Source organism: Myotis daubentonii, chromosome 16 (genome assembly GCF_963259705.1).
Source record: "Myotis daubentonii chromosome 16, mMyoDau2.1, whole genome shotgun sequence".
In the NCBI taxonomy this organism is placed as follows: Eukaryota; Metazoa; Chordata; class Mammalia; order Chiroptera; family Vespertilionidae; genus Myotis; species Myotis daubentonii.
In genome coordinates this window covers 12062371-12134459 of record NC_081855.1, presented here as the reverse complement: position 1 = coordinate 12134459, position 72089 = coordinate 12062371, and the positions used below count along the sequence as shown (strand labels likewise).

The 72089-nt window shown below is 46.1% G+C and overlaps 1 protein-coding gene across 1 annotated transcript; it reads left to right on the top strand.

The window, feature by feature from the left end:
- Nucleotides 1-20812: 20812 nt before the first annotated feature.
- Nucleotides 20813-48531, top strand: CDRT4 (CMT1A duplicated region transcript 4). The gene is made up of 2 exons (XM_059671639.1): nucleotides 20813-20837; nucleotides 48013-48531. The coding sequence occupies exons 1-2, from the start codon at nucleotides 20813-20815 to the stop codon at nucleotides 48453-48455; spliced, it is 468 nt and encodes a 155-aa protein (XP_059527622.1). The 3' UTR covers nucleotides 48456-48531.
- The last annotated feature ends 23558 nt before the right edge of the window (nucleotides 48532-72089 follow it).

Genomic DNA, 72089 nt, shown 5'->3' with positions numbered 1-72089 from the left:
CAAGGAGAGGCCTGCACTGAGCTTGCTGACTCCCACACTGAACTGCCAGCCGATACTGTGTTCCTGCCATCTGAGCCAGCCCTTATAAAAGAGGCCCTGGAGTCCTATTTCGGCCAATATGACTGAGGCTTTCCCGTCCTATTGGAGCTGTGTAGTTATATCTGCATTAGCATTTTCACTGACCAGTTAGGACAGTGCTTTTTGGAGCAATCAAACTGGGAGGATTTGGAGTCCTCATTTGCATGAGCACTGCCCAATCAGGAACCAGGGGTGGGGACTGCTCTCTATATAAATCAGAGTACATCTTCCCTTTTCACCAAAGACTGAAGATTGCATTTTCCCTGCAGGAGCTGGAACGCCAGAGATGCCTAGCAAGAATAGACCAGAGGAGAGGGGGCCTACCAGTGGTCGGAAAACTGTGGCTCACGATCCACATGCGGCTCTTTGGACCCTTGAGTGTGGCTCTTCCACAAAATACCACATGCAGGTGCGCATGTACAGTGCGATTGAAACTTCGTGGCCCATGCGCAGAAGTCGGTATTTTGTGGAAGAGCCACACTCAAGGGGTCTAAGAGCCGCATGTGGCTCGCGAGCCGCAGTTTGCCGACCACTGGTAGACCAAAGGCTGCCTTACCCCTGGGTCACCTTGCTTCTGGGCTGCCTTGTAGTCATGCTGCTCCACAGCCATGCTGTTTTCACAGCTGTGCTCTATCACAATTGGGCTGTTTGAATCAAAAAAAGGTTTCTTCTTCACCAAATCCCAAATTGGGGATTCCTGTTGGCTTTGAATTGGTGCTAACAACCTTCTGTTGACATTACATGGCACCCAACCTGAGGTTCTGAAGTGACAACCTGACGCCATCCTGAAATGAACACACTTGGTTCCTGCAGGACCTGAGGGTCTTGGTTAAGTCCTTTTAGGTCCAAGATCTTCCACACCTGTGGTTGAGGTCCCGGAGATTTTGCTCAGTTTAGGTAGGGGACCCTCATCCAGTGACCTCAGTTTATGTATTTGGATCTAGAGAGCGCCTCCATACCATTTGAGTTTGGTGCCTAGGAGGGGCATCCCTCATTCACATTTAGAACTAGGGAGGGCATCACCCCGGGAGGGCTTTCCTTCATTGCGTTTGGTACCAAGGGGGTATCCTTCAGGTTGGTATTAGGCTTTATCTATAAGGTTTGTGGGGATGCCTACACTAAGGGGCACCAAAAAGGATGCTTTCAAATGGAGGGGTGCATGTGAGAACGCTAATGGGCACTCAGGGGAGATGCTGCCCATGAGGAGTGCAAAATGGGTAACCCATACTCTAAAATTCTCCTGCTCATCAGCACCTCCTGGTGGCGGCAGAGGCATTTTGGCTGACTGCATGTACAATACTGTAGTCCAGAAAATTGTGATTGGCCAGGCCTTTGGATAAAATCACAGAAGATGTTCTCAAGCTCTGTTGGCCAAGATGGGGTTTCTTTGAAACCCCAAAGCTTGTCTATTTGCATGTTCAATTAGAACAAAGAAAATGCTGTAACTTCCAGAAACAATCTGAAGCTTTTTTCTTTTAAATTGGTAACTTGAGAGCTTTAAATGAAATGTAGAGGGTACCACCACCTCCCTCAGGAAAAAAATAGTTCTAAATTGGGCAAATGCCTTAATAATTAAAAAGGAAACTGGTGCTCACGAAGCTGGAACAAAAGGGGGATCATTAGAAAACGTTTCCTCTGACCCTTGTGCTTGGGACTCTAAAGTCAAGCTTATTCAACAACCGGGAAGAGCCCACCTTTATGAGCCCCCTTCCTGCCCTTCTCCCCCATGCACCCTTCTTTCCCCTCCCATCTTTGCCCACAGATGCGCAGCAGCCATCTTACCATCAAACTTCACCTCCGAAGCCATTTTCAATCTTCTTCCCAGGAAAATCTGCCCTTTTATTTTATTTTAAATATATTTTTATTGATTTCAGAGAGGAAGGGAGTGGGAGAGAGAAATAAAAACATCAATGATGAGAATCATTGATCAGCTGCCTCCTGCACACTCCCTACTGGGGATCAAATCATGACCCCTGGTTCATAGGTTGAGGCTCAACCACTGAGCCATGCCGGATGGGCAAAATCTGCCCTTTTAAAACTCAGGCCTTAAGGGCCACTCTCTTCACTTCCTGACCTTTCCAACTTTATTGTGCATATTTTTGTTTGTTTGTATTTTTTGATAAGCCCACCTTCAGAAGAAACTTTAAAGGAGAGGATCTCAAACCTCTGAGACAATGGAATGCATTTTTTGATTTTAAAATCAGCTTTAAAGGAATTCTTACAGCATGCAAAAACTTGGGCCATATGAGCAAAACCTCAGTTTAGTCCATCTGCCAGGAAACATGTTTGAATCCATAATTTTCCTTTTGAGTTTTGTATATTGTGCTGCCTGTGTGCTTATGTATGTATTTGTATGTATGTTATGGTAAGGTATATTTCCCTGCTAGATAGTATTGCCAGAATTGATTTGTAAATTGAAATTGTAAAAGGTCCTTGTTTGGCTTAAAACAAATGAGTGCTCATACAAACTGGAGAAATAACAGAAACTAACACACTTTTCAAGTGCACATAATTTAGAATTAATCTTCAGAAAATAAAAAGCCAGCTTAAGGAAGCTGGTTTAATTAAGAAGGACTTGCAGTTGTCCACTGCTCTGCTAGCTTTGGAATTAACCAACCAGATGGGAAACCAGGAGAATAAGTTTGGAGGCTTTAGGGCAGTGGTTCTCAACCTTCTTAATGCCGCGACCCTTTAATACAGTTCCTCGTGTTGTGGTGACCCCCAACCATAAAATTATTTTCGTTGCCACTTCATAACTGTAATTTTGCTACTGTTATGAATCATAATGTAAATATCTGATATGCAGGATGTATTTTCATTGTTACAAATTGAACATAATCAAAGCATAGTGATTAATCACAAAAACAATATGTAATTATATATGTGTTTTCCGATGGTCTTAGGTGACCCCTGTGAAAGGGTTGTTCAACCCCCAAAGGGGTCGCGACCCAAAAGGTGAGAACCGCTGCTTTAGGGTGTCATTTTAAAAGGCTAGAAGGGTACAAATAGCCTCAAATTAAGATTCAGGTGCTCACTAAGAAGTTTATTAGGATGTGATAGTGACGAAGCTTATTAGAATGTGAAGCTTATTAGGATGTGATAGTGATTCCTATGGAGAGCAAAAAAAAGGAGACATGAGGAATGGAAATATATATACTAATATATATGTGTATATATATATAATGTATATATATTGATATTACATTGATATATATATGAAGGGGGAAAACAGAGAGAGAGAGAGAGAGAGAGAGAGAGAGAGAGAGAGAGAGAGAGACATTGATGTGAGAGAGACACATTGATTGGTTGCCTCCCAATGATGCTCTAAACACTGAGCCACACTGGCCAGGGATTGGAAATACATTTTTTTATATATATTTTATTGATTTTTTACAGAGAGGAAGAGAGAGAGATAGAGAGTTAGAAACATCGATGAGAGAGAAACATCGATCAGCTGCCTCCTGCACATCCCCCACTGGGGAAGTGCCCACAACCCAGGTACATGCCCTTGACCGGAATCAAACCCGGGACCTTTCAGTCCGCAGGCCGACGCTCTATCCACTGAGCCAAACCAGTTTCGGCGGAAATACATTTTTATTGAAGAAAAAGAAAGTAATTTTGACCTAAAATAAAGTGATTGTTCTAGAATAGGAAAGAAAAAAAAAAAGGACAAAAGCTGGAAGTTGTCTATCTAAACCCACCCTATACATTGGTCACGCTTTCCCCAGGTGGGACCCAACTAGCTCCCACAGTTGAATTAGTCACTAGCCACCCATTATCACATCACTACCTATACCTTAAATGTCTTAAATCCAGTTGTACTTATTTTGACCCTGACCACTGCAGAATTCCCTTTGTGAGTAGAAAGAGCCTGCACTGTCAAGGACCTAAATGTTCACCCCACGATGCCCAAATATACCGGGAAGGACTTCTCAAGGGATGTTCAAACCAGACTGACCCTGTTGGGAAATGTTCTGACCTCCCTTCCTATTAATAATTCCATAAGTGAACCAACTCTTGCAGACCCTCTTTGTGCCCCCACAGGTTAGGCTTATGTCTGGGCATTTGATTGATAGCTGGAGGCTGACTGGGCAATACATTTTGGGTCACTCAACACCGTTATTTACTATCCTCAAAATGACAACAGCCACCCCTCCATATTCTCATCCAAAGAAAAAGAGGGCTTTATCAATCAATAGTAGACGACTGCCCTGATGTGGGTCCCTCTGTTTAGAAAGATACCTCTTGTGGACTTTCTGTGGGATGTGAGTTGCCAGTAGTTCTTTAGGAGATGAGGATAATAGCTTTCTCAGAATTGTATTTTCATGAGTGGGCTTGGTACTGCTCAATTAGACATATGATGTGAAACCTAACTAGAACCATCAACTGAATTGCTAGCTCAACCACTAGAGCCATTTCATACCAGCAGACATCTTCAGATTTCTTAGCACAAGTAGTCCTCACAACAGAGTTGCCCTTGATTATGTGCTCAGGGCCCAAGTAGGAGTTTGTTCCACAGCCAGTACCCCCTGCTGTGCCTGGATGAATACTACTTCTCTCCAGATAGAATTAGAAACAACCAAACTCTTTAATCTTGCCAAATCCCTTAAGGGGCATTCCAGTTTTGCTTCTAGTGTCATGGCTAGATAGAATTTAAACTCGGACATTTTCAGTTGGCTCCCAATTGGGCTTGGAGCTATTTTAAGGTCTGGGTTGTAAATTGCTTTGCTTATTGTTATTCTAATTTATTTGACATATTTCATTGCCAAGCTATTGATATTCTGTATAATCACATGTTTAAAACCTACAAAAATTTGAGTAATGGTTGCATAAAGGCTAGAAATGATCCATTAAGCCATTGTATCCCCTTCATGTTTGTAATTCATGATGGGTAAAATCTAACTTGTGGTGCCAAATATCTTTTGTCAATTACCCCTTATTCCTCTTGTGAACTAAGTGTATTTAGTGTTCTTTAAACTTTCCCAACTTGCTTTGGCTGCTTTTATAGGAAACTGTGAATTTTTTGAGTTTGGCAATTGTGTGAGAGACCTGTTGTAAACAAATGCTCTATTGGCTACTGCCTGCCACAGGAGTCCCACCGAGGGACTCAGTGGAACAGAGCAGGTAGCAAGCCCAATAAGGGACTGATAAGGGACAAACTGACCTGATGGGTCACCAATGCTGTTACAGGTTTTGATTGAAAAGGGGAAATGTCAATGCCCAGACAGAGGATACCTACCAAGAAGGGCTCCCTGTGGCTAGCTGGGCTTAAATTTAAAAATAGAGCCTAGCAGCCATTTCTAAACAGGGGCCTCTTGTGCAAACTGTACTTCAGAGAGAAGCCTGCACTAAGCTTCCTGACTCCTGTACTGAACTGCTTTCTGACACTGTGTTCCTGCCATCTCAGCCAGCCCTTATAAAGGAGTTCCAGGAATCCTATTTCAACCAGCAGGACTGAGATTTTTCCTGTCCAATCACAACTGTGCAGCTATATCCTTATTAGCATTTTCACCGGGGATCCAGCTGAAACCAGCAGTCCAACATCCCCCAAGGGGTCCCAGATTGCAGGCCAGGCTGAGGGGCCCCACCTGTGCACGAATTCGTGCACTGGGCCTCTAGTCTCTATATAATTTAGCTCCCTTCTGTGTCCGATAGTACACTTTCCCTTCCCACCAAAGATTGAAGACTGTGTCTTCCCAGCTGGTGCTGAAACACCAAAGATGTCTTGCTGGAGTAGACCAAAGTAGAGCAGAGTTATCTAGCTAGAGAGGGGTCTCACCCAAGAGTCACTTCACACCTGGGTTCCCTAATTTGGGGTGTGGTGAAGTCACTTCACACCTGGGCTCCCTCACTCCTAGCATGCTTTGCAGTCATGCTGTTCCAAAGCCTGCTGTCTCATAATTGAGCTGTAACACTATTGAGCTGTTCCACAGCCATGCTGTTCTCACAGCTGTATTGTATCACAATTGAGCTGTTTGTGCTGAATGAAGTTTCCTCCTTCACCACACCCCAAATTAGGGATTCCTGTTGGTGTTGAATTGGCACCATTGGTTGATATTACATGGGACCCAATGTGGTGCTCTGCAGTGACAACCTATTCCCTGATGCTGCCCTGACATCAACACACCTGGTGCCTGTAGGACCCCCTTGCACTTGAACTGTCTTCCTGGCAGTGCCTGATGGTATCTGGACACTTTCACTTAGCCTACATTTTCCAAGGTTTATCCACAAGTAGCTAATTTTCTTGAGAAAAACTTGTGAATCAGGTGAGACAATAAAAATGACTCTCTTATTTCCTTTATGGAAGTAGGGAAGCAAACTTTGCATGTTATAGTTGCCCAATAAAGCACTGTTAAATTAATTTTGCTTTATTTAAACTAAGGTCCTAGGCACTGAAATTTCTAGTTGGACTGGGACATAAGTTCTGTCATTCAAAATAAAGTTCTGGTTAAGAAAGTAGATTCTGTAGCCACATTGCCTTGGTTCAAATCCTAGCTCTTCCTACCCACTTATTTGCTAAATATATGAGCTTAAACAGCCTATTTAATATGTATTAGACTCAGTTTCCTCATCTAAACTACGGGAATTAAAAATTGTACTCAACATCTATCGTGTCTAATAGGACCAAGTGAGATCACTGACCTAAAGCTCTTGACCTGGTTCCTGGTAGCCCTTAGTAAAGGTTGGCAATGATTTTTATTCATTTTTCAAGAGTGATAGTTCTATAGGCACAAGGAAAAATTATACTACAGTACAAGTGCATTGAAAGATGTATAATCGAAGGGCCATGGGAGACAATGAAAGGGATAATAAGTTCTTTATGGGGTGGGTAGCAGGGGAGAGAAGGCTTTTTATGGCAACTTGGAGCCAAGATCCAGACCTGGTCTGCACATATATATTTTGGGGTTGCAGTCATGTTTTAAAGATTTTAAAATTCAACACCTTTAGGCAGGCAGTCACACCTCCCACTCCTTAATGATGGCCCTTGACCGAGACCTAAAAGTTTGGTTATGAATTAGACAGGAAGCAAAACGGGGCAGGATGAGGGTACTGGGAATTACTTCAGACTATATAAACTTACCACATGATTAGTGTCACTCTTTCTTATACTTCCTTTTAAAAATCAGGTTTTTTTTTATAATGAATAAATCATAAGGGCATATGTTAAAACAAGCTAGACAAAAGCAAAAGTAAGTCTCCGCCCTCTGGCCTGTGCTTTTCCTTTGCCTCCTCCGTTGCAGTTGGAATTTAAGAATGTGTAGTATTCCAGAGACCAGTCTTCTGTGCATATTCAAGCATTTAAATATATATTTGTCTCATTTTTGTTTTTTCAAGGACAGCCTTTGAAAATATTTTTAATGAAACATGAAAACAAAAACCACAAAAAATAAAAACAAGCCTCAGAACCAAGTGGATTTGTTTTTATTTCAATTACAGAATTTTGTCAACGTGCACAGGAATAGAGACAAGTACAATGAACCCTCACATAACCATCACCCAGCTTCAAAAGTCGCCTACTTTTGCCCATTTTTTTTCCCCATTTATAGCCTACTTTAATTAGTTTTGCTTTGTTTCTCTTGGGTTATAGTATTTTAAAGGTCTTGTCATTTTTGCTTAAATTTTATGGTGATCATTGTATATATAGGTTTGCCTCATTCATTTAAATAAAGACATAGGCCTGGTGGGCATGGCTTAGTGGTTGAGTGTTGACCTATGAACTAGAAGGCCATGGTTCAATTTCCAGCTTGGGCATATACCCAGGGTATGGCTCGATCCCCAGTGTGGGGCATGCAAGAGGCAGCTGATGAATGATGCTCTCTCATCATTGATGTCTCTCTCTCTCTCTCTCTCTCTCTCTCTCTCTCTCTCTCTCTCTCTCTCCTACCTTTCTAATCAATAAATATATTTAAATAAAGGCATAGAATTTCCATTATGAACAACATTTGCATCATAGGCGTACCAGAAGGAGGAGGGAGAGAACAAAGGATTGAAACACTACTTGAAAAATAATGATTGAAACCTTCCCTAATCTGGCAAAGGAAATAGACATACAAGTTCAAGAAGTGCAAAGAGTTCCAAAGAAGATGAACCCAAGGAGGCCTACATCAAGACACATTTTAACTAAATAGCCAAAGGTTAAAGACAAAAAGAGAATTCTAAAAGGAGTGCAATAAAGGCAATTAGTTACCTACAAGGAAGCTCCCATAAGGCTGTCAGCTTATTTATCAATAGAAACTTTGCAGGCTAAAGGGATTGGCATGAAATATTCAATGTGATGAAAAGCAAGGATCTATAGCCAAGATTATGCTACCAAGCAAGGCTAGCATTTGGGATTGAAGGACTGATAAAGAGCTCCCAGATAATAAAAATAGTTCATCACCCAAATAAATATTATAAAATAATGTTAAATAAACTTATTCAAAAATAAGAAGAACATAAATATGAATAATAAAATGGCAAGAAAAATACATATATTAACTTTAGTGTAAATGGATTAAATGATTCCATCAAGAGACACAGGGTGTATGAATGAATAAGGAAATAAGATCCATACATATATTGCCTATAGAGGCCCACTTCAGATAGAAAGACACACACAGCCTGAAAAAAAGAGATGGAAAAAGGTATTTCATGCAAATTGAAAAAAAATAAAATCAGACGTAGCAATATTTATAACAGAAAAAAATACTTTAAAACAAAGGTTATAACAAGAGACAAAGAAGGACAATTTATAATGATAAAGAAATCAATCCAAAAAGAGGATATGACCCTTGTAAACATTTATGTACCCATCATAGAAGCACCTAAATATATAAAGCAAATATTGATGGACCTAAAGGGAGAAAAGTAATACAGTCATAGTAGGAGATTTTAACACTCCATTGACATCAATGGATAGATCATCCAGACAGAATATAAACAAGGAAACAATGGCCTTAAATGACACACCATACCAGATATATTTAATTGATATTTTTAGAAGGTTTCACCCCAAAGTAGCAGAATATACATTCTTTTCAAGTGCACATGGAACATTTTCCAGGATAAACCACAATTTAGGTCACAAATAAGTCTCAATAAATTTGGAAGACTGAAAATATATCAAGCATTTTCTCTCATCACATTGGAATGAAACCAGAAATCAATTGCAGTAAGAAAACTAAAAAACACACAAACATGTAGAGGCTAAATAACATGCCACTACAATAAAATCAAGGAAGAAATCAAGATACCTTGAGGCAATTGAAAATGAAATGCAATGACCCCAAAATTTATGGGACACAGCCAAAGCAATTCTAAAAGGAAAATTCATAGCAATACATGCCTACCCAGGAAATAAGCAAAACCTTAAATAATCAATCTAATCTTATACCTCAATGAACTAGAAAATGAAGAACAAACAAAGACCAAGTGAGTAGAAAAATCAGAGCAGAAATAAACGAAAGAGATCAATAAAACCAAGATTAACAAAATTCACAAAACTTTAACCAGACTCATCAATAAGAAAAGAGAGAAGACCCATATATAAAATCAGAAATGAAAGAAGAGTAATGACAACTGACATCACAGAAATCCAAAGGTGTATAAGAAAAATTATGAACAATTATAAGCCAACAAATTGAAGAACCTAGAAGAAATGGATAAATTCCTAGAAACATACAATCTTCAAAGACTGAATCAAGAAGAAAGAGAAAATCTGAACAGACCAATAATTACTAACAATCAAATAAGTAATAAAAAGAAACTCCCAAAAAACCTATGGTCCTGGACTATATCTTAACAGGTGAATTTTACCAACATTCAAAGAAGAATTAACACCTATACTTCTAAAACGATTCCAAAAATTCAAGAGAAGTGAAGAATCCCAAGCTTATTTTATAAGGCCAGTATTACTTTGATTCCAAAATTAGACAAAGACATTATAGAAAATAAATATTATAGGCCAATATCCCTGATGAATATAGACGCTAAAGTCCTCAAAATATTAGTAAACCATACCCAGCAATACATTAAAAAGATTATACACTTTGATCAAGTGGGATTTATTCCAGGGATGCAATGTTGGTATAATATTCACATCACATAAACAATATAAGGAGTAAAAATCATATACTCATATCAATAGATGAAGAAAAAGCATTTGAGAAAATCCAGTATCTTCTTATAATAAAAACTCTCAGCAAAGTGGAAATAGAGAAAACATACCTTAAGATAATAAAGGTATGACAAACCCACAGCTAACATCACACTCAAAGGTGAAAAGCTAAAAGTGTGTTCTTTAAGATAAGGAACAAGAAAGGGATGTCCATTTTCAACGCTCTATTCAACACTAGAGGCCGATGCACAAAATTCGTGCAAGGGACTTGGCCCCCTGCGGCGGCAGCAGCTGCCTCTGCCTCGCCCCTGCAGTGCCACGGCTTAGTCTGGAAGGTTGTCCAGTCTACTTAGCATATTACGTTTTTATTATTATAGATAGTACTACTGGTAGTTTCAGCCACAGCAATCAAAGAAGAAAAAAGAAAAAATAGGCATCCAAATTGGAAAGAAAGAAGTAAAACTGTCATTATTTGCAATGGGCATGATAGAGAACCCTAAAGAGTCTACCAAAAAACTATTAGAATTTATAAATGACTTCAGTAAAGTAGCAATACAAAAATTAATATTCAGAAATTGGTTGCATTTTTATGCACCAATAATGAAATGTCTTAAAGAGAAATTAAGAAAACAATCCTACTTATAATTACATAAAAATACCTAGGAATAAATTTAACCAAGGAGGCAAAAATATCTATATTAGAAAATTATGACATTGAAGGAAGATATTAAAAGAAAATACCAATAAATGGAAGAATATACCATACTCATGGATTGGAAGAATTAACATACATAAAATGTTCATACTACTATCCAAAGCACCCTATAGATTCTATGCAATTCCTGTCACAATACCAATGAAATTTTTTGCAGAACTAGAAAAAAAATTTCTCAAATTTATATGAAACCACAAAAGACCCCAAATAGCCAAATCAATCTAGATAAAGAAGAACAGAGTTGGAGGTATCATGCTACCTGATATCAAACTATACTACAAGACTATAGTAATCAAAACGGTGTGGTATTGGCATAAAAACAGACATAGATAAATGACACAGACTAGAAAGCCTTGAAATAAACCCATGCTCATATGGTCAATTAATCTCTGAGAGAGGAAGCAAGAACATACAATGGGGTAAAGACAGTATCTTCAATAGATATTGGGAAAACTGGGATGATATATGCAAAAAAAATTAACTAGATCATTTCCTTATATCACATACAAGAATAAACTGAAAATGAATTAAAGACTTAAATATAAAACTTAAAACCATAAAACTTTTAGAAGAAAATATAGGTACCAGACTCTTTGACATTGTCCTTAGTAATATATATTTTTTGGATATGTCTCCTCAGGCAAAAGAAAAAATAAAAAGGACTACATGAAACTAAAAAGATGTTTCACAACAAAGGAAACCATCAACAAAATGAAAAGGTAACCTACTGAGAGGTAGAAAATATTCACCAATGATATATATGATAAGGAGTTAATATCCAAAATTTATTTTAAAAACTCATAGAATTTAACACCAACCCCCCCCCCAAATTTTATTAAAAAACTAGAGGCCCAGTGAATGAAAATTTGTGCAATCGGGGGAGTCCCTCAGCCTAGCCTGTGCCCGCTGGCAGTCGGGACCCTTAAGCTGCAGTCAGATATCCTTAGCACTGCTGCGAATGTGGGAAAGGCTCCCGCCACCGCTGTTGCGCTCTCAGCCATCAGCCTGGCTTGTGGCCGAGTGGAGCTCCCCCTGTGGGAATGCATGGACAACCAGGGGGCAGCTCCTGCATTGAGCATCTGCCCCCTGGTGGTCAGTGCATGTCATAGAGACTAGTCATTCCTGGGCATTCTGCCATTAGGGTCAATTTGCATATTACCTTTTTATTATACAGGATGGGTAGAGGGCTTGAATATGCATTTCCCTAAAGAGGGCATACAGATGGCCAATAGACAAAAGAAAAGATGATCAACATCATTAATCATCAGAGCAATGTAAATTAAAATCACAATGAGATATCACCTCACACCTGTCAGATTGGGTATCATGAATAAATCAAGAAGGAAATCCTTGTACGCTGTTGCTGGGGTTGTAAATTGTTGCAGCCACTATGAAAAACAATATGGAGAGTTCTCAAAAATTGAAAGTAGAGCCCGGCCAGTGTGGCTAGGACCTAGCCGCTAGGTGGTTGAGCATTGACCTATGACCAGGAGGTAGAAGTTCCATTTCTTGCCAGGGCACATGCCTGGGCTCAATCCCTATAGAAAGCATGCAGGAGGCAGCCAATTGATGTTTCTCTCTCATCAATGTTTCTATCTAAAATCAATAAAAGTGTATTTTTAAAAACCTGAAACACTAATTTGAAGAGTTATATGCAGCCCTAGCTGGTTTTGCTCAGTGGGTAGAGCATCAGCCCACGGACTGAAAGGTCCCAGGTTCAAATCTGGTCAAGGGCATGCACTTTGGATGTGGCCTCAATCCCTAGTAGAGGGCATTCAGGAGGCAGCTGATCAGTGTTTCTCTCTCATGGATGTTTCTAACTCTCTATACCTCTCCTTTCCTCTCTGTAAAAAAAAAATCAATAAAAATACATTTTTAAAAAAGAAAAGATTATGCATCTCTATGTTCATTGCAGCATTATTTATAGTAACCAAGATATGGAAGCAACATAAAGTGTCCATTGATAGATGATTGGAGAGAGAGAGGTGGTACATATATACAATGGAATATTACTCAGCCATAAAAAGAATAAAATCTTACCATTGTGACAACATGGATGAAACTAGGGTATTATGATAAGTCAATTAATCTCTGAGAACGAAGGCAAGTAATCTCTGCAAAAGACAAGTACCACATGATTGCACTTAGATGTGGGATCTAAAAAAATAAAATAAGTGAACAAACAAAACAGAAACAAACTCATCATACAGAGAACAAACTGATATTTGCCAAACGGGAGGGTGGTTGGTGGGCTGGGTGAAAATGGTGAAGGCATTAAGAAGTGTAAATTGATAATTACAAAGTAGTCATAGGGACATAAAGTACAGCATATAATCAATAATATTGTAATAATTATGTATGGTGTCAGATGGATACTAGATTTACCATGGGGATCACTTTGTAAGTTATATAAATGTTTAATCACTGTGCTGTACACCAGAAACTAATATTATATTGAATGTCAACTATAAATTAAAAAGATTTGAAAAATTAAAAGAATTTTCATTATGTGGCTATTCCATATTTTAATTAGTCTCCTCTTGACCAGCATTTGTTTGTTTCATGATTCTTGGCATCATAAGCAATGTCACTAGATCAGCCGTGGGCAAACTACGGCCCGCGGGCTGGATCTGGCCCATTTGAAATGAATAAAACTAAAAAAAAAAAAAAAAAAAGACCATACCCTTTTATGTAATGATGTTTACTTTGAATTTATATTAGTTCACACAAACACTCCATCCATGCTTTTGTTCTGGCCCTCCGGTCCAGTTTAAGAACCCATTGTGGCCCTCGAGTCAAAAAGTTTGCCCACCCCTGCACTAGATGCATTCAATTTAAGGTCATTATATTACTACTAGAGGCCCGGTGCACAAAAATTTGTGCACTCGGGGGGGGAGGGGGGGTCCCTCAGCCTGGCCTGTGCCCTCTCGCAGTCTGGGACCCCTCGGGAGATAACGACCTGCTGGCTTAGGCCTGCTCCCGGGTGGCAGAGGGCAGGCCCAATCCCTAGGTGCAGCCCCTGGTCGGGCTCAGAGCAGGGCCGATTGGGGAGTTGGGGCGCCACCCCCTGTCACACTCAAGGCAGGGTCGATGGGGAGGTTGTGGAGCAACCCCCTGTCACACACAGAGCAGGGCCCATCAGGGGGGTTGGGGCTCTGTACCCTGTCACGCACAGAGCAGGGTCCATCAGGGGGTTGGGGTGCTGCCCTCTATCACCCACAGAGCAGGGCGGATCAGGGGGTTGGGGCGCCGCCACTCTCACACTCAGGGCAGGGCTGATGGGGAGGTTATGGCTCTACCCCGTCACACACAGAGCAGGGCCCGTGGGGGGGGGGAGCTCCCCCCTATCAGGCACAGAGCAGGGTGGATAGGGAGGTTGTGGCCCCGCCCCCTGTCACACACAGAGCCGCAGGGCGATCAGGGGGTTTGGGTGCTGCCCCCTGTCACGCTGATCCCGGTTCTGGGAGGCATATTACCCTTTTACTATATAGGGTAGAGGCCTGGTGCATGGGTGGGGCCAGCTGGTTTGCCCTGAAGGGTGTCCTGGATCAGGGTGGGGGTCCCCACTGGGGTGCCTGGACAGCCTGGGTGAGGGGCTGAGGGCTGTTTTCAGGCTGGGGGTGACTGAACTCCCAAACGCTCCTTTTTTCCTTTTTTTTTTTTTTTTTTTTAAATTCTGGGCCAGCTTTAGCTTGAGGCTTGGCTCCAGCTCTTAGGCCTCCGGCTGAAAGTAGGTTTCTGGCCTTTGCTTACAATGTTGCGAATCTGCTGGCTGAAGTTGGGCGTATTTGTTACAGAGTTTCTTAAACTGCCCGCTCAGAGGCAGCGGCCTGCGGGGAATGTTGGTTTCCTCCGTCACTGAGGCAACCAAGCCTCATGTTAGTTTCAAGCTGCCTGGCTGCCGGCCGCCATCTTGGCTGACAGTTAATTTGCATATCACCCTGATTAGCCAATGAAAAGGGTATCGGTCGTACGCCAATTACCATGTTTCTCTTTTATTAGATAGGACTAGAGACCCAATGCATGAAATTCATGCAAGGGGCTTGGCCCTTGCAGCCCTGGCTTTATCCAGAAGGATGTCTGGAAGATCATTCAGCTGTCCAGTCTAATTAGCATATTACACTTTTATTATTATAGATTTGAGGTACGTATTTTCCTGCCTGGGGAGTAGAATATGAATTTCAAAATTAGTATCTCCCACCAATAGCTACAAGTTCTCTACTTATTTCAGTGGAGAAGACATTGCATTTTGCGCCTTTTCCCCCCACCCCACAACGTTCCATATGTGTTTTATTTATTTATTTTTTGTTAATCCTCATGTAAGGATACTTTTCTATTGACTTTTAGAGAGAGTAGAAGGGAGGGGGAGAGACAGAGAGAGAGAAACATGCATGCGAGAGAGACACATCGATTGGTTGCCACCTGCACACTTCCCAACCTGGGCTTGGGATTGAGCCTACAACTGAGGCACATGACCTTGATTGGAATCAAACCAGGACCCTTCACTCCATGGGCTGACGCTCTATTCACTGACTCAAACCGGCTAGGGCTCCATATGTGTTTAATCAGCTAGGATTAGGTTCAACTGTGAGGGGCAGGAAATCCCAAACCAGCAGAAGTTCATTTCTCTCTCATGAAAACCCCTGGATATAGAGGGTCTAGAGGTGAGAGTGCCCTCCAAGTGGCAAGGAACTGAGCTCCTTGTTGTCTGCCTGGCTGGCTTCCATTTCCAGTCATCATATAGTACAAAATGACTGATCCAGCACGAGCCACCATGCCTGTATCCAGGCAGCAAGACAGGGAAAGGAAAGGATAAAGGTACACTCCCTCTTTTTAGGAACCTTTCCTGAAAACTGCACTTTCCACTTCCATTTACAATTCATGGGCCAGGACTTAGCCTCATGGCCTCTAGTTATGAGGGTGCCATCTTTATTTGGGACTAGAGGCCTGATGCACGAAATTTATGCAAGAGCAGGCCTTCGCAGCGGCAGCTGCCTGGATCCCTCCCTCACAGCCGTGGCATCTGCCTCGATCCCACGGCTGTAGCCCCAACTTCATCCCAGAAGGATGTCCGTAAGGATGTCCAGTCTAATTAGCATATTACGCTTTTATTATTATAGATGGATGTGGATTCAGCTACACCTAGGATGTATTAATTGCACTCTGGTGTGAACGAGGTGCTGTGGGAGCCAACGAGGTGCTGTGGGTGCCTGAAGAGAGGTCAGGAAAGGCTGCCTAGAGGAGGTGACACTGGTGCTCGCCTAAGATGGGCAAGGTTTGCTTTTTATGAGATTTACAAAAGATAATCTGGGAATTAAAGGTAAATTCAGTTAAAAATTGATATCGTTTCCAAACCTTTCTCATTTTTTCAGATGTTCTGTATAAAGTCCTCAGCAAGAGCTCCTGGCCTGACTCAGGATTATTTTTTGTATCAATGAATGGATGACTGCCAGGACCAAACACACCTCCTACCACACATGCTCTTCTACACATTTTCCTTGTCATTCCTCCACTGCCTTCTTGATGCTGGGAAAATACTGTGACTCTGACCAACAGAATGTGGCAGAAGTGACACTGTGCCAGTTCTAGGAGTAGCCCTTGGCTGGCCCTGTAGTTCATTTCTCACCTCTCGGAGGCTAGAATCCATGTGAGAAGCATGACTACCCTGAGACCACTCTGCTGGAGAAGAGTACAAACCATATGGAGAGGCCTTGAGGATGAGATACCATGGGGAAGAGAGAAGAAAAATGGAGGAAGGAGAAAAAGAGATGCCAGGCATGTAATGAGGATGTCATTTTGGAAATGGACCCTTGAGTCCAGCTGCCCTGGCTGATTCCATGTGTATCAGAGATGAACTACCCAGGTGAGCCCTTCCTGATGTCCAGGCCCACAGAGCTTCAGCGGAATAACCGATTGGCAAAACAGTAATTAATCTCTGGAAATCCACCTGGAGAAGCTGTTATGAAGTGCAGGCTGCTCCCGGGTGGGCTCTGCGTGAAGGTCCTGCGAGACATCTGAGGAGGGCGAGGTTGTGGCCGGAGAGCTGCGGAGCGAGAGCTGTGCAGCCTGCTATAACTTTCCTCACCAAAGGAAGGAAAGTGCTTAGCTCATGTTCCGGATGAGCCCAGAACAACTTGTCATAAGAACAGCAAGGATGCCGAAACCGGTTTGGCTCAGTGGATAGAGCGTCGGCCTGCGAACTGAAAGGTCCCAGGTTCGATTCCGATCAAGGGCATGTACCTTGGTTGCAGGCACATCCCCAGTAGAGGATGTGCAGGAGGCAGCTGATCGATGTTTCTCTCTCATCGATGTTTCTAACTCTCTCTCTCCCTTCCTCTCTGTAAAAAAATCAATAAAGTATATTAAGAAAAAAAAAAAGAACAGCAAGGAAGCTAGCAAAGACTTCTAGAGTCATGTGGAAGACTCAGGAACCAGCTTGAAAAGGCTCTGCCTAGTTAGAGAAAGAACAATGTGAATATTCATGGGAATACGACCTGCTGTGGACCGAATCACTTCCAAATTACTTAAGTCCATTACAAAACCCAGTAATTTTAGTCATGTTTGGAGCATGCAAAGTGTCCCGTTTATTATTTTGAAAATAATAAAGAAGGGGTAAAAATTCAGAATTTTCCTTGGTTTTTCCCCCCATAAACTGCCCCTCAGTGTAACCTTGATAAGAAATGTCTCCTTTTGAAGTGTTTTGGATTTGAAAAAAAAAAAAAATGAAGAAGAAATGATATAGTTAGAATATTGCCAATTTGAAGCTTTTAATAAAATAACTTTTCTAGTCAACCATCATCAACAGCTGCTAACATCACTAAATGAGAAACAAGTGGGCATTGCGTACTTACTACCACATCATCTTGGAAAAGCAAAACTGACCTGGTTAAGGCTCTAGATCAGCCGTGGGCAAACTACGGCCCGCGGGCTGGATCCGGCCCGTTTGAAATGAATAAAACTAAAAAAAAAAAAAAAAAAGACCGTACCCTTTTATGTAATGATGTTTACTTTGAATTTATATTAGTTCACACAAACACTCCATCCGTGCTTTTGTTCTGGCCCTCCGGTCCAGTTTAAGAACCCATTGTGGCCCTTGAGTCAAAAAGTTTGCCCACCCCTGCTCTAGATCTTACGACAGATTTATAGGGAGCAGAGGAATAGTTAAAGGACACCATGGAGATGTAATCAGCACCATCTGGGCTGTGGAAAATTCAGCTTCTTTTACAAACAAGGCAACAAAATAAGAGAGGCAAGGGGAAGCTGTGCATACAAAGAGCTTTAAGAGGCACATCCACCAGGTGCAGCCTGGGGGGCTCATCTGCATTTGCCATGACCCCTCCAGGCCTTTCTGCAACTGGGGATCCTGTCAGCTTTGGCTCCTGCTGCAGAGCACCAGTTCTTTCCTTCCCTCCTGTCTGTGTTCCCAGAGAACTGGTTGGGTCCTGTCCACTTTGGCTGCCAGCCCTGCCAGGTCAGAGACCAGGCAGTAGACTGCCTGGTATGATAACAGGTCCCTCTTTGACTCGCTCAGCTGAAGGTGCAGGGCCATGCGGGCCCTGCTAGGATGGGGTGATGTGTAACGTTGCCTGACACCTGGAAGGCAAACTGGGGACCCCGAGGGAGCACTGATAAACTTCTGGCCCAAAGCCTTGATTTTACCCTGACTTTCTTTTATTTTCATAGAAAATCTGAGTGTGCAGGCCAAAGAGATATGTCTGAGTCCACTTAGCCAGCGGCTTGGGGGAAGGAGGGGGGGAATGGCTCACACAGGGAAGGAGGGAGGGGGCGTGGGCAAGCTCACCATGGAGCTCCAGGGGCACCTCCCACCAGATCGTGCAGAACTTCCTGGGCTTCCCCTTCGTAGTGGCTCATGTTCTGGAGTTTGCACATCTGGTTCTTCCACTTGTGACTGTGTGTCCTTGGGCAAGTCACTCAGCTTCTCTGTGCCTGTTTCTTCTTTTGTAAAATGGGGATTAAAATAGTGGGACCTGCGCGTTAGGTCTGTGTAGAAGACTGGACACAGGGTCAGTGAGTGCATGACAAGTGAGAGCAGATCTGGCACTGGGTGCATGCAGGGGTGACCTTGAGCCAGCTCTGGGACCCCGGGTGCCCTAACTCATCTGCCCTGAATGAAAGAACGGGACATGCTCAGTCCCTGCCTGTTTGGAAGTCACAAGGAGCACCAGTGCTGAGGCTGTGGGGTGCACTGAAGGATCCTGAGGGTGGGGGTGTCTTGGGGCTGGTCAGTTCACCCTTACACAGCCCATCCTTCTCACAGCCTACCATCTGTGCACTGGCAGGTGGCAGGGCTGATGGCCCCCATGTGTCACTCGGGCTCTTTAACCAGTGGGTGCAGGGGTCTGACGCCCCACTGGGCCCTGGCCCGTCCCCTGCAGTGCTGGGTCTGTAAATAGCTCGGAGCCCCTCTCAGCCACACGGGGCTTCAGGCTTGCATCTGTGGAATTGTTGTGAAACCAGGGGGCGGCTCACTGACCATCCCCACACCTCAGATCTCTGCTTGCCCCTGCCCTGTGAACACAGAGGTGTCCACAGTTTCCCCTACTATAGCCCGGAGAGAACTGAGGCCCTCCCAGATCTCCCCTCCCCTGGCCATGCGGTGCCCTCCGGCATCTCCAACAGCTGGGAGTGGGCTCTGTCCCTGCTTGCAGTGTCTTTCATGATGCACAGGAGAGACTAGAGGCTTGGTCCCACTGGGGGACAGTTACAGAGTGAGGAGGGGGATCTGACTGGAGAAGAAGGGGGATGGGGCAGAGGAAGGCTCTGGAGCAGCGATGGGGAGGATCTGAGGGGCTCTGGCTCCTGGGCAGTAAGGGAAGGCAGTAAGGAACCACTGGGGAACATTTGGGTGCATTTTCCTACCATCATGTGATAACAAAGAGAAAGATCTGCCTTCTCGTCCTGGGCCTGCCCCAGTGTGCACCCCTCTCCCCAGTTTCCAGGGGACCCGCAGAAGAGGAGACCACAGGGAGTCGTGGTGATGCTGGGGCGGATGAAGTGCTGGCTTTGGTGGCAGAGCCCGGGGGTGTTGGGGTCCTGGCTGGCAGACTGTGGTGGGGCCTAGCCTGGCGGGGCAGTGAGGCGATGGCACAGGCGACATTTCAGAGGGACTCCCAGCGGGGGCGGGGACTGACAGAGAAGTCTGGCCTGGCTCCGGTGCTGTCCCCAGGCCACCGCGGCAGGGACAAGGCCACACTTCCCGGACTGCTCCGGCCAGGCCTCCTTGGATCCTGGAGGAGTTTTGGAGGTGGGGCTGCAGTGAGGTCAGCTGCACACGAGCCTGTGGCGAACAGGGACAGGCCGCTGGAGGCTGAGGGGCTGATTTCAAACAGCTTCTTGGTGACAGGGATTTTCTGCTGTTGATCCTGAGCGCCTTGCGTCAGGAGGATGCTGAGAGGAGCTTGTTAGAAAGACACATTCTTGAGCCGCACCCCTGATCTACTGAGTCAGAAACTGAGGGGTGGGAACCCGCACGGTGGGTCTTAATCAGCTATACATGATTCTGGCACTGAGTCGACTACCGGTCTCCTACACCTCTGTACCCAGCCAGGCCCGATGCACCGTAAATGTTTGTTAGAATGAAGTGACCTCAATGATCTCACTCCCCGTCAGTGTTAGAGATGTCAAGTGAGTCATGCTCACGCAGCTGGTCTAAGGCCCAGCACGTAAGGTGAGGACGGCGTTTTTGGCTCAGGCTGGGCTCGGGGGAGGAAGAGAACAGGACAGAAGGTTCAAGGGTGGGCGCATGGCAACTGCTGATGTCACAATGCCCCCATTTACGGCAGACTCAGGCTCCTGGACCACCTGTGGTGGCAGAGAGAGCATGGCTGGCAGCAGCAAAGAAACTGACCAACGGGGAAGTGGGATCAAGCACCTGAAGGAACCATCAAGACACTGAAGGAAGCATGGGGAACCTCAGAAAACTCTCAGGTAAGGGAAGCATGGGGACCTCAGAAGCTGTCAAGTAGTGGTCCAGGTGGGAACAAAGGTGAAGTTAAAAATGCAGGAACCCAGGGCCGTGCCCTTCACAGGAGCCTCCTGCTGGTGGAGGAGGGCGGAGCCCGGCATTCTGCGGGCACAGCCCCTGGGGCCCCGAAACATCCCACGGCCAGGCTTCAGCTCCCTGATTCTGATGAGCTGTCTGCAGAAGGCTTGGCTTTGAGGAACAGTCAGGTGAACCCACAGTGCAGTCAGGGTGACAACTCTATTTAAACAGGAACACACACACACGTAACATACCCACGCTTCCTCCTGGATGGTGGGGGTGAGGGAGCGAGTCGAGTCCCCCCTGTGATGCCTGGTGTCCAGAGAGAGTTGAGCACCAGGGAGAAGTGAGCGAGGAGGTAAGGGACTTTTCTGTTCTGTGAGGCAGCTCTTTGGAGGATGGTCAACAGTCACACGAACAGAAGAGTTTAAAAAGTAATAATGAATATTCAAGTTGCTTATTTTAAAATATCTAAGAACAGAATACAAAGTGTCAGTAGCACTAGCTGGTTTGGCTCAGTGGATAGAGCATCAGCGTGAGGACTGGGCGGGGGGGGCGGTCCTGGGTTCGATTCCAGTCAAGGGCATATGCCCGGGTTGCAGGCTCAATCCCCAGTAGGGGGCATATATGTTTGTGTGCACATGTGAACAGCTGATCAATGATTCACTCCAATGATTCTCTCTCATCATTGATATTTCTCTCTCTCTCTCTCTCTCTCTCTCTCTCTCTCTCTCTCTCCCTCTCCCTTCCTTTCTGAAATCAATAAATATATATTTTTAAAAAAAGTCTCAGTAAATAAGAACAATTCATAAACTTTATGATCAATGCAGGCCCTGTGGAGTAAGGATAGGGCAGGAGACTTATTTATGGGTGAGGAGGTGCTCCCCTCTCCGCTCTGCCCAGCCCCAGGTACCACTCAGGGTGGTGTTCCTGGCATCCAGAGACCCAGAGGCCACTCTGTGCTGGCAGCTCTGGTTTGGCACTTGTTTGCGCTTCATTGAGTCAGCATGAGAGAAGCAGAAAGACTAGGAAGGGCAAGCACATGGGAAGCCGGAGTTTCTGGGTTCAGATTCGATCAGCTCCATGCTGACAGGGGCGGTGGCTCCTGTTTCTCTCTGTGTGTGCCTGTGTGTGTATGTGTGTGTGTGTGTGTCTTTTGTTGACCTTCTGGGTTTCAGGGTCACAGTCTCCCTCTAAGCTTCCTGACAAGCACTTCACTCTCTTGACGTCTTCCAAGTGCTCTAGTTGTGGAACTTTCAGGCTCCAGAAACACGATCTGCCCTGTGGGGCAGCTCTAGCACCCTCACTTCATCCTCTGCTGCCAACATCGGAGGTCTGGAGTCTTCAGGCTGGGGTGGGGTGGCCTGCAGCTTCCTCCTCATCTCTAATTGAACTGAGGGCCCCCTGGCTACCATATCAGATGGGTGAGTGTGGGTGTCTGTGTGTATTTCTGATGTGTCTGTATGGGCTTATGTGCTTGTATGTCGGTGCATGTGTATGTCTGTTTCTCTGTGTTTGTCTCTGTGTGTATGTGATTATGTCTCTGTGTGTATTTCCACGTGTGTCCCAGTACATGTATGTTCATGTGCACATGTGAACCTGTGTTTCTGTATATGTCTGTGTCTGTGTGTGCATGTTTGTATGTATGTTCCTGTGTGTATTTGTGTATTTCTATGTGTGCCTGAGTGTATATGTGTGTTTGTGTCTATGTATATTTCTGTGTGTATCTGTGTGTCTCTGTGCATGTGTGTCTGTGTGTATTTCTGTGTGTACACATGTGTTTATGTGTATTTGTGTATGTGCCTTTGTGTTTGTGTGTCTGTGTGTGTCTCTGTTTGTGTGTTCCAGAGGCCCCTGCTGGCTATGCCCTCTGTTCCTCTTGCAGTGACTGTCAGAGTCGAGGATGGACACGAGGCTGCGAGGCCCTGGGGAGTGTGGAAAGGGCAGCAGCTGGCCCAGGCCACTCCCTGGGAGTTTTGGTAGAAAAGGAGAAAAATAGAAGTCAGGAAGCTTGGGGTCAAGGAAAGAATTTTTCAGAGGAGCGGGAGACTTGGGAATATTTGAAAGCAGAAAGGGAGGGGGAAGTGGAGAGGGACACTTGGCAATGCTGGAGAGGAGGCCGGGAGCGAGGCTAGATGGGAGAGGCTGGAGGAGTGTGGACCAAGAGAGGAAAATGGGCATCAGCCCAACTGCTCTCATCAGGATTGGTACCAGGCTTGGAGAGAGCTGAGACCCCAGCACCTGGGGCTGTCACAGTCGGGAATGGACTCCACCAGCAAAGGAGCCGACAGAATAAGCAAGCTTAGAAAAGGCGGACACCCGGGTGAGCTTAGTATTATTGTTCATGCACCCGTGTATGTTCACTTCCTCATGGGACTCATGCCAGGGCTAAGTCTCTGCTTTTCACAGGCTCAGGATCCATTGGGATATGGATGTATCTGTTGTACTTGAAATCTTGCCTAGCACATGAGTCTTCACCCCTGCCCATGCCCATATCCATGCCCATTCCTACTCCCAAACCCGTTTCCTCACCTTCCCCAAGCCCATCCCCATCTCCATCAGCATCCTTGTGCCCATCCCCCTTCTCATCCCCATTCCTATGCCCATCCCCATGCGCATGTCCAACCCCATGTCTATTCCCATCCCCATTCTCATGTCCATCCCCTTTCCTATACCAATCCCCATGCCCATGCCTATCCCCCTGCCCATCCTATCCCCACTTTACCAGAGAAAAATGAGGTGAGGAGAGGTCAGTAACTAGCCCAGAGTTACACAGCTGGCTAATGCCAGAACCAGGACTTGAACATAGCATCATCTGATACCAAGGTCCACGCTTGAACTCCCATGACATATTCTCAGATGGTCCCGGGCTCTGTCTGAGTTCTGACTTTACTGAGTGTTTGACCTTCAATGTTGATTTGTCTGCTCCTGACTTGGCCCTTCACTGTTCAAACTTCAGTCAGCTTATGCATCTCAGCTCAGACTTTTCCATCAGCTACTGGCCACACACTTGACCCTTGCCCTACTTCTTCCCCGGATATCAAGGGACTTCCCCAGCCCCAGTTTCCCTCAGACCACCACATCTCTGATGACAGGACCTACAGGTAGGCAGGCAGGAAGATAGGCTCATAGGAAGGTGTTGAGGAGGTATTTTAAGTTGAATGGGCCAACCTCATGTCCAGTATGTGGCCTGGAGGGGAGTCTGCTGTGGAGGGAGAAGGCAGGCAGTGAATCCACGGCTCACCATGGGCAGCTGTTTGGAATGTGCTAGGGAATCAATGAGAAAGGAAGAAAGGTTTGTCAAGTTACAGTGAGTTGAGACCAGACTCTAGAATGTGTGCTAGGAGGTCAGGCCGGCTGCCTTGGAAATACTTGGCCTACTTTGATTTTCAATTTCCATTGTTTCTTTCTAAAACAAATGTTCCTTTTACCTTTGTAATTCTTAAAGTTTTTAGGAACATGGGAAAGAATGATTTTGTTCTGGGTTTAGAGACTTGCTTTTGGCCTTGGAGAGACAAGGGCCAATTTGCTAATTAGCTAATTACAGCCTAAAGCCACGGGCTGATGGCCAGGCCGCTGAGAGGTGCAGGCTGCCTGCAGTGCATCTCAGACACTGCGTTCATCTCCAGCCAGACCCTGTGGCCCACTGTTCCACTCACACTGGAAGGCTCTAAGCCTCCCCACGCCTATGCCCCTTGTTTTTCCACTACACTGATCTTTTGTCTCTTCTTCCCCCATCTCAATCCAAGTCTCCTCACTGATGCTAAAGAGAATCTCCCTTTCTCTCTCTCACACATACACCCATCTCCACACACCCACCTAAACACACACACTCATACACACCTACACACACTCACCCAACACCCACACACTCACACCCATACCCAATACACCCATACATACCCACATACCCACCCAAACACATACACCACACACCCACACATACATACCCACATCCATTCATACCCAGGCTGAGTTGACTTGGCTTGATGATAAATTGGATTTTGAGGATGAAGGAAAGTTGAAAAAGACTCCTATTTTGTCAAATGGTGTGTTGGTTGTGCTGTTTAATAAAACGTGGGAGACCAATGAAGAAGCAGGTGTGGAGTGTGTGTGTGTGTGTGTGTGTGTGTGTGTAATAGAGTAGTTCTGAGGCACTTTCAATATCCAAGGAGAGCTATCCCGTTGGGGATTTGTTATGTAATCCTGGAGTTCAGATATGAGTCCATGGCTGGAGACATGTGTGGGAGCATGGCACAGTAATAAGGTCACCCTGAGAGGGGGTGCCCTGGGGAAGAGATGGGCACCCAGACTGAAGTGGAGCAGAGGAGAAGGAACCAACAAAGAGCCTGAAAGAACAGGCAGTGAGGTGGTGACCCCAGGCAGAGGGGGAGGGATGGACCTGGGGGAAGAGGGGTTTGGATAGTGGCCGGAGGTTCCATCGCTGCAATAGGCCAGACAAGCTGGGTGGTAAATGCAAAGTAGGTAACTGGGTTTGGCAACATCAGAGACATTTGCTGAATGGACAACTGAGATTTTACTTCATCAGTTGGCACTTTCATTTAAAAATCAACTTAGAAAACCTGGTGGTATAATCTCCTTGATGCCCACCAAGAATTAGGTGAGGAGGACACCCCAAACACAACCATCTTCTCAAAGTAGCCTTCAAATGAAGCCACGAGGCACAAGCTGAAAGACATCCCACTTGTTTGATTGCTCAGAAACCACCAGTAAAAGGTGGCCAACGTGAAGAAGTGTTTCTGAAACTTGAATCAACATTTCCAGTGACATCACAGTTTGGCATAGCTGTTCTGAATCTAGGGGCATATTAACGCACCATTTCTATGACGTGCCTGAAGCAAACCATTAACCTTTCTGCTTTTCTGTTCTCCAGTGAGGAGACCACAGATTAGGTTGGGTGATTCTTAAACTTCTTTCTCAAACTTTCAAAGGCATCAGCATCACCAAGAGGGCATGTTGAAATACAGTCCCTGGGCCCCACCCCAGAGTGTATGATGTAGGCCAGGGTGGAACCAGAGAAAATGCATTTCTCACATGCTTCCATGATGCTGCTGCTGCTGGCCCCTGAGGACCCCTAACCCTGAGGACCCCTAACCCTGAGGACCCCTGTCCAGAACCCATGCTCCCTGAGAGGAGGGATGCTGTCCCCCTGGCTTCCCTGGTTCTTAGGAGGCACTTGATAAATCTGCATAAAAATGAGTGAATTAAAAGCACCTCTGTGGACCCCTAAGGGCTGATGCTGAGGTGAGAGCTGTGCTGAGTCAGAGAAAGGCTGTCCCTGGATTTGCTCCTGGGCAGCCCTGCAAGGGCTCTGCTTGGAGCTCCTGTGGCCAAGCAGCCACCTGTGGACTCTGCGTTCTTGGGGAGCTCTTTCTAACCTGCAGGGTTTTGTTTTGACTGTAGGAATCCTTTAACAATTCAGCTCATGCCTGCAGCTTTCTGTGCGGGGGGCAGGGGGGGTTAGGCAGAGGAACACAATGACACAGCGACTTAAGGGATAACATTTTTCTGGGGCCATCGTGTGGCCCCTGATGATTCAAGTGTTGCTCTCTGCTCTCCAGGCAGAGGAAACCGCTGTGGCCTGGCTCCTGGCTCTGAGAGGTGGAGTGAGTTAGGTCTCCCTCAAGGCACCATGGCCGCTGGTGGCCACAGCCCATCATGCACACCTCTTCTGGTGCAGGCCCTGTGCCCTCCCTGCACCCTCCCTGCGCACAGAGCCCCTTTCTTCCTGCAGGAAAAGTGCTTCCTTCACAGCCTGCCGCAGGCCAAGGAGCCCAGAGTCCCAGACATCCTGACCTGCTCAGCTCTACCGGGAGGTGCCTGCTGTTTTCCCAGGGTTAAGGACCCTGCGGCTGTTGCATACAGGCTGGGTCCTGTGGGCTCCTGTGGGATCGTGGCTGTAAGGGGAAAAGCCCATGTGCTGACCTCCCAGCCTTGACTGTGGCTCAGCCAGAAAGCAGCTCTGGAGTCCCCGGCCTGCCCAGGCCGCAGCCCAGGCAGAGACGCTGCTGATCTCAGCCCTGCTGGCTGCACATTCCTGGGTGATGAGGAGGATTCCAGTGTTTACTTGGAACAATGTTTTCCTGTGTCTGAACCAGCGGGTGTTAAATTCTTCCAGATTTCTGGCTCCACGCTGCAGCTGCACGGACAGACCAGGGTCTATGGCAGCTGGCAGGCAGTAGAAGCCGGCCCGCTGGGCGCCTTCAGTGTCTGGAATTCCATGTGGTGGATGGAGAGACTGTGAGCCTGGCTCCGTGGGCCACTCAGAACTCTCGCTGTGCTTTCGCATTTCTACCCTTCAGAGCAAAAGTCAGCTTTCCTCTTGAAATGCGGTGGGGACCGAAAGCCAGCCCAGTTCTGGCGGTCGGGCTTGCAGTGTTTTCTCTGCAGTATAAACCCAGGAGTTGGGCTCCTGAGGGATTCATTTGATGGGTCCTGGCAATGTGAGTGCATCCAGTTTCTGGGGCCTGCTGTGCCAGGAGGGCGGGGCCTGCTGTGCCAGGAGGGCAGGGCCTGCTGTGCTAGGAGGGCAGAGCCTGATGGAGCTGAGGGTGGCAAACCCAAGTCCTCATTCTACCCAGGAGGAAACTGAGGCCCAGGATGGTCTAATGACATGAGGGATAGAAAGTCAGGCTGGAAAGACCTGTCCCCAGGATGGCTGGTTGAAGCTCTCAGAACCGTGCTGGTTGGAGACTGTGGTCGCCTATACCTACTGCTATGGTTTATTGCTGAGCAAGATCATCAATGATGGCACAACCCATGAGAGACAGTCTTCCCTGTAAGTGTTGATAAATCAATGGCTGTAAAGACACCGAGAACTTCAGGAAACCAATAGAATCATTTCAAAGAGAATGGTGCTCTTTTCTTCCACTTCACATAGCAAACAGCTTCTTCATCCAATGTTCTGGGCTGAGGACCATTCAGGGACACACTGGGACCCACGCTGACTCGCATCTGTGGAGTCTTTGGTGAAGCTCCAGCCTCTGCACAGGTGCTGTTCAGCCTCTTTTTTTTTTTCACCAAAAGACATGTTTTTATTGATTTGAGAGAGAGAGGAAGGGAGAGAAACATTGATCAGTTGCCTTTTTATACATGACCCAACCAGGGATTAAACCTGAAACACAGGTATGTGCCCTGACTGGGATCAAACCCACGACTTTTCAATGTATGGCATGACACTCCAACCCACTGAGCCACACCGGCCAGCACCATTCAGCCAAATGCGAGTATGGCATGGGGTTGACAGTGGCCTTGAAACTCACATCATTCCCCTGTGCTCTCACACCCCAGAGCCCCTTTTATGGTGTTTGTGTGTGTGTGTGTGTGTGTGTGTGCACGCACATATGCATGTGTGAGCTTGTGCAGGCACATCAGGAAGGGAAGATCAGTGGCAACCCTGATCTCAGGCTCTGGGTGGAGCCCATATAGTCCTATCTAATAATAGACAAACATAGTAATTGACTGTACCTTCGCTATGCCTCCCATTGGTTAATCAGCAAGATATGCAAATTAACTGCCAACAAAGATGGTGGTTAATTTGCAAACATAGGTGCGAAGCGGCAGAGCGAAGACTGAAGGTGGCTCCCGCTGGAGCAAAGGCCTGGGTCCTGGGTGCCAGAGGAAAACCGGTGCCGGCAGCCAGGGGAAAGGAAGGACTATTGCACGAATCTTTTCATGCAACAGGCCTCTAGTATTTACATAGTGGGGTTGGATAGAACAGTTCCCCGAGAGAACTTGTCATTTGATCTGGCTGCTTTCACAAAGTCATTTTGATGCCAAGGGTATGTTTACTTGGTTTTAAAACAAACCATTAAAATTTCAACTTCCTGTGCTCCTCAGGTAATGTGCAAAGCAGGCACCCTAGCACCATCTCTGCATCCCCTTCACACTTTGTCCCATCCCTCCCTCCAGTCCCAACCCCTCTGGCAGAGTGAGTAAGTCTGCCGTTTCAAGATGGCTGCTTCAAAATTGACGACGGCTTCATTTTTTGCTATTTTATAACTCTGTGTTCTCCTCTCAATAGCAACGGTTTTGTCCTGTAGAGATGGGGTGAGAGGAGTGGGGAGTGGGGGTGAGAGAGAGGAGTGGTTACTCAGTGGAGTGGCTCCCACAGCTGGCAGAGTGCAAAGCCCTTCGCTGTGCAGCCTCGTGGCAGGAGTTTCCTCTGAATGTCAGGTAAGGGTCTGGTGTAACGAATTACCCCACACTAGTTGCTTGAAGCAAACGTTTGTCCTAGTTTCTCTGTGCCTGGAATTTGGGTGTGACTTGCTCTGTGCCTCTGTCTGCAGGAGAGATGGGCATGGTTCTGGCTGGGGCTGTGGTCTCACCTGGAGGCTCAGCTGTGGGAGGCTCCACTCCACACGCACATAATTATTGGTGAGATCAAGTCCTCACAGCCTGTTCCATGAAGGGCCTCCGTTCTTGGCTGTTGTCTGGCACCCTCCCTCAGTCCCCTGGTATGCTGGCTTCTCCAGAGGGAAGCTCATCGTATAGCTTCCCACAGAATGAATGAAATGGGGGAGAGAGAGTTCAAGATGGGAGCCAAACTTCTGTAACCTAATCTCGGAAGTAGCATCCTGGCACTTTTGCGTATTGTATTTGTTAGAAGTGAGCTGCTGCTCAAGAGGGCATTTCATCAGCATGTGAGCACCAGGAGGTGAACCAATAGGGCCATCTTGGAGGCTGCCTCCTTGAGGCACCGTGAGCCCAGCTGCTGTGGAGCCTGTGCAGCCTGCGGGCTGGCTGCCAAGCAGTTCTGACCAGCCAGTGGCCATGATGGGCAGAGGGAGCGAGTTCAGTGTCCACTCCTTGGAGCTTTGTTGTCCTAGCATCCAGAAGACTTCTCAGAGAAACATTGATCACTTGAGATTGAACCTGCAACCTACGTATGTGCCCTGACCGGGAATCAAACCTACAACCTTTTGGTGCAGGGAATGATGCTCCAACCAACTGAGCCCCCCCAACCAGGGCAGTCATGAAGTGCTTTTATCTGAATCAACAGGATTATCAAAACATCTATTGAGGCAGGGTGTTTCTCATCCTGGATATAAGAAAACTGAAGTTCAGAAAGTTTAAAAATTGCCTCAAGATTAGACATAAATAGGTGAAGCTGGATTTCAAAAGCAATTCTCCTGACTCTAAGTCCCATGCTCCATCCCACATCCCCCTTAACACTGCCTGCATTCCTCAGTCTCCAGATTATTCCCAGTAGGAATTTGGCGAGACTTCTTGGCCCAGTGTCACTCATTAAGTCATTTTAGAGCAGGCTGCAGAGACCTGAGAAGGGACATAGAACTCAGCTAGGAGGGGGGTGTCAGTGCTGGAGGCTGCATGGGAGACATGGCTGCTGACTCGAGTTAGTCACACAGGGTGTGTGTGTGTGTGTGTGTGTGTGTGTGTGTGTGTGTACATGTTTGTGCATGCTGGTGTGTGGTTCATCCCAGAGAACATTCATATGTCCCACTCAGGGCTCTGTGTTACATGTGCATGTGGACACATGTCTACAAGGGAACACAGATGCCTCAAACTGCTCAAGGTCAATAATGCTCTGCAGAGGGTGTGCTTTGTGAGCAGAGGGTATAAGTGGTATACAGAGGGCTGTTCGGATCTGCAAAGTGGGGCGGGCAGGGTCGGGTAGTGAGATGTGGGGGCAGCAGTGTGGTAGTATTTGTGTTTCAGGGTCCCCCGAGTCCATCTCCTGACACCTGCTGTTCCAGTCTCTTTCCCGATCTTCACTTTTTGACCTGTTTTTGGTGGGATGCATTCTGTTACTAATTGCTCCAGCCTGAAAGTTGGACCGGCTGTTTGACATTGTGGAGGATACCACAGTCCTACATACTAATGTTGACAGTAGTTAACCGACGGGCTCTCACCACACACCCAGGCCCTGTGCTCAATGCCTTATGTGAATTATCTCATGACAAAAATCCTCAGAGCAACCCACGGATAGTTCTTGTTATTGTCCCTATTTTACAGATGGGAACAATAAGACTTCAAAAGTTTAAGCATCTCATCTCCACTCACACAGCTAAGAAGCAGTTGGCCTGTACTGAACACACGCTCTTAATTTTACGCTACACTTTCCTCCAAAGTCCAAACAATTATTTAATTTGCAGCTTTTCCTTATCAGGAACTTTGGCTAGTTCTCTTACTAGTTGCCCTCTTGAGATATTGAGCTACATATGTGATAACATCACAGAAACACCACAAGGGCAGCAAGGAGCAAGCTAGGTTTCTGCCATGCTACACATAGGTGGACGCTAAAGGCCAGGCTTTCGCCGGGGTGAGGGCAGCCATGCGATAGGACACACTCTGTGAAGGGCTGTTCCCAGATTTCCAAGGATTCTGTGCATCTCACGGCTGTGCCAATGAGACACATCACAGGCCTTGTTGTTTGATTGGACTTCTGACTCAACAAAAACTCTTTTTATCAGGACTTCAAAATCTCCTGGCATGCTGCCCACACCTATTTCCTACATGGTTAGCAGTTATGTTTCACTGTATACCACCTGAGTATATTTGTGCCTAGAACATACTGAATATCGCTCCTCAATTTCAAAAGGCCTCTTTCTTGGCCTCCAGGGAAATTGATAATTGTTATTTTCTCTTGAAACCATAGGCAATAGTTTCCTATATATGTAATTGTCCATTTCCCACAAAACAATCCATAATAGTGACATTATATTTATAATTTGCCAGTTTACCCCCTTCATTCTGCTTCTCAGAAACATAGTGAAATGAGCTTCACCAGGGACCTACCAAAGCTTCCAGCCAGAAGTGAGCCCTAGAGGAGATCAGAACCAGGCAAGTCAGTCTGGCCTTGGTTTGGACCATAATTAGTCCTGAAAGTAGACAACGAGAAATAGAGAGATAGATGGGCGGTCCTAAGTAGATGACACATGGGGGCCTTGGGGGAGAACGTTGGCTATGGATAAGCCTACCTAGAGGGCTGGCCGGCCTCCCCTAAGGACAGTCATAGGAGCAGTTCTGGAAGGAGAGAGAAAGGGACTGGAGAGCAGGGGCCACACGAGTACATTTACAGTCATTCTGAGGGAAGAAAACAGCAAGTGGCAGGTACCCTGGGTGCTGCATCTGATGGTGGTAAGACCTGGCCAGGTCTGGTGGGAATGGAGCACAGACTGGACCAGTGAGGATGGACATGGAGGTTCAGAAGAAAAGCGGAGTTTGAATTCAGTACATTTAGGCCGCAGGAACTTTCCGTATCAGATAGGGCTGCACTTTACTTGCGATCCTTGACTGCTGTGGCTCTAAGTCCCTATCTGTTGCTCTTCTGGGCACTTCACAGGCAGGGTCTTATTCAGTCATTCAGTCTTTACAGTCTTCCTGCAAAGGAGGCATGTTGTTCCCATGTTACAGATGGGAAAGCTAAATCCTAGAGGGAGGGAGGGAAAGAGAGAGAGAGAGATATTTGCCCACTTAAAAGCAGTAAGTGACAGTGCTAGGATTTGAATCCAGGCCATCCCATTAGTTATATTTATTTTTCATGTTTATTAGGGTAACACCCACCTCTGCCAGTTGACCTTCATCACTAGCAGCTACTGTCAGCCAGCTAGTCTACGGTTCCCTGTGCAAGTGTGTGGCTGCCTAAAGTTTGGATTCCCAGCAATCCTTGGCAATCCCAGGGGAAGTTGCTCTGGCAATTGCAGTAACACCTGTTCATCTAATGGTTCTGATTCAAGTGCCTGAGGACAGAGCAATGAATGTGATCAATGAGATCCCTGTTCTTACCTTCTAGTTGGTTAAGAGGAAATAAACAAATGAGAAAATCGTAAGGAATGCCAGCAGGAACAGTGCTATGCAGAGAATGAAAATAAAAGATGTGGTAGCAACTGGCAGCTACTTTAGGCAGTCATGAAAAGCCTCACTGAAGAGTTCACATTCAGGATGACTTATAAGAAGGAACCATCCATGCGAAGATAAGGGAAACACACATCCAGGCAGAGGGACCTGCTGGAGAAGGTCCCTAACATGGGAACGAACTTGGTGTGTGTGAGAAGGCAAGAAAGACCAAGGAGGCTGGTGTAGTGAATGATGGGAATGGCACCAACTGAGGCTACAAGGACAGAAAGGAGCCACTCAACTCCTTGGCTGGGTTTGTAGGCCAAAGTAAAGAATTTGCATTGCATCCTAAATGGAATGGGAATTCTGTGGAGTGTTGGCAGCAGGAGGATTTAATTTGATTTTTGTTTAAAAGTTATCACTCTGTAGAGAAGGCATTGAAAGGGGAAAAAGTGGAAGTAAGACCACCTAGCAGGTCTTTGGTAGTCCAATGAGTAGATGTTTATATCTTGGATAAGACTGGCGATATAGAGAAGTTAAATAATGGTAGAGGAAGGTGGGGGGAGAATAATGGATTGACTATACTAAGTGAAGAAGCAAGAGAAATCAAAGACAACTCAGATTTTTGAATGAGGCAATTTGCTGAATGATGGCATCTCTCTCTGAAATGGAAAAGACTGGAAAGGAACATATTAGGGAGTAAGGTTAAGAGTTTAAACCATGAAAAGTTTGACATCCTAGATACTATACAAATGAAGATGTATGGATGGCGGTTCGATATATAAGTTTGGTCTTTGGGGAAAGGATCAGGCTAGAATTAAGATTTGCCAAATAGATGAGATGTAAAGCCACAGAACTGACTGATGTCACCCTGGGGGCAGGTGAAAATTAAAAAAAAAAAAGGGAGCTCAGAAATCATCAATAGAGACTGAGAAGAAGGGCGGTGAGTGGCGTGGGAGGAACATAGGTGTAAGTGGTGTCTGGAAACAAGTAGGAAAATGTTTGAAGAACATGAGAGTGATCGACTATATCCAGGGCCATTGCATCTTGGAGGGGCCTGAGTTGCAATGGAGAAACATTTTTTGATAAGAATAAGCACATCATAGTGGGAAGGAGGCAGTGTGGTGGTGGGGAGAGATACAGGAGTTCCTGATGAATTCTTGAGTTTTTCCCCAAGGTGGGCGAGGCAAGGATATCAGCTGAGAGTGAGAGGGAGAAGGAGGTGCTGAGGTGGTTTGGAATAGTTGTTTAGGGAGTGGGAAAGTGAAAAGACTTGGAAAGGGGGATAGTAGGCTGGGCTAGTTGTGTTGACTGACTTTTAGAGAAGCAGGAAGCAAAAGGATTCTGTAGGTAGACAACCTGAGTGAAAACCTTGAGTGATGTTGGATGAGCTATTTAACATCCCTGTGGACTTTAGTCTCCTTTCTTATAAAATTAGGTAATGTAGCATCTAATACATAAGGTTTTGGTGAGGATTAAGTTAGTTAATATAGGTGAGGTGCTTAGACTCTACCCACAGGAACATGTCACAGGAACTGTAGTTATTATCATTCTCTGTGAGACGATAGAGCGGGTGCATTTTTCTCCCAGCATGTTCAGCTGCTGAGGTCACACTCAGGAGAGCCCAACAGTTGGGTTTCACTAGCACTGGGCTTGGTCATGCAAATATGGTAGGGGCAGGATATGTGGGTTTAAGGTCCTTTGCAAGAGATTATAAGGAGAGACCATGGAATTTAAATAGGATAAAGCAGGAAATGAGGACATGAAGGAGTGACTGAGAGAGGAAGGTAGAATTAGTGGGTTGAAATAGAGGAATTGCTAGACTGGGAGCTGCTTGAGGGAGTGAGCTGGAAGGATAGAAGCGGTAACAGAATGGGGTGCTCACAGCTGAGACTGTGGATATATGCAGCTATTGGTGATGATGAGAAAAATGGACTAACTACAGGAATGGGTGGCAAAGACTGAGAGGAAGACACGTATTAGTTGCTATATTGTCCCCATTTTAATGGAAGTGAGTAGGTCAAGAAAGGTTGGGCTAAGGATTTGTATGAGTCATTTATGAGATGGTGACAAAACTACCGATGCTGGTCAGAGTAAAAGTGCCAAGGAAGGCCGTGTCCAGGCGGTCAAATTGTCAGTGACTAAGGGTAAGAACCAGAGGGCAGAAGCTGGCAGCAAAAGGTGGATGAGCTTCAAAGAAGCAGGAAGAAAAATGGTTTGAGAATGGCAGTGAGAAGACGGGGGATAAGTACCCATCTGGGGTCCAGAAACCTGGAAGCTGTGAGGGGGCAAATAGCACTCCCTTGACAGACCTGTGGGGACCAGGGGGAGAGGGTCCCTTTGGTGATGATCTGACAAAGCATTCTTGGCAGAAAGCCTCAGGGTTGTATGGAGGTAGTGGTGTCTCCAAATTGCAGCTTTTTATCCTTAGCTTTTCAGATTTTGGATTCAGTTTAACAGTTTACTCAAAACTCCAAGCAAATCCCACACTTTTTGTTCCCTGACAATTTTCTTAACATAATGTGGAATGATACTTATACTAGAGTTATTTTTGTCTTCCTCTGAGAGCACAGGGAAGAACAGCATCTTTCGGGGGTACATTTAGGAAAGGTTTCCGAGTGGCTGAGTTGAGCTGCACTCTGGGTTTTGGAGGACATGCAGTTCCTTAGAAGTGGGGAGACAGAAGAGAATTGAGGACAAAGGCAACAGGACATGCCAAGAAGTAAAGGCCTGAGAGCTTGGTGAGGGTCGGGTGATGGGCTGTCAGAGTCACTGGGCTGTCGAGTGTACATGTGTGGCTGTGTGTGTGTGTGTATGAAATGTGGTGATAGGGGCCAAGATTGGGAAAGTTTCCTAGGACTACACTTTGAAGGGTCTTGCTAAGGAATGTGCATTTTATTTACAGGCAATAGAGAGTAAGAAAGTTTTGACCAGAAGTGTGACATGATCAGATTTTCCTCAGTTGGTTTTCTGTCCTTAGAATGTATGCCTGGTGTAGCGCTTGGCACAGTATAATCGTTCAGTAAGTACTTATTGAATGAATGGATGAATATATTTATAAATGATAATTCTTGCAGTAGTCATGTGGAGGATAAACTATGGGGAAAGAGAATAGAGGAGTCAGAAGATCCATTTGGGGCATGGACTCTGAACTCGGGGTACAAGAGGGAAGGAGGAGTTAAGTTTCTACTTTGAGGGTCAGGAGGGATGGTGATGCCATTGACAGAAGCAGGTGTGAAGGCAGAGACATTTGTAGAAGTGTGTGTGTGGACAATACTGAGCTTCGTTTTGGACAGATTTAAATTTGATGAAAAGGCAACACTTATTTAATAAGCTGTTGGAAATAAGAATCTCTTAGGAGAAAGATGGTTCCAAGTACTACATTTTGGTTAATTATCCAGATCTCAGTGGTACTGAAGGCACAGAGATAAAGCTTTTGGGAAGTGATTAATTTTGACCAAACTAAAAAGAAAATGATTAATAATTTAGGATGCCAATGTAATCATTTATAATGGGACATATATCTATGTGCTATTTGATATATCAATTTTCAGAAGACTGCTGAGTGAACAGGAACAAAAGGGGCCACTCTCATTGAGTTATATAGCCAATGAGCCCTTCTTTTTATCCATTCACTTCTCAGAGAACAGATATGGACATTCCCAAGCCCATGGCGCCCTGTCCCTTACACAGTGTGGCAGGAAACTTGCAAACATTAGAAGGATCTTTTCCACACTGTCTTGCTTTCTCGATAGAAAATATGAGACACAATTTGACAATTTCTTGATGGCTTGGGGATTTCATTAAGAGCACCGATGATTTTTATTGGGAGCAACGTTATGGGAATGGCTTCATTAGAGTTGGGGACTGGGGTGGGGAATTGAGACCAGTGGCCCCTTCCCTAAGTGGCTCATGCTTCTGTAGGAAATTGGTTTGCTCCTCAGGGTTCTTTGGTCCCCTCAAGCGTCACACACCATGTCTTGACAATTGGCTGGATAATTTTGCCATCTCCTGTTTGGCGAGGTTGTTGGGTGACCTTCACTTGGCTCCTACAGCATGAGTTCTAGGCACCAAACCTTGAAGTTCAGAGAGTATTTTTCATTGATCCCATTGTTAGTTCTTTGCTGGCACATACAATTTTAACAAAGCATCCAAGTGTGTAAGATACTTTTGGGGGCAATTCCCTGTGCGTAGCTGGTCTTGGCCACAGGGAGCTGATTCTTTTTCACTTTTTCCCTGGTCCTCCTATGACTGGAGTGCAATAGGGCTATTGCTCCAGCTTGCCTGCCTGAAGTCTACCTCACACTGGTGCTTAGAGCATTTGTTTACAGATTTCATTTTAGTGTCTGATCTCATCACTACAGGCTGTGCTCTAGTGAATGGTAGGCCTTGGAGCTGGGAGGACCCCTAGGGACCAATGCAGCAAATACCCTCGCTGCTTCTTGTTCATGAAGACAGGGGAACACTGAGGACACTACCCGCCTCTCGGGGGGGAGGGGCAGTGGCTTTGGCAATACTGAATTTTCTGGGAGACTAGCAACCATCGGTGGCCAACATTTGCCAAGCACCTTGCTATACAGAGGTTTATAAATAGGGGAAGAGTGCTGGTCAATTTTCATTTTAAAAGACACAGCTTATTACTTATGGAAGCTAAAATTGGAAACACTGTAAAATTCCCCAATGGAGACACAATTAATGTTGGTTATTCACTGGATGGATTATTAAGTAGCCTCTAGAATAATCATGAAAAATCTTTAGGAACATGAGAAAATATAATGATAGAGCAGAAATGATGGATTCAAAAGGATATGTGCATTTGGTGACCATGGCTGTGTAAGAGCCAGGAGAGTACACAGGCACCGACTGAGCAATACTTAACAAGGTTACAAGATCAAAAAACAACCTTTTCCAAACTTTCTACCATACTGACATATAACTTCAATTATGAGAACACGTACAAATAAATACAGCAAAATGCACCTGGCCCTCGCTGACATAGCACTCACAGGAACTGCTCTTCTAGAAGGGGAGATAGTTTCTTCTGGCTTCTCCCCCTGGTCTGCCAGGGGCACAGGTGGAGGAGGGTAGGGCTCTGCTCATTGGGAGAGTTGTCCATGGACAGCATTGAGATCATCTCCTTCACCCCATTTTCTATTTCAACAGGTTGAGTACCATCTTCAGAGCTTTCCATGCTTTGATTCATCCCCAAATGATGTACTTTTTTTTTGTTTTTAAAAAAATTCAGGGCAAAGTGCAAACCCTTGATTTTCAGGAAGTGATTTATTTGGATTGTGGTTCATCTCAGGAACACTCATCTCTAATCATTAGAAGTTTTTTATTTAATCACTAGAAGCCCAAAATTCATGCACTGGATGGGGTTAGGGCAGGGGTGGGCAAACTTTTTGACTCGAGGGCCACAATGGGTTCTTAAACTGGACCGGAGGGCCGGAACTAAAGCATGGATGGAGTGTTTGTGTGAACTAATATAAATTCAAAAGTAAACATCATTACATAAAAGGGTACGGTTCTTTTTTTTTTTTAGTTTTATTCATTTCAAACGGGCCGGATCCGGCCCGCAGGCCATAGTTTGCCCACGGCTGGGTTAGGGGGTCCTTCAGCCCAGCCTGCCCCTTCTCACAGTCTGGGAGCCCTCAGGGGATGTCCTACTGATGGCTTAGATGTGGGGAGTAGGCCTAAGCCGAAGTCTGGCCTCCCTCTGAGGGAGGCAACTGGGCCAATCAGGGGAAGGCACTGCCCCATTACCCCACTGCTGCTGCCACTGCCAGCCACTGCAGCTGCCTGCCCTTGGCCCTGGCAGCCGCTGCAGCTTTATCCAGAAAGACTTCAGCTGTCTGGCCTAATTAGCATATTATGCTTTTATTATTATAGATTATTATAGATATTTGGAGGATATCTGTTAGCCAAGAGTTGGGTGCAATGTGCAATGCATGGATTTTCTCACAGTTGGGCATCAGCTTGGGTAACTGTATGACACTGAGGACATGGTGTCAATATGCTAATGGAATGACTGAATTCTGTAGAATGCAGCTACTTTAGTTCTTTGCTTCTGGGCAAATCACCTTCTTCAAAACAGACACTGGCCTGAGTTGCTAGTGCTTTTAGCATTTTAAAGGAGGGGGTGGCCTGGTCCATTGGCTGAGGCAAGTCCTGGGAAAATGACTGTCGGTCTCGCCCTGCTTCTCTAGGTGCACAATGCCCCCATTGTTCCAGGGAGCAGGACTTCCTTTTCCTGATGGGTTAGACACGAGAGGCCATGCACTTTCATGGGCTCATTGCTCAGGATCCAGCTGTCAACAGAGGGAAGGCCTCGGAGCAGACATCGCCTAACATCTGTCATGTCCAGTTTTCTGAACATGGGGCTGCAGGGCCACTTCTCAATGCCTGTTTCTCTATATATTTCCTACTTGTTGGCCATTCGAGCAAACTGCCTCCCAAACTGTCTGCAGGAGACAGGCTGAGGGGCTCTCCTACAATTGTGCCTGTTTGGCTTGTTCTGAAATGTTCATTTTAAACTTTGAACTTGATCTATAGATCACCTGGACATATGCTTTATGCCTAATGGATCTTCATATTAGATCTTAAAATGGAAACTTTAATATTTATGATTTAATATTCCTTGGATCAGTATAAAACTAAATTCATATTTGTACTTGATAGGTATACAATGCTCAGTACTTTTTCCTGTGGTGAATTTGTAAAGCATTTATTCAGCCCACTCAACAATATAGTTCAGATGCAGACATATACCGTTGGGAAACAGCCCATGTGAATTGCATACTGGATGAAAATGTGGCCACTGAGCAAAGAAGGACTTCACTCAGGACCTGAAAACACTGAGGCTGGCTGACATTTAACACCCACTGCCCATCATGGTCTTGTGCTTCAAGATTCACCAGCACCACTTTCTCTTCTTGAACCTGTTTCTTGACATCCTCCCCATACAGGCTGAGTCTGTCCCTTACTGGGGCTGCAAGCTCCTTGAACCAAGGCTCTGCCTCCTCTTGCTCTATGTTCCCAGTACCTACTGCATTGGCTAGCACATGGGAACACCAACACCCATCTGAAGAGTGACTAATATGACTTGTTTTGACCTATGTACAAGGATGTGTCTCCTTTATTCTGATGACAAGGAAGACATGGATTATGCTTATTTGAATTGTTGGTATGGGAAACAAACCTGCTTTGTGGAATCTTGACATTGAGAAGCACCTCTTGCTTGGGGTCAAAGCAAGAGGTTAGTGTGGAGAATTCATGATGTGTTTTGTGTGGGAGCAGGGCCCCCACCAATATAGATTTGTTGAATGCATGCATGGATGGATGAATGAATTGATGCTGCATGGTCATAGACACTTGAACTCTCTCCACTGTTGTGTCTCTCAAGGTATACACATAATTCTCCAAGAAAATACATAGCATACAGAAGCATTTCCACAAGGAGGGTGTGCCCCTCCCACCCACCATAAGTGGTGAATTGATGAGGCCAGATCTCTATGAGAAAGAAGATGGCACTTCTGACTAGATTCCCCACCTCCCTGCCCCAGATGTGGTTAGAGACAATTGCTCCCCCAGAAAGAGACATGGTCTGTATTAGAACATGCTCACAACTACTAAAGATGCCCTTCATGTGCAACTTGACTTTTTAACAGAGTGCAAGAATGGGCTTGTTCCTCCTCTCCTTGGAGTGTGTGTGCGTTTAGGGAAGGATAGCAATGAGGATGAGAAGAGGGCAGCATAAGGAGGGGCCAGAGAACTCTGCTTTTCTGAAAGACCAACTTACCCCTCTACATCCCCATTTCCCTCTGTCTAAACAGTTCTAAGGTTCCCAGTGCTTTCCAACATCAGTGCTGCTAAAGGCACATCAAACCATTGTCTGTGGGCACCCTCAGAGCCTTCAGGTGGAGGTGGGACCATGGCAAGAGTTTCCATAGCTTCCATGGGATTGGGGGCAAGATAAAGAGGTGAAGACAACTGTGATACGGTGGGGCTAATGGGGAGTCTGTGGTGAGCACTGTGCTTTCCTAGGTCTAATTGCAGGGGTCAGAGCCTATGGGTAGCCTGTAAGGTGGGGGGCACTGGGGATGAAGACCCCTAAGAAGAACACACTGACCCTGTGCCAGGCTGGTTCATACCAGGAACATTGCTCTGCATCATAGAGAAAAGTCTTCTGGCCTAAGTGGCAGCTTCCTCTTCAGCCAAAAATAAATGAGGAGCAGCCAGAGGTCAGACAAAGAAATAGGGAAGGGGAGGAAATGAGAGGTTGAAGGGATGTGTCAGGGTGAAACAAACTGCATCAGCTTCCTGTTTCAGATAATGTGATTGTCCTTCTGGGCCAAGACAAGACTCTTAAGTATGGCTGAGGAAAAAGTGAGAGCTGAGACACAGCAAGACAAGGCAGCTGAAGACTGGAGTAGAGAAGAGAGGAGAGAGGCCAACAGAGGGAAATAAGTCTGGTTTCTGATGGAGCACTAGGCCCTCATGCTGGATTGTTCTTCTGGGTATAGACACTTTTGAGGAACCAACCTTCTGAGATGGATTTCAGAGGAAGTGAGCCATCAAAGACTCAGCTACTCCCTGAGCAAGTTCATCCTTCCATCCTCCTATATTATAACATTCTCTGATGCTCACAGTTTGGAAACAAGGGCTGGAGAAAGACCTCAGAATCCACACATACATTTTTCCGGTTACTTGTTCCATGAATGAGTGCATGACTGAATGAAGGATCCTCTGGTCAAATGAGATTAGGGATGCTACATTTCATCTGCTACAAATCAATCTACCTTTGGAGATTACAGAGCAAGTCAACATAGTAACAGCTCTGAGAAACCCTGCACTAAAGGAATTTGTTTAACATGTCAGTTTTTAAACTTACCTGACTGAGGACAGATCTGCTAAACTTATAGCCCACCACCCCATAGACTATGTCGATAGTGCCCCGGATTAAACAACTAATGCGGCCATATAGGGTAATCCCCACCATGGATAGTTTTCCCCCTTTATCTAACACTTATTAGTATCCTGAGATATTCTTGCATTCTATGGGACAAGCTTAGGAAACACTGGGTTAAGATAATGTCTTGCCTATCATGAGATTGCAAATGGCACTACTTCCATAGCATTATTGGGGCTAACGGTTTGAGTGGGGTTGACTTATGCTGGTGCATTCATCCATCAGACCTGCTTGGAAACCACAAAGTCCTTTTGTAAGATGGTTCCTGAGATAAGGAGGCAGCTTGTGGCCACAGAGGGTGAGATGAGCTTTGCATGAGAATATCATTCACAGCCACAGTTTTCTTAGCTTAGTGCTTTAAGGTACTGGCTTTTTTTTTTTTTTTTTTAATCTAAGTCAATTCCAGAACAGGCAGGTGGTGATAGAAATGCTCCATGGTCCTTAAATATTTAAAGGTCACTGATATGCAGTACTGACTATATATAACAAAGCATTCTTGAATGAAAATGTATTTTAGAATTGCCAGAGGAATGGAATGACCTGGATCTGCTTCCCATTTCTTAAATAGCAAATATCCTATAAATCTTCAGTGTTTTTTGGTTTAGATTTTAAACAGCAGTTCCCAAGTTGTGTTGCACATTAGCATTAAGAATTTAATTCTGATGCCTGTGTTGCATCCCGTTCCAGTGAAATCACAATATTGTGGGTGGGAATCAGGCATTTGAATTTTTAAAGGTTCCCTAGTAATTCCAATGTGCAGCAAAGTTGAGGTATCACTGGTTTAGAGCACTTTTATTTCCAGATATTTAATTATAACAGCAGTGCCTCTGTGAGAGAAGCAGGACAGGAATTTCTCCTCATCCTCACCTTTTTTGATAACAGAAGTCCCAAGAAGTTAAGGATCATAATCAAGGTCACACATTCATGTTAGGTTCCAGGCAAGTGCCACTCCTTTGAATTTATTTAGGTCACACCCAGCATATCAGGCTGGATGCTGGAAATGGTGGGATAAGAGATTGGATGGGGTAGGGATGGGGAGGAGCTGGGGTTGAAAACCCAGTGGATGGATCATGGGCCTTGTGTCTGAGAGAGAAACACGGAAACCACATCAGTGTTGTGTCTTCTGCCCTCCAATCAGGGTTGTTTCTATCTGAAGACTGCTGGTCTACATTTCATTTACAGAGAGAATGGAATCTTTGTCACAGCCTAAAGCTTGTCATCAGACTTAATGTCAATTATTTCTCTCCTCTTATTTTCCAACAAGTCCTCCCCATGCATTCTAAGGCCGTCTCAAACATTCCCTCCTTTGGTTTTCTAGTTTCCTCATTCCTGGATCAGCAGGTAGGAGACAAACTTGCCATTTTCTAGAATTGTGCTACTGGCCAGAGGGCTACTGTAGGGTCCAGAAATATATGGTGAAAGGTTTTGAGCAAGATGGTGACTTATACAATTGTAGATTACTATTGAAACAAACAGTTTACTAATAACTGGACTTCATTGAGGCTTCAGGGTTCATTAACTAGAAACTTAGCAGGAAGGATAAAGGGAATTATCCAAAATTCCCTAAATACCATCAACTCAAGACAGTTTTCTTTTCACCATCTGGCATGATTGAGTAATCCTACTGAACATATGAGATGAAGTAAAAACACATTCCTACCAGCTCTACAAATATGGAAAATAAGCCAAGCATTCTCTTCCATTGTAGATAGACAAGTGTGGGCTGGGAGACCCTGGAGGTCATACTCTATACTACTGGGAACTTGGAATGATGCACTGAAATTCTGAGATCCCATGGTAGGTCTTAGAAGAAGTAAGATGCTTTCACTTCCAATTTTTTTTTTTTTAATGACTATGTGAAACTCTCAAGTTTAGAGGACTATTTGAGCATTACTTCTTCCCTAGCCTCAGAAAAATGACACTGAATTCTCCTATGAATGTATTGTCATAAAAGATTTTCACTAAGGCAATAAAAGGGACTCTGTCAGGCCTGGATCAGAGGTTTGACAAAGGCTAGCTTAAAAAAAAGAGTATGGGAAGAAACCAAGATGGCAGCATAGGTAAATACCGGAGTTTGCTGCCTCGCACAACCACTTCAAAAATACAACTAAAAGACGGAACGGACATCATCCAGAACCACAGCAAGGCTGGCTGAGTGGAAATTCTACAACTAGAAGGAAAGAGAAAAGCATACTGAGACTCAGAGGAAGGGCAGTGCGGAAATAAAATACTAAGGTATGGAGGCGCACACGGAGCAGGCTGGTGGCTGAAGGTGCGGTTGTTGTTTTCAATCGGGAGGGAGTCTCAGGCTCGCTCAGTTCTGGGTGAGTCTCTGGAGACCCAGACTCATACGGGAGAGGCGGGACTGTCTGGCATCGGTCAGAACTCGAAGGCAGCTTTCTCTCAGATGGGCTTGCAGCAATTACTGGGACACTGAGAAGTGGGGCCTCTGAGAGCAGCCATAACTGCTAGCCCCACCCTGTTGATCCAGTGGGACCTGCCCCACCCAAGCCCTGCAGGGAGGCTTTTGCTGGATAGTCTCAGGCAAAGGCTAGATTAGCACCTCCCTAGAGATCCAGAGCCATTGTACCCAGAGGTCAGAGTGGGACCATCCAGTTTGCAGCTCCGGGGAACCATAAAGGACGCACTCAGGGGTCAGACTCAGTGAGCACCAAAGCCCCATTGAAGCAAGTCTTGCCCTGGAGGGGTGTGTCCAGCACAGAAGTTCTCCCACTGCAGACACAGCTGATTCTCACAGCCAATTGGCTTGGAGGTCAATTCCTCCCAGTGATACCAAAAACAATCAAGGCTTAACTACAACAAGACTGTGCGCAAAGACCACAGGGGGGTGCACCAAAAGTGTCCTCCTCAGGTAATTGGGGAGGCTGAACCACTGGGTCCTAGAGGACACTTAGCACAGAAAACCACTTTATCAACACAGGGAAGCATAAAAAATGCGTAGACAAAGAAAAAGGACACAAATGACAGAAATGGAGGAAAGCAAACTACTGGACATAGAGTTCAAAACCACACTTTTAAGGTTTTTCAAGAATTTTCTAGAAACTGCCGATAAACTTAATGAGACCTACAAGAAATCTAATGAGACCCTCGATGTTGTGATAAAGGACCAACTAGAAATTAAGCATACACTGACTGAAATAAAGAATATTATACAGACTCCCAACAGCAGACTAGAGGATCGCAAGAATCAAGTCAATGATTTGAAATACGAAGAAGCAAAAAACACCCAACCGGAAAAGCAAAATGAAAAAAGAATCCAAAAACATGAAGATAGTGTAAGGAGCCTCTGGGACAGCTTCAAGCATACCAACATCCGAATTATAGGGGTGCCAGAAGATGAGAGAGAGCAAGATATTGAAAACCTATTTGAAGAAATAATGACAGAGAACTTCCCCCACCTGGTGAAAGAAATAGACTTACAAGTCCAGGAAGTGCAGAGAACCCCAAACAAAAGGAATCCAAAGAGGATCACACTAAGACACATCATAATTAAAATGCCAAGAGCAAAAGTCAAAGAGAGAATCTTAAAAGCAGCAAGAGAAAGACAGTCAGTTAACTACAAGGGAGTATCCATAAGACTGTCAGCTGATTTCTCAACAGAAACTTTGCAGGCCAGAAGGGAGTGGCAAGAAATATTCAAAGTGATGAATGCTAAGAACCTACAACCAAGATTACTTTATCCAGCAAAGCTATCATTCAGAATTGAAGGTCAGATAAAGAGCTTCACAGATAAGAAAAAGCTAAAGGAGTTCATCACTATCAAACCAGTATTATAAGAAATGCTGAAAGGTATCCTTTAAGAAGAGGAAGAAGAAGAAAAAGGTAAAGATACAAATTATGAACAACAAATGTGATAGATGTGATAGATTCACATCTATCAACAAGTGAATCTGAAAATCAAGTGAATAATCTGATGAACAGAATGAACTGGTGATTATAATAGAATCAGGAGCATAGAAAGGTAGTGGACTGACTATTCTTGCGGCGGAAAGGAGTGAGGGAGATGCGGGAAGGGACTGGACAAAAATCATGTACCTATGCATGAGAACAGTGGGTGGGGAGTGAGGGAGGAGGGTGAGGTGGGAACTGGGTGGAGGGGAGTTATGGGGGGTAAAAAGAGGAACAAATGTAATAATCTGAATAATAAAGATTTAATTAATCAAAAAAAAGAGTAAGAATGAATATCTAAAATTCTATCTTTTGTTATAATAACAGGCTAACATTTGTAAATAATTCACTTTATAAAGATAGTGAAATTTGAGCCTGCTCCTGTTACAACACTCACTTGTATTCCACAAAGCTTCCTTGAGTAGAAGGATAAAGGTTGGAACACCTGGGAATTGCTTATTTCAGGGGAGTGTTTCATACATGAACAAGTCAGCTAAAGAAAGTTTAGAATCATTATTCAGTCTAAACTAGGCATTCTCAGATTATGGTCCTCAGACCAGCTAAATTACCTGGGAGTTAGTGAGAAATGCAAATTCTCAGATCCCCAAAGCAGACCTAATGAATCAGATCCACTGGGGTAGGACCCAGCCTTCTGTGCTTTAGCTAGCTTTCTGGGTAATTCTAGTGCTCATGAAAGTTTGAGCATTTCCCCAGAGTGTTGGTTCTCAAAGTGTGGTCTCCTGACCAACATCATCAGCATTTCCTGGGAAACTTCTTATAAGTCACCTGAGACTTGTTCAATGGGCATTGGCAGGTGGGAACAAAAATGCTCCATGGTACTTTTAACTGTTCAGAGGCCACAGAGGTGGCAAAATTGAACATATAAACTAATGAATTCTAGAAAACCAGAAGTTCTCTGGACAGGTATGGTGCTAAAGCTTTACATAAATTCTTTCTTTTAATCCATAGAAATCCCTAAATTGATCTTATGCTAATCATCATTTTACATGCAGCAAATAAGGTTTAGAAAGGTTTAAAACACTTGGTTGAACCCAACCAGCATGGCTTAGTGGTTGAGCATTGACTTATGAACCGGGAGGTCACAATTCGATTCCTGGTCAGGGCACATGCCCGGGGTTGCAGGCTGGGTCACTGGTGGAAGATGTGCGGGAGGCAGCTGATCAGTGGTTCTCTCTCATCATTGATGTTTCTGTCTCTCTGTCCCTCCCACTTCATCTCTGAAATAAAAGCCCCACTCAAGCAAGTCCTACTCCATAGGGGTGTCTCCTGCAAAGAAGATCTTCTACTGTATTTGAAGCTGGTCCTCCCAGACATTTGGCCTAGAGGTCAATTCCTTCCAGTGACACCAACAGTAATCAAGGCTCAACTACAGCAAAACTGTGCACACAGCCCACACAGGGGTGCACCTGGAGTTCTCAGCTCAGGTGACTGAGGAGGCTGAGCCACTGGGCCCTACAGGACACCTACTACATAAGGCCACTCTACCAATTCCAGGAGACATAGCAGCTCTACCTAATACATAGAACTAAATACAGGGAAGCAGACAAAATGCAGACACAAAGAAATGTCACAAATGAAAGAACAGAAGGAATCTCCAGAAAAAGAACTAAATGAAATGGAAGCAACGAAATTACTAGACAAAGTTTAAAACAATTGTTATAAGTTTGCTCATGGATTTTAATGAAAGCTTCAAGGGACTTAGTGAGACTTTCAAGGATCTTAGTGAGAATTTCAAAGACATAAAAAAGGACCAGTCAGAAATTAAGCATACACTAACTGAAATAAAAAATACTTTATAGGGATTCAACAGTAAAGGATTCTGAGAATCAAATCAACAAATTGGTATATGAGGGGGAATCTGTAATACTCTCAACAATAAAGATTTTTTAAAATTAAAATATATTTTTAAAATATACTTTTTAAAAAAGAGACAAAATAAAGACACTTATTGGAGGTTCACAGCTGTTAAGGTGGGAGAGAAGCAGTTGAAGTGAGAAGCCCGTATGTTCATACCCTGAATTGCACTGTTCCAAGCCCTTAAATACATCATGTTATTTAATCCTTACAGTAGCCTATGGTAACCATTTTTATTGTCCAACAATAGAAGTTCAGAGCTAAACAAGTTGATATTATATAAAGATCTGAAACCCAGCCTGGGTGATCCAAGCTCCCTACTCTCCACTACCATGCTGTTCTTTACTTAGTATGCTCTATGGAATGTCATTGTGTTTCCCAATTTTGGATTAGATTTTATTCCCCCTAACAAAGGTGTGGGACAGCTATTATTGGATTGAAAGACATTCAAAATTTAATTCCTATACCCTCCCCTTCTTTGAAGAATTGAATTATTTTCTGTGAGAGCCTCTAAATTACCTAATTTTTTTTGTTGTTGTTGTTGGTAGAACTCACAGAAAACATTGGGCTTCCCCTGGAACTGCTGGAAAAACAAGACCCCTGGCCGGCCTATGTCACATATACCTCCCCGATGGTGAAAAGACTCATTGAGAAAAGCAAAGCTAGAGAACTGGAATTCACGCAGGCTCTGGAGGAAAGCCGATGGACTCACAGGCAGAGCAGGACACCCAGTATCATCCATCTGAAAAGAAAAATGTCATCCAAGACCTCTGGCAAAATGGTGTTCAAGGACACGAAGTCAGAGACCATGTTGTCAGTGTGGAGTGATTTTTCAGCATCGGCTGCAGGTCCCACCATCATCCCAGAGCCCTTTCAAATGGATTCCAGAGAAAGTCCCACTGCAAACTTTAACAAGATCATCTTCTCTCGAAAACCTCTGATGAGGATGCTTCCATCAGCTCACTTCTGGCCAGCAAAGAGAAACATTTAAATGTTTAGCAAGCAGTCCCTGCAACCCTCCAAGACTGTACAGCAATTAAGCTTCATTTGCCACAAGTTTCACTATGTCCTTCAAGGCTGAACTTGTCCCTGCTCAGGCTGGGAAGCCAAGCTCTAGTTTCCACTATCAATGCTTGGGACCTAACTGTGGGTAAATTAGGCTGGGTCCAGACAAGAGACAGAAGTCATACCAGTTATTTTATTAGAGATAATTGAATAGAATTATTAACTTGGTAACTGAAGAGACAGGAAGTATGTATCACCTCCAAGGCTGGAGGGGACAAAGGGAAGCTATTGGACTACCTAAAAGTGAGACAGTTGGAGGGGGTGTGGGCTGAATCCCAGGTTTCCGAGGTGAGGGAGTGGGGTGCTCCTTAGCTGGTGCTGGTGCCTGATCTCAGCAGAGAGCCCCTGTGGGGATGGCAATCCTGCAGTGAGGAGGGGGCTGTTTTGGCTGAGGTTGATTCTGTGAGTGTTGGGAAAACCAAAAAGCTGTCCTCAAATGCTTCTGAAGGAATTGACACTACCTGAGTGAACAAGAAGCATTGCTAGGGGAAACAGACAGGGACAGGAAGCCCCACAGAGATAAACAGGAAGTAAACCAAACATGAGCTACATCCTCTGCCTCCAGCCTCTAGGCTCCCTCTAGCAGCCACTGTGGGCAGAGCCTATCAGGGTGGAAAGCAGGAATGTGGGTTGCAGAATCCCAAACCCAGCATCTCAAAGAATAGTATAAAAGGATGGACTTGAAGCCATGAGGAAATTAGCTTGGCCCAGCACGGTGAAGTTCCTGTGGTCCCGCCTCGCTGCCCCACTTGGCACCTGAACCTGGCATTGAGGTGTTTTGCCTTGGACGGCTTACAGAGTGCAGGGAGGCTCGGCTGCCCCCTGCTAAGAAATGGAGGGCTTTCTCCCTGTATCTCTTTAAGGCTTGGCTTGCCGAGCAGAGCTGGTGGGAAGCCCGTGGCTGGACCTCAGCTGCTGTCTGTCAAAGCACAGCTAGACTGGGGCCACTCAGGCTCTGCGTGGCTCCTGTGTGGGGCCAAGGCACGGGTTGCTAAACCACCGTCCCAGCAAACAGGCTCTGTCTTCACACACGAGGGACCGGGCCTCCTGGCGGCCCCAGCTGGCCTCAGGTGTGGGTTCATTTCTGAGCACAGCTCCTCTGGGGGCTTTTCTTCCCTTCAACCTCCCCTGAGTTTCTGTGTTTCTATTTCTACAGCAGCTAATACTTATCATGCTTCCCTGTTGCTATAAATGCCATTTGAAAAAGTTGAATTTGCCCTACAAATGTGTCCTCTCCACCCCAGAGTCTGGGGAGAGGGTGCTCAGCTCTGGCTGCTGTGCGCTGGGCTGGAGTGGCCGCCCATCCTGCATCTCAGCTCTGGCCAGAACGAGTTCGGGAAAGAACGTAAGTGGGTCCCAGCTCATCCAAGCTGCTATGCTTTGTGAGCACTGAGCACTTGCAGACATGGAGGATAAATTCCTCCAACAAAAATTTTTATCTGTTCTTTCATAGAAGTTTATTGCCAGAATCGATTTAGAAAGCTATGGTTAGAGTTTGCAGGAATTTGGAATTATTTCTTCCAATCCCTTTGAGAGCAGAGAACTTAGAGTTCTTTTTAAATTAAATTTCTAGGTGTTTAATAGTTCTTATGAAAAGATATACTCTCTCAATTTAAATGAGTGTCTATAAACAGCGTTTAGATGAATTTAATTCTAGGTCTATTATACCCACAACACCATGTGCTCCATGTGTGATGAGAATGGGTTGCATCTGTGGCAGTTCAGACTGTCTCCTGAGGCAATTTTAACACCAAAAACGTCTGATTCTATTTGAAATGTGGACTCTTCTCAAGCCCACGCTGGGCTCACGGGTCTGGCCACAGGTGCACAAGGCGGAGGAGGCTGCTGGGAAACCCTCCTCCAGGGAAGAAGCAGCTGTGTGAGGCCAGCTGAGCCAGCAGCCACGCCTTGGCCGGGGCAGAGGGGCATCCTGTGTAACTGGTCACTGCTGCTGAAGTTTGTCTCCTGGTGCAGACTTCTGTGAGCTCCATGGAGGGGGGTCCCGTGAGTCAATGTTTAAAGGGCTCTTTGGCTAAAATCTTGGAAGGCCCTATAGTACAAGTGGACTATTAGGAAGAGAGCTTCTTGCTTTCACAAGTACCAGCACACGGGGCTGGGCCTGTGCAAGCAGCAGCCGGGTCTGGTGGAGCCCAGTGGACACCTGGCAGTGCCAGCTTTGCTCAAAGAACCTTCCAGGCATCCTGGGCCCGGCCCACAACAGGCATCCCGGGTGCTCCCAGAGCAGGCCTGGGGCCTTTCCAGGGCCTGAGCCCAGCCAACTCCTGCAGGCCGGAGCAGGCAGGAATGCAGACTATTCCTAGTGTGGCCGCATCTGCCCTCCAAGCCCAGGCCGGGGCAGCTCAGGTTACGCTGGACATACTGAGCTTCCATCTCTAAGAGGGAACTGGCTTTCTTGGATGTCCCACAGCCCACAGCTGCCTCCTCTCATCTCCTCAGCACCTGGAATTTTCTGTCTGGCATGAGAGCTGCCGGCAGTTAGCCTCCCTGCTGGTGTCGGTCACGCAGCAGCAGGGTTCTCTGTTGGCTGCTGTGTGGCAGTAACTAAGGCCCTGTCTGACACATGCCCAGGAGCTGTGTCACTAAGGCTCCATGTGATATATACCACGGAGCTGTTTTTGAACACATTCTCTGGCTCCCATGCACAGTATGGCACTCACCCATTTGCAAATTCCACAGTTGGTGTTGAAATCCTCAGACGTGACAGCCTGGGGGCCATTTTTGCTCTGGCCGGGCTGTCAGGACATCAGACAGCTCCACAGGCAGCCCAGCCAGGCCTGGGGCACATCTTAAAGGAGATAAGGCTGCCTGACAGATGAGGGGCTGCAGGAGAGTCTTCAAGGACACACCACATAAACAAAGGCGCTGGCGCAGATTCCTGCCAGGGTGGCCTGGGAGCCCTACCAGGAATAGGAGGCTGGGGTGGGACCTAACTGGCCGGCCTGAGCACCGGACTTGATCAGCAGCACTGGTGGCCCGTGTGGTGCGGCCAGAAGACCTGTTCTTGCCACTGTTGGCCTAGGTCAGTGGTCAGCGAACTCATTAGTCAACAGAGCCAAATATCAACAGTACAACAATTGAAATTTCTTTTGAGAGTCAAATTTTTTAAACTTAAACTATATAGGTAGGTACATTGTTATTAACTTAATTAGGGTACTCCTAAGGCTTAGGAAGAGCCACACTCAAGGGGCCAAAGAGCCGCATGTGGCTCACGAGCCACAGTTTGCCGACCACGGGCCTAGGTCATAGTCTAGGAACAGACTGATTTACAGACCCCTTAGTCTCTTCCTTCAGGACAGACAGACAACATGGATACCTCCCTGAATTGAGAAGGTGGAGGAGGGGGCCTGGATGTAGGGGGATTTTGACCCTGGGGCCTGATGGGAATCCTCAGAGGTAGCCCAGAAATCTCAAGGAGCAGGGGTACTGCACAGGACTCCAACCAGGGACCTGAGGTGTGTCCGTGGAGACAAGACCAGGAGCAGGGATGCCATAACAAGACAGTGGGGGTGCTTTGGGAGATGGGTGCAGGCAGACTGCCTGCTGCATCTCCACAGGGTGGTGCTCTTCAGCGAGCAAACTCAGTCCTGGAAGCCTTAGGAGTCCCCACCCTTCTCCCGTGGCCTGCAAGCTGTCAAGGCTGTGCTTTATAGTGTAGATGAGGCCGAAGGAGAGACGGGAGAGAAATCAATGGGACCTGAGATTTATTGATCTGACATCCTGAGTCCAAGCTGGAGTTTAGACCTGGGTTTGTTTGCTGAGTAGTCAGAAAACTCTCACTCTTCCAAAGCCTCAGCCAGCTCCTTAGGTACATGGAAATCCCAAGTACATGGTTGGGCCCGGCTGCTCATGGCACTGGGTACATACACAGGCTTCCTCAGGGCATCAGGGATGAGGAGCCACAGGGAATGCAGGAATACCTCAAGGGTAAGTGGGGCCCATTACCACCCCTTGACCTTGACCATGATCTGGATTCCATATGGGACAGGGCAGGATAAGCCGTGTCATAAAAGAACATTGGATTTCCGTCTCTTCTCCCAGGGCAGTAGAAACTGTCACCCCACCTGAGGCCTTCCTAGGTGACAGCGCTGGAGCCCAGCCTGGCTCAGGGCACCAGTCACCTGTGCTTCAGACTCAGTTGTTCAGTTTCCCGGAACATTCCATTATTTTTGGTGGGCAAATGATGTGAGACGCCACAAATTTCAGGCAAGTTTGAAACCTCCCTCTGTGGAACCATTTCCGTGTGTCAGCCAGTGAGGGTGCTTTTATGGAGATCAAAGTGCCAGAGTCGCCCCTGGGAGGAAGCTCACCTGGGGACACCAGGCTGCCTGCCACCCTTTGGCACTTTGGAGCTCGTCCGTGTCCCGCAGGCTTACATCCTGGCTTCCCTGGTGGACATGCCAACACTGAAACAAGCAAGCCTCTTGGGACTGGAACCAGGCTCTCCACTCAAACGCAAGCTGCCCCCTACACCCAGGTCCCCTCCTCCCACCTTCCTGATTCAGCAGTGGCACCCACCCCCTGTGTGCCCTTGAGTCTGCCAGGTGTGTTCAGCCTGTGGCCACTGACCCACAGGCTCAGTTGTGGTGCCTTTGGCTGTGAAATGGCTTTGAGAGGCACAGTGACCCAGAGACGATTTATCATGTGCTGCCGGATCAACAGAGCAAGGAAGGTGAGTTAGAAAGTGCCACGAGACCTCGACGAGGTCAGTCATGTTCACTGTCATGGTCCCAGAGCCCTGTCCATCATGGTCTGGCATGTAGTTGGTGCTTAACTATTTATTGAGATTATTTACAACAGTAAGTCTTAACCTCTGAACCAAAATGGATTGGGAAGAGGTGGTTTCTTTCCTAATAACCAGAGGCTGCAAAAACCTCATGGCCAGGTTTTGTAGAAAGTGGGAGGCGCTTGGTAGGCAACTTTGCTATAAAGTTCCTTCTAGTCCTGACAGTATGATTCAAATAAAGTATCATTAGGTGCTTCTGACGTGCCCTTCCTTAGGGGGTACTGGAGGGATAGAAGGAAGAGGAGTTTGTCTTTTAAAACTTAACATCTAGTTCTTCTGTTCCTTTGAACCACCAATCCATGCCTATCTGATGAAATTCAATGTCAGTTATCTTTTCTCCTCTGGCCTTTGTCAGAAGGAATAAACTTCACAGACTCATTGTGTTCCCTCAGTTCCCATGTTCACAGCCATGCCGATGGGCACGGACAGACACTGGGTGCTTGCTGGTGCCTGGCACTGCACCTGGGGCCCAGCCGCGAATCTGGCAGACATGCTCAGGTTTAGAGCTGGCAATGGAGACGTTGGACAGTCACATTATCCGATTACAAAGAGGCACAGGGTTCTGTGAGAGGGTATTTGCTTTGGGCTCATGGCACGTTCTCTCCAGTCTCATGAAAGAGGGATTATGAGGGAGGCAGGATTAGTATCAGGACAGCTGCTCATAAAAAGGAATGAGGTCACCGTAACTTTTTGGCCAAGTTGAATTTTAGTGGCCTGGTAAATTTGTCAAACTTTGCAAAGCTGCCTTCAGTTTATACTTGGCCCTGACTTTCATGTTTGTTTCTGCAGCACCATGGAGCTGTCACCTAGCTCGGCTGTGCTTAGAGAAGGGCCTCCCCATCTTGACCCCTGGCAACAACACAGAGGCAGGACACTCCTCTTCTGCCCACCTTTCTGTTCTGGAGGAGCGGGCTGCGCTGCTTCAGAGGAGACGCCAGCCCTCTACTGTTCCCACAAGATTTTGGGCAAATCTGAGTCTCACTGAGCCTCACCTCAACTTGCCCAGGTCTCCAGAGCAAAAGACTAGTTCTGGCTTTCCATTTCCTCTCCATGACAGAGTCCCTGCTTCCTGCCAGCTGCTCCAGGTGTTTGTAGCCCCCCCTGTAGACTAGGGTGGGGTGGATGTCAACACAGGGAGAAAGCACTGCATGATCTCCCGGCTAGGCATTTACCTTGCTCCATCTCCCTCCTCCATCTGATTATATCCATAGCTTCTCCCTCCCTCCCTCCCTCTTCCCTCCCTCTTTTTTCCTTCCTTTCCTTTTTATCTTTATTGGTATTTATTTTTTGTCATCACAAACTTAACTGCTTTTTTAAAGAGACTCAGGCTCCTTAAAATGTAAGAGACTAGAATGACCCTGACCGCACAAACTGGAGGACAGGCATGTCCCTCTAATGCTCAGATACCAGGAGTCTGAGCCTCTATTGTGAGGACAATGGAAGTTCCCAAGAACTTTCTGGAAAGCTCTAAGGAATGCTTGCATATTCCACAAAATCTTCCTCATGGTCACCTGGCAATCCCACCATTGTCTCACTCCAAAAACAGTTGCTTCAAGGAATTAGGTCACTGCTGTCTCACTTCTCAACCTAACCATTGGGTCCCCCTGAAGCTTCCCAAAGCATAGCTCTGCCAGGGTTGTGGCAGTCAAGTCCTCCCCAAAGGCTTGGGAGCAGCAGAATAATAACAGAGTAAACTACAATTGCTACCAGAAGTGTCTGCTTTGGGAAGCCCACACACCTAAACCTGAATTCTGTTCCCTGGTGATGGCCAGTTCTGCCTCCAACATGAGTCTCAGTGCATCTCCATGATCTCAGAATCTAGGTCCAATTCCCCCTTAATCCTGGAGATATTAGAGTCATACCTCTGCCCTACTCTCTTCTGTAAATAGCCTCCCTCTTTTCTTGGTCACAGCCAAAATTGCCACTGCCTCACCCATATAATGTGGTTTAGTTCTCCTGGCCTGGAAATGATAGTCACAGTACTCAACATCATGTGCTTGGGGCTTCAGGAAAGTTTAGCAGACTGAGAGCTTTTGTCTCATCCTCTTTAGGGTCCCATTGCCAGTATGTGGGGGAAATAATGCCTTCTGATGTCCAAGAGTGGCTAGCTCTTGAATGGAATACCCTCAGCAGCAGCAGCACCATCACCATCTCCAACTGCAACTCCATCATTTCCACCAACACCATCTCCATGACCACACCACCTCTTTCACCTCCTCAATCTGCAACTCTATCATTACCACCAGCACCATTACATCACCACTGAATAAATTTAGGAAAGTCCAGTCTTCATTGAAAAACTATTCTCTAAACCATCAAAAACACAGTCTCAATAAAAGACCAATGTTATAAGCCAGAGAAGGACAAATAACTGTGTGATCTCACTTATATGATATGTGGAATCTAAAAAAGACAAACTCAGAGAAACAGAGACTAGAGTGGAGGTTGCCGGGGAATATGGAAATGGGAGCTGTTGATCTAAGCTGCAAATGTCCTGCTATGATTAACAAGTTTGGAAATCTAATGCACAGCATGATGATTATAGCTAATCATTTACTTGAAAGTTGTTAAGATAACAGATCTTAAATATTCCGACCACAAACAAGAAATGGTAATTATGTGACATGAAGATGACCACTAATGGTAGAGTGAGAATCAATTTGCAATTCATAAATGTATATGGATTTACTCAATGCTATATGTCATTCATGTCTCAATAAAGCTGGAAATATAAGACCTATTTTATATTTTACATCCGCTAACAGATCATGTAACATCTCCATCAGAGGCATTTGCATTTGGGTTATTTCAGAGTCTGGACACCCTAGGAAGCCCTACATCTCTGCACCAGTAAACTCCCCAGAGCACTCCCTCTCGGGAGAAAAGGAGGGTGTCACCCAGAGACCGACTGTTACATCTTGTTATTTAGTGCATTTAAAAAATCCACAGCACAATTAACCAACTTCTCTTGTAAAAATACTTTGATTACTTAGTTTTAAAATAATTGGTTTTCTTTTTTAGTCCTATGCACTTTAATTTGAAAATGGTGAGAACTGGGCCTAAGGTCAGTTGTCATGACTTCAACACCTTTCACATCTTGCTTCTACTGAGCAGCTAAGCAAACCATAGAAGCCACTCTCCCTGGAGGTCCACCCCAGGATGCAACCGTTTTTTACAGTTTTACAGTTTACAGTATATCCTCCCAGACCTGCTTTTTTAATGCAAATGTAGATGTATTTAATGGATGTACACACGCCCTACATACATATCAGAATATTCACAGCTATTTTTAATGGGATACATATTCTGCAACTTGCTTTTGTCATTTAACATCCCTCCCTGTGGATGTGTATAAATTGTCTCCTTCTTTTTGGATTGTTGTGAGGTGCGCTCCTCCCTGGGGGACCAGGTTTTCCTTAGTATCAGGTGGGAACCATATTTTAGCTTCTTTCTTTTTTATAAACATACTAGAGGCCTGTTGCAGGAAATTCGTGCACGAGTAGGGTCCCTAGGCCTGGCTGATGATCAGGGCCAATCTGTGGGGCAACCAGCAGGGCAATCAGGGCCCCCACTGTCTCGTGCCTTGACCAGCCTGGCACCCTGCTCACTGGCTCCACCCCCCCAATCATCCTGCTACTGCCACTAGTTCCCTCCCTCTGTGGGGGGATGTGGGGCAATCAGGGTAGGCCCCTGTTGGCAGCTGCCTTGGCTGGTCTGGGGCCTATGGGCTTGGGGCATCTGCCCCTGGTGGTCAGTGTGGTTATAGCAACTGGTCGTTCCACAGTTTGGTCAATTTGCATATTAGTCTTTTATTATATAGGATTTTTACTTATTTCAGAGAGGAAGGGAGAGGGAGAGAGAAATTGAAATATCAATGATGAGAGAGAATCATTGATTGGCTGCCCCCTGCATGCCCCCTACTGGGGATTGAGCCTGAAACCCTGGCATGTGCCCTGATCAGGAATTGAACCATGACCTCCTGGTTCATAGGTTGATGCTCAGCCACTGAGCCACCGTGGCTGGGTGCTTTTTTCTTTTTTAATATATAAATTTTTACTTATAATGAGCTTATATGAACATGAAGGAGGACTCTGTTTAACTTTTCTCCCCATGGTGAGCCAGTCTTCCCAACAACACCTATCCACCTTTCCCTCGTTGACTGGAAATGCCCCTTTCTTATACATTGAATTATTCTGTTTTCTAGTCTCTTTTGGGACCCTTTATTTTGGCTCTTTGATCTATCTGTTTATTTGTGCACCAGAATCAAATTATTTTCATTAGTGCAGCTTTAAAATCTATTTTGCTGTCTGATAAGCGTAAGCCCAGAGTGCCTTTAGGAAACTTTTCCTGATTGTCTCTGAACCTTTTGGTAAGAATGAAATTGACTTTTAGGTAGTAAAACTGCACCATTTTCTCATAGGTGATCAGAAAGGTTAGTGGAATGGAGGCTCCTTGATCCTCTTAAGGAACAAGCCTTGTTGCCTGCTGAAAGGTCAAACATTATAATAAGGGCATCAGAAATAAGCTGGTCATAGTCCTCCACTTCCCCAAAATTATAAGCCTGCCTGCAACCCCAACTGCTGAAATTGTGCTGTGACCTGGTTACCTCCAGCAGGTGTGATAGGAAGGGTAGACACTTGAATTTACCAATTAATGTAACAGTCTGAAGGTGTACGTTTTCTACTTAAAAATATACCACAATGGAAAAGAAATACAAGTCAGAAACATATTTCCATCCTTGGAACCCTGAAAATGACTATGTAAATGATTCCATCAAATGTTTAAGAAAAACCAAAAGCCTGCAGCCAGAGCTAGTGTGGAACCTCCCTCCACCCCAGCCTTCCCCCCCTCCACCCCGCCCCTGCCCCAGGGCGCCTCAAGTCCCTGGACACTTCCTTAGTGGGAGCTTGGTATGAAGTTAATGTTTTGAGTGGGTGAGGCGTAGGAAGCAAAAGCAGATATTTAGACTTTTTTTCTTCTTGGTTTCTCTCGCATGGACTATTCCTGGCTCCTACAGGAAAAGGCCCCATTGTACAGCCTTGCCCTGGGCAGCTTGGGAAGAGTGCTGTCTACAGCCTCATCCATCTTCGAGTGTGTGGGGAGCCCAGGTTGCAGAGCTCAGTTCCTCAGAGAAGCAGCTAGAAGACAGCCCCAGGCTTACCCCAACCCAGCCTCACCCTGAGGGAGGGGAGGGGGAAGCAGTGGGGAGTACTTAGCTGGATACCTTCAGGTCCCCTCCCTCCCTCAAGCGCTTATTGCTGCAGAATCACTCAAACCTCATGGACAGGAAAGAGGTGCCCAGAACTTGGCACTTATAAGCCAAGATGAGCCTAGCTCATCTTTACACATATGCCAAGGAACACAATTTCGACTTGGGCACCCTCTCATCCTTTTCTTGAAGACCATGTTGATATGTGTCTGAATGGCCAAGGGGAGGGGAAGAGAACAGGATGTTTTGATTGGGATGAATAAGCTATGTATGAGTACACGCCAGGTGAGAAGGAAGCCACCTGCTTTCAGCACAACCTCAGAGCCCTTCCAGGCAGTTCAGTGTCCAGCTCACCTGCTAGGTGTTTTGCAGGACCTGCCCCAGTGGTGGGGTAAGTGGGCTAACACACCTGTCAGTGACTTGACTTGTGGAACCTCTTGGCAAGAATGAAAGTGACTTTAGGTAGTAAACTTGCACCCTTTTCTCTTAGGTGATCAGAATGGTTGCTGGTGCTAAGGCGGCCCCTGGATGGCTCTAGTTAGCCATCTGAGGAGACGTCTTCCTATTCTCTCACTCAGTTTGTGCTGTTCTTTTCAGTTAACATGCTCTTCTCTGTTGCAAAATTTCCCCATATGTGCCTCTTCTCTCTTCCCAGAGCTCCCCACTTCGTCATTGTATTAGGGTTTCCAGAGAAACAGAACCAGTGGCTATTTATTATGGGAACTGGCTCATGTGGTTATAGAGACCAAGAAGGCCCGCAATCTGCCCTCTGCCAGCTGAGGAATCAGGAAAGCTGGAGGTGCAATTCAGATGAGAATCAGGGATGGTACACATCCTGGTCTGAGTCCCCAAACCCGAGAAGCAGGAGCACTAATGTTCGAGAGCAGGAGAAGGTACCTACCTCAGTTCAAGCAGGGAGAGAAAATTAGCCCTGCCTGGCCTTTTTGTTCTGTTCAGGCCCTCACTGTGTTAAATGAGGCCTTCCCACACTAGTCAGGGCTACTTCCTCTACTTAGTCTATGGCTTCAAATGCTAATTTCACCCAGAAACACTCTCACAGACACACCCAGAAAAATGTTTCACAGGCTATCGGCATCCCCTCGCCCACTCAAGTTGACACACAAAATTAGCCATCGCAGTCATCCTCAGGAGGTCTGGTAAGTTAGGAGTTGGAGTCAAAAGAAGAATGTGCTACATTGCCTTCCCAGTAGACCAGGAGGTTGCACATAATGTTCTTAGCTCTAACCACACACGTACTCACCAAGTAGGGGCTCCCATCAGCAGTCCAATGGACATCTGCACCATTTGGCTATTGAAAGATTAATATGATTTCGTGTATTTATTGAGTGTTTACTATGTGCCACGCACTGCTTACTCAAAATCATTTTACGTGTATTCATTCAAACCTCACAAAACCTGTGAGGTAAATAATTCCATTATTTCTACTAGTATTTTTTTTTTAGATAAATCACAGTGAAGTGCTAGGATTTCATGAGCCTAAGAAGGCGCCTACCTCATAGAAAATTTTCAGTAAATGTGGTAGCTGTAGCCACCACTTGTAATAGCTTGTTAGGAGCCAAGTGGTCTCTATAACCACATTTCTTTGCAACACCATGTGCAACTGGCCGCTGGCCAGTTCCATGACATTGTGTTGGCAGCTTGAAACTGACCATGGTGGGAGTATTTACACCACAGGAATCAGCAAACACTACGGATCGGGGTTTTGTTCTGTTGTGTTTTTTCTGAAGAGCCCATATCACCAGCATGAATACTGACATACTCCTATTGACATAGAAATAATCTTAGAATTGGCTCCTACAAAAAACAAAACACCCCCCAAAATGGGCCTTCCCAGATTTCTTTTTTTTTTTTAAATATATTTTATTGATTTTTCACAGAGAGGAAGGGAGAGAGATAGAGAGTTAGAAACATCGATGAGAGAGAAACATCGATCAGCCGCCTCCTGCACACCCCCCACTGGAGATGTGCCTGCAACCAAGGTACATGCCCTTGACCGGAATCGAACCTGGGACCCTTCAGTCCGCAGGCTGACGCTCTATCCACTGAGCCAAACCGGTTTCGGCCCCAGGTTTCTTAAATGGAGAAAACATCTTTACCAGAATAATAATAAAATCTAATTCGGGAAGAGTTTAACTTCTGTGGGCTTCACTGTGGGAGCAGGAGAAAACTCACAAGGGCTTGTGATCAAGGCAAATGGTTGAGAGAAGGCACCCAGCTCATAGAAAATGGTTGAGAGAACCTCCAGGTGCAGGCTGGAAAGAGTGTTAGCGGCCGTAGGGCTTGGTGATGAGTAATTTGCCAGCACTGGGCAAGATGGGTCTCATTGTGCTCCACCACAGCATTTTTCTGAAAGCAAAGATGCTGCCCAATAGGTCATTTGAAGGGGCTGTGAAGAGAGGGTCACTCCAGGAGAGGCGAGGGAAGGAGACACGATGGGCAGTGGACTTGGCATGGGTCACGTGCAGCTCCAGGTCCGCTCACCTCCCCGCGGGAACTCAGGAACATCACTTGACCTCTGATCATTTCTGTAAAATATGAGATTGAATCTAGAAGGAGCTGCAGCAGCCACCAGCCCATCACAGGCATATGCAGAAGGTTTGTTCACAGGATGCAAATCATCACACCGATGCAATCATGATTTCATGATCACATTTCTCCTTACGTTCATATAAAACCAAATGCAGTGTTGAAAGGAAAGAGAGCTGGCTTGGTGTTTAGATGTAATGGCTAACACTCAGGGAAAGAAGAAGCCGGCTGTGTGCGTGTCTTGTTCATCAAGCGATCGCATGCTTGCTGAGCACCCGGGTATGGACTCGGGGCAGCCTCTGTCTCTTGCACACATGCCTGCTTGTTGGTGATGATTTCTAATCATTCCCCCCACCCCCCCATAAACTGTGAGATTTTTTGAAAGCAGGGCTCAAATTGTATTCATTTCTTCACTGACTTCTATGTGCTTCAAAGAAGATCAGAGGCAGATGAGACAAAATTCTTCAGATGGGTGCTTACTGGGAGGAGGATGGCTGAGAGGCAAGTGTGGGAACTCATAGGAGGCAGGAGGCAGTGGAGGTGGAGGGTGCTCCCTGGTGAGGTGCAGGCTGAATGTGCCATTGCGGCTGAGAAAATGTGGGGTCAGTAGGGGGCCGGGGGCTGGAGAGCACACTCTGAGTGACTTGGACTGTAGGTGACAGTGTGTGGATAATGGGACTTTACCTGGAGACGCTCAATGGAGACATGCTCCTATGCTCACAAGAACTTCCGATGCTTTAGGAAATGTGAGCCAGAAGAGCTCACATAAAGACGAGTGAGCTCAGAACTCTCCAAAGCAAGGTGAGCTGCAAGGCTAATCAAAGCTCAGTGCACCTGCTGACCTGAGCTGTGGCCAGAGCGATGGGCGTCAGTGGTAGAATTGTGTCCCCACTTCAACACTGTGTCAGACTTCAACATTGAAGCACTAAGCCCTGGCACCTCAGAATGGAACCTTATTTGTATATAGAATCTTTATAGAGGCAACCAAGTTAAAATAAGGCTGTTAGGGTGGTCCTTAATCCAATATGAGTGACACATTATGAAAAGGGAAGATTTGGGCACAGGGACACACACACAGGGGACAGCGCTCACACACAGGGCACAGTGACACACAGGGGACAGCACCCACACACAGGGCACAGTGCTCACACAGGGGACAGCACCCACACGCAGGGCACAGTGCTCACACACAGGGCACAGTGACACACAGGGGACAGTACCCACACACAGGGCACCGCGCTCACACACAGGGCACAGTGACACACAGGGGACAGCACCCACACACAGGGCACAGCGCTCACACACAGGGCACAGTGACACACAGGGGACAGCACCCACACACAGGGCACAGCGCTCACACACAGGGCACAGTGACACACAGGGGACAGCACCCACACACAGGGCACAGCGCTCACACACAGGGGACAGCACCCACACACAGGGCACAGAACCCACACACAGGGCACAGCGCTCACACAGGGGACAGCACCCACACACAGGGCACAGTGCTCACACACAGGGGACAGCACCCACACACAGGGCACAGTGCTCACACACAGGGCACAGAACCCACACACAGGGCACAGCGCTCACACACAGGGCACAGTGACACACAGGGGACAGCACCCACACACAGGGCACAGTGACACACAGGGGACAGCACCCACACACAGGGCACAGCGCTCACACAGAGGGCACAGTGACACACAGGGGACAGCACCCACACACAGGGCACAGTGCTCACACACAGGGCACAGTGACACACAGGGCACAGCGCTCACACACAGGGCACAGTGACACACAGGGGACAGCACTCACGCACAGGGCACAGCGCTCACACACAGGGCACAGAACCCACACACAGGGCACAGTGCTCACACACAGGGCACAGTGACACACAGGGGACAGCACCCACACACAGGGCACAGTGACACACAGGGCACAGCACCCACACACAGGGCACAGCGCTCACACACAGGGGACAGCACCCACACACAGGGCACAGCACCCACACACAGGGCACAGTGACACACAGGGGACAGTACCCACACACAGGGCACAGCGCTCACACACAGGGCACAGTGACACACAGGGGACAGCACCCACACACAGGGCACAGCGCTCACACACAGGGCACAGAACCCACACACAGGGCACAGCGCTCACACACAGGGCACAGTGACACACAGGGGACAGCACCCAAACACAGGGCACAGCGCTCACACACAGGGGACAGCACCCACACACAGGGCACAGAACCCACACACAGGGCACAGCGCTCACACACAGGGGACAGCGCCCACACACAGGGGACAGCACCCACACACAGGGCACAGCACCCACACACAAGGCACAGAGCTCACACACAGGGGACAGCACCCACACACAGGGCACAGCGCTCACACACAGGGGACAGCACCCACACACAGGGCACAGCACCCACACACAGGGAACAGTGCCCACACAGGGCACAGAGCCCACACATAGGGCACAGCACCCACACACAGGGCACAGCACCCACACACTGGGGACAGAGCCCACACATAGGGCACAGCACCCACACACAGGGCACATTAACACACAGTGCACAGCGCCCACACACAGGGCACAGCGCCCACACAGGGGACAGAGCCCACACACAGGGCACAGCACCCACACACAGGGAACAGTGCCTGTCTTCACTGGAGGGTTGGCCCCAGAGCAGTTGCTGCCCTCACAGCCCTCAGGAGGGACCAACCCTGCTGATGCCTTTATCCTGGACTTCCAGCCTCCAGAACAGAGATGGTGAATTTCTCTTTTAAAGCCCTCCTCTGCCCCGGTACATGGCACTTGGTCCCAGCAGTCCATGATGCCAGCCATGGAGGGGGCGGTGGAACAATGGGGCCTGGGTCCCCTGCTTCTCAGGGCCTCCCTTCATTTGCTCAGCTTGTGGGACCAACAGGTTCCTGATTTGACAACCAATACAGCCCACTGTACCAGCCCTCCTGAAGATGACTGTGAGAGGAAGCAAAATGTATCCGATTCAGCTTCTTGTAATTAACGTCACCTGCCCTTCTCTCCACTTCCCTCTCTCCCAAAGTCCCACATGACAGAGCAGCTGCTCAACTCTTCTCTTTCTCTCTCCTCTCATTTTTCTTCTAAACAATCCCAGCTTCACTGCTTCTTCCCTGCATCTCCTTCCCTTCTCTGTTCATGCACTTAAAATATATATATTATTGATTTCAGAGAGGAAGGGAGGGGGAGAGAGAGAGAAAAACATCAATGATGAGAGAAAATAATTGATCAGCTACCTCCTGCACACCTCCTACTGGGCATTGAGCCCAAAATCTGGGCATGTGCCTGACCTAGAATCAAACCATGACCTCCTGGTTCAGAGGTCGATGCTCAACCACTGAGCCACGCTGGCTGGGCTCTCTTCATGCTCTTTCAACTTCCTTCCCCATTTTGTGTCTCACCCCCACCCTCCAGTTTTGGTAAAGTCATGCTTTTTCTTATGTAGATCAAATTAGCTTCTCTTAGCTATTTTCCTATTCTCTTCTCTAGTCTGCGGCCCAAACAGAACAACGAAGGCCAGACAAAATTTCATCCTCACTTTTGAAGAGAAGGTTGCAAAGATTTCATTTAATAGATATGATTAATAGTGTGGACAATAGAATAATTACTAGTGTTACCAAAGCTACTTCATATGAAATTACTTGTGCTACTGCTCAGAATGCACCAATATTTTATTTTTTAAATATATTTTTATTTCAGAGAGAAGAGGGAGAGAGATAGAAATATCAATGATGAGAGAGAATCATTGGACACAGTGACACCCACAGGGGACAGCACCCACACACAGGGCACAGTGAAACACTGTGATTGGCTGCCTCCTGAAGAGCCCCCACTGGGGACTGAGGAGGAACCCAGGTATGTGCCCTGAGCAGGAATAAAATTCTGATCTCCTGGTTCATAGGTTGACAGTCAGTCACAGAGCCATGCTGGCCAGGCTAAGGTATATTTTAAATTTGAAGCTCATCCTGATCAGAAAATAGAATAAACAGCTAGGTTTTATGTGGCTAGTATAAATAATACATCTAAATTTATGTTGATTAGTGGATATGGTATAGGCAATAGAATTGCTATTGTTAAGGCCAGCATAAGGGCTAAGGTTGGTGTACTAATAAGTATAAGCATTGATAAAGCTATTGGTCATGAAGGCTCCTTGCTAAATAATCACATGTCTAATAAGTACACACACACACACACACACACACACACACACACACACAGATATACAGCTGACCCTGGAACAGCATTGGGTTCAGGGGCCCCCTCTCCCATGCAGTTGAAAATCCACATATAATTTTTTACTCCTCCAAAACTTAACTACTAATAGCCTACTGTTGATTAACATATTTTGTATGTTACATGTAGTGTATATTGTCTTATAATAAAGTAAGCTAGAGAAAAGAAAATGTTATTAAGAAAATCATGAGGAAGAGAAAATACATTTATAGTATTTACTAGTGGCCCGGTACATGAAATTCGTGCACAGAGGGGGGGTGGTTCCCTCAGCCCAAACTGCACCCTCTCTAATCAGGGACCCCTTGGGGGATGTCCGACTGCCGGTTTAGGCCCACAGGGATTGGGCCTAAACTGGCAGTAGGACATCCCTCTCACAATCTGGGACTGCTGGCTCTTAACTGCTCACCTGCCTGCCTGATTGTCCCTAACCCCTCTGCCTGCCTGCCTGATCACTCCTAACTGCCCTTCCTTGCTGGCCTGATCTCTCCCCCATGACCCCCCCTGCCAGCCAATTTGGTTCTGATTGGTCGGTTTCTATGCCAGTCAGTGTCAAAAGCTCCACCTCCTAGGCAGCCATTGGCTCCTCACGGTTCATCCAGATTTGGTTCTGATTGGTCAGTTTCTATGCCAGTCAGTGTTTCCGGGCCTATCACCAGGCCTGATCAAAGAGGCGGGACTGATTAGCAGCCTCAGCAGAGGCCCAGAGAGAAACAGAGGCACAGCTGCTGGTGAAGCCTAGAGAGAAAGAGAGAGGCAACAGCTGATCAACAGCTGCCATGGAGGCTGCGGATCAGACCCTGCCTCTCTCTCCGGGCCTGATGCATAGCCCCTTAGGCAGTCAGTGCTGGGTCACTGCACCCACACCAGCAGCAGTCAGTGCTGGGTCACCACGGTAACCCAGCACTGACTGCAGGACTGACTTCTGGTGTGCGGTGGAGCCTTCACTTGGTCGTTATGGACCCTGGGTTTTATATATTAGGATTGGAAAACATCCATTTATGAAGTGGAGCCACACAGTTCAGATCCATGTTGTTGAAGGGTCAACTGCATATACTTTTAATCCCAGTCACTTAGGAAAATACAAATTTACACTTTTCTTTGTGTAGGCCTAAACTGTTTGTGCGGAGATCCCCAGTCTCAGCCAGGACCCTGAATTTCCCAAACCACACACACACATACACACAACGTCTACTGCCATTACTCTCAGTGCCAATGTTTCTTTTAAGACATATTTTTGTTTTGTTTTTATTTCACGTATAATACATTTACCTGAAAAGTTAGAAAAGTTAAAAGAAAGAAAATGAATCCTACTACTTAGAGATCGCTATGAACATTTTTGAATATATCTTTTCAGATTTGTTGTATTGAAATTTATCTATCTATATATTTATCTATCTATAAATACACATTTACAGAAGTGGGATTAATGTGTATTACTTGTCTTTACAAAAATTGTATTAAGTGCATACTATTTTGTGAGCCCTTCCACCTTTCCAGACAATGTGATAGTTGTAGCATCACTTTCAGTGGCCACTCTGATTATTGTGGGAGGGTCCTAGGCAAGTTAATTTTCTTCATGAGGAGGAATCAGAGCCACACTCTGATATACAGGCACTCATGGATAATTATTGATGGATTGAGTAAAACATCTAAGAAAAACTTCTCAAAGAGAACAGCTAACTTATTTGTGACACATTACAACGGCTTTATCAGAGGGGTTTGGGCTCATGAGACGGTTGTCCTTAAGTGAGTTGAAACACACAATTCCCCAGCAACTCTGATACTTCCAGCTTGTGGACTGACTGTCATTTTGAGTTTAAAAGTTCTACATCCAACAGTCAGCAGCTAGCACTTGCTAATGAGGGCATCGGGCAGTCCCGAGGGCCTCCTGGGAGCTTTCCAGTGAAATCTTCAGGCTTGTTTTATGGACACACCCACACTTTTGGGACCTTTTCAACCCAAATTTCTGGGATTTATGCATCACCACACAAAAATTTCCCTTGACTTAGATGCCCAAGAGGAAAAATAATACTGTTTTTTACACACAGTCAGATCTCTTGGCTCAGGGGACAGTGGCTGAGGAAACCTTATAAACAGAGCGGAATCATACAGATATCTGCATGTCAGTCAAGAGCAGAGGCAGGCCCCACCCCCTGAAGCTGCTGTCTGTCACAGGTCTGAGTGATGGCCATGTGAGGTGACCAGGGGTGGTACAGGCACTGCATGTTATAATGAATGCCCCTGAGTTTGAGCACTGTTGCTGAGGCATCTGTATTCTTACACATGCCAGGCAGTTCAGGGGCTTCTGAGCAGCTGACATGAATTTTGGGGGAAAGACATAATTATCTTCGGGAGTGCCCTGTAACCAAAATTGGACCCTGGTTATCTGTGCTCTCTGATGACTCCCATTCTGGCAGCTCCCTCCTCCCCACCCACCCATGTTTCTGAATGACTCAGTGAAGGTACACTGAAGTCCTCTCTTGGATGACTGATTTTTTGGGGGTACAGAGAGGCCCCCTGCCATACCCCACTCAGTGGGTTCTTTTACACCCTTCCTGTCAATTAGGAAACTCAGGGCTGCTTCAACTGTATAATTGGGGTTGCCCATAAAGCAACCCCTCTTAGTTTGTACAGGAAAAACCTCGTAAGTTTAGTGAGATGGTATGGAGCAGTACATCCTCAGATGCCGGTTCCACAGCTCACATTGGACTAGATTTCATTCGCTGATACTGGGATCAGTCTTTGCCTTTCCAAGCCCTTTGAACTCGAGGCATCAGCATTTCCCACTAGATTTTCACCTCTCTAACCTCCGTAGTTATTAATATTTTTGATCAAGGCTAGCACTTGACTAGTAGGGTTAGGTCCACCTTTGGATGGTATGAGAGATTTGTCTGGGTGTGCAATGTGCTTGAGGTGAGATGTGGGCACTGGGGTGGCTCCCCTGGCCCACACCTTTGCCAACACCCCAAGATGTTTGTCAAGGACATGCTCACCTTCTCCTCCTGCAGGTTCAGCACCCAGAAGTTGGCAGTCTGGTCCCTACTAATATGCTCAGTAGCCTGCTGGTTCTGCCTCCTTGAACAGAGTGAAAGAGTCATTGATCTTTAGGTAAAAAGTCCCGGATTTTTAAATTTTCTAAAATTGTGATGAAACGCACAATATAAAAATTGTCATCTTAGCCAGCGGTTCTCAACCGGTGGGTTGCGACCCCTTTGGGGGTCGAACGACCAACCCTTTCACAGGGATCGCCTAAGACCATTGGAAAACACATATATAATTACATATTGTTTTTGTGATTAATCACTATGCTTTAATTATGTTCAATTTTTAACAATGAAAATACATCCTGCATATCAGATATTTACATTATGATTCATAACAGTAGCAAAATATTACATTATGATTCATAACAGTAGCAAAATTAAAGTTATGAAGTAGCAACAAAAATAATTTTATGGTTGGGGGTCACCACAACATGAGGAACTGTATTAAAGGGTCATGGCATTAGGAAGGTTGAGAACCACTGATCTTAGCCATTCTAAAGTGTACAGCTCAGTGGCATTAAACACAGTCACATTGTTTTGCAACCATTGCCACCATCCATCTCCAGATCTCTCTTCATCTTGCATAACTACAAATATGTAGCCATTAAACACCTCGCCTCCTCCCCATCCTCCACCCCTGGCAACCTCCATTCTACATTCTTTCTATGAATTTGATGACTCCAGGTACCTCATGTAAGTGAAGTCATACATTTGTCCTTTTATGGCTGGTTTATTTCACTTGGCATAATGTCTTCTAGGTTCATCAATGTAGTAGCATGTGTCAGAATTTAATTCCTTTCTGTGCCTGAATTATTCCACTTATGCATCTTCCATATTTTGTTTATCCATTCATCTGTCCATGGACACATGATTCTTCCATCTTTGACTATTGCAAGTAATGCTGCTATGAACACAAGTATACAAATATGGCTCTACATTTTTAATTAAACATTTTTACTTTGGAAAACTGTAGATTTGCATTCAGTTGTAGGAAATTATCAGGTGCATGTGTCTTTATGTATTTAGTTCTATGTAATTTTACTGCTTGTGAAGGGTCATTGTTCTGCCGCCTAAGTCAAGCTACAGTAAGTTCCATCATACTGGAACTGAGGGCCACCATGCTGACAGGCCCACACTCAGCTTGGGATTTCATGCTCCATTTCTGAGGGGCCGTAGGCAGTCACATAGCTCATCCCTCATCTGCGGTTGCTCTGGGTTTTCTGCTGACACTGTAAGTGGAGCACCTGGAGGCCATGGTCTCCAGGGTGAGGATGAAGAGGGACAGGGCAGAGCCCCCCTGGTGCCCAACAGCTCGGCGCCAGCGCTCTCACTTCCCATCCCTGTCCTGTCAGCAACCACCGTGCATCCGCCATCAGTCACCACCCTGCCAGTCAGACCCTGGCCAACAATCCTGGAACTAAATCGCAGAGAGGGGCCTCTTGAACCAAACACTTCCAGGAACAGCACTGACCAACAGGGATACAATGAGGGCTGCATGTGTAATTTTAAACTTTAAGGTGGTACACTGAAAGCAAAAAGAAATGCTTGAAGTGAATTGTAATAATACATTGCATTTAACCCCACATATGCAAAATGTTATCATTTAAACATGAAATCAATGCAAACATTTTCAATGAGGTATTTTACATCCTTTTTCTCATACCAAGTCTTGGATATCTTGTGTGTATTTTGCACCTGGAGAGCATCTCAATTTGGACTAGCCACATTTCAGGGGCTCAGTGGCTAGCTGTGTTGGATAGTGTACATTCAGAAATAAATTCAGTGCAATTAAGTGCTGTGACTGCTTGTTATCTGAGCATCTGCCTTGATCAGCACCCGGGTGAGCTTCCTCTGGCCAGTGGTAGCAGGGAACATACTCTTAGGATTTTGTTATGTTGGCAACCCGTCACTTATCGGCAGCTTTAGTTGGTCCACCTGTTTAGTGGCCTCAACACCAGGACTTATCTAGAGGACCAAAGGAGAAAGACTTGGCCCTGACAGGCATGTTGCCACCTTGGGACAAGGTGGAGGCCAAGCTGGCTGGCTAGCAGTAGCTTTTAAGGGCTTGCAGCAGAATTCCAGGCTGTTGGAAAGGAGAGGAACTCTGCGACTCAGTTCAGTCCAGAATGAACTCTGAAGTTGGTGGAGTGCCCTGGCCCCAAGGGGCTTGGGAATTCCGCATTAGTCATCGGGCCACCTCACGTGGGGTCCAGCACCAGGCGGACAGTCTCTCTGTCTCTGAGGCACTTCTATCCTGTATTTTTCCCAGGAGTCCCCACTGCCACCCACTTCCAGCCACCTCAGGAGATAGCTGGAATACCAGCACCTACAGGCGTCCTTTGTCAGCTAAAAGCACCATGGAGATGGGTGGCTGGGTACAAAGTCCTCTGTGTGCTGCGGGCTGGGACAATGCCTATCACGGCCTACTCTTTCATTATGGAGAGTTTTCTCTATGCTCCTGAGAGAAGTGCAGATTTTCTGCAAAATGTGTGGTTTACTGGACTTGCACACTGATTGCTTTTCTTGGAAAGGCTGCTATTCAGAGTCTGAACCCCACTCCCTGTCCTCTTCCCTTCCAAGCCCAAGATCTCACATAGCATGTGTTTAGCCCCTGGAATAAAAGTGTGTCCAAAGGGAGTCTGTATATTTCACACACTGGATGAAATATACTAGTAAGGCTAATTTCACCCGTTTCATTTTACATTTTTAAGTGGCTACCTGAAAGTTGAAAGTTGCATCTGTAGTTTGCATTATATTTCTTTTGAGCAGCATTTCCTCTCCGGTGGGCTGGACCCTCGGACTCTGGGCACCGTGGGATCCCAGTCCAGTGCTATATACCGCACCGATGAGCCAGAACACTTTGAGCAAATCTCTTTTTTTGGCTCCCAGTTTCCTCATCCGGGGAACAGGAGAGTTGAACTAGATAATATCCAAAATCCCCTACAACTTCCAACTTCTCTGCTGCCCAAATGATGTGGATAAATGAGAAAGAGATGACGGCTTGGCTTGGCACAGCCAGAAAGACAGGGCTCACAGCCACACCGCTCTGATGAAAAGTTAAACAGCAAAGTATTGGTAAATGGACAGGGCCTGTGGGCAGGCTTTACTTATTCATTAGCCATCTCCCAGTCGAATTCCCTAAGGACTCTTCTCTCTTTGGAAACCTGAGCTCCTGAGGCTCAGCACAGCCGTGCCCAGGAGGCACTATGGGCCTGAGAAGCGCTCCTTGCAGCCAGCGTGCAAATGCAGGACCTTCTCAGAAATCCATTTCAGGGCAAGGGAGCAGAGGCATTAACGGTCTCTTCCAGGAATACTTTACAGAAATCTTTTAAGAGCTGGAGGGGGGACTGCCTCTGGGCTCCTGCATTGTTTATGCATGCAAACATTGAAATAAATATTTAAGACCAGCAAAGAGAAGAGACAAAATTACTCACTGCTGTTCTTTAGCTTCACAGAAGGCTGCAACTGGCCTCCCTGTGTCCCCTTCCCCTGTGTGAGTCCTTCCATCAGCTGGCCCGCACTCCCTTTCTGGCTTGTCACTTCCTTGCCTTACAAGCCTTAAATGCTTCTCTCTTTCTTGGCACAAAGAGTAGTCCGGTATTCCAATGCTCCCCTTGCTCTTGCCCATCCCCGGCCAGGCTCCCCCTTCCCCGCCTCCCACACACGCTC

Excerpts from the sequence above, each read along its gene's own strand:
- CDRT4 (XM_059671639.1), top strand. The coding sequence starts at position 20,813 with ATGGGGAACCTCAGAAAACTCTCAG. Across the intron at positions 20,838-48,012 it reads GAACCTCAGAAAACTCTCAG|AACTCACAGAAAACATTGGG; the intron begins GTAAGGGAAGCA and ends TGTTGTTGGTAG.